We start from the raw sequence: 72,089 nt of genomic DNA on the forward strand, positions 1-72,089 counted from the left end.
ATGTATCATTCATGCGATCCACATCCGGGTCATTGCTAGATGAACCAGGATATAACATCTGTAAAAAAAGCATAGGAAAAATACAAATTTATTTGCATACAAAAAATCATATATTACATACATTTTCAAAGAGCTTTCTTTAGACATTGAGCATAACACTTAAGTGCTGACTCTTTAGGTTTTTGAAGAGAAGAGTTAAGATGCTGAAAGGGATGGCAACTTCTGAACCTGCACTCTTATCAATCCTAAATTATATTATTCTTCATGGAGCTGTCCTATATATCTTGTGTGTGTCAACCCTCAATTGTATAGCACTAGCTTTCTTAAAAAGGCTGCAGTATATAGGAGGGTAGCACAATTTGGGTTGGTGCGCTCTTGATTTCAAGCACTTTTGTAATATTTAGAAATGTCATCTTTGACGAGAGGGATATCGTGCAGTCCTCTGCATCGGATTCCGATCCGATTTCTCCTTCCATATCATTTGAGGTTGTGCCTTCTGAGCTTGGTCTACTATCCGCTCTTGACCTACTTGCGGATTCTTCAAATCCTAGGCTCCCTCTTGACCTACAAGAAAACTGATAAACACAAACATGAGATTGGTCACATTCATCATTGCAAAAATATATTGTTTACTACCAGAACTGGGAGACCTAGTGCGTGTATCCCCGTGTCTAAATTGCAAGTTAGATGCGCCCTCAAACGCGCTCCAGGGTTAACCTTCTGTCCAGCACATCTATCTGCGCATCTAAGATGCAGCATAGACGCACTGTCAGACGCGCATTCCAGGTCAATGCACGTGTATAATCGCGTGTAGAACTGCAGGTCAACCTTCTGTGCAGCGCGTGTATCATCGCGTGTACACTGCAGAGCACACGCACTAGCACGCACGCACTAAGACACTCCCTCAGACACTATGAGAGAAAACATTTTTCGTGTTTATATTTGCGTCTACACTGAGATGTAGATGCGCTCGGTCGACTGATTTTAGGCCGACGACCGCCATTGATGATTTACAAAATGCAATACATAATGGAATCACAAATCCTAAATACAAAGACAAAGCAGAGAGCGGAAGAGAGAAACAGAGAGAGAGAGAGAGAGAGAGAGAGAGAGAGAGAGAGAGAGAGAGAGAGAGAGAGAGAGAGAGAGAGAGAGAGAGAGAGACTCACCTTGGGTGTTTGGTGTGGCGGGTGGTGGCGCTTCTTCCTTCTCCTTCTTCCTCTCCTTGGTAAGTTACCCTCCCTTGATGCTTGCTTGTTGCTTCTTCTTGTTCTCCTCTTTCTTGTTCTCTCTTTTTTCCTCTCCTTGGCTTTCCTTTTTCCCTTCTTGTGTGTTTGAAATGAAAGAAGAGGTGAGTCATGAGGAGGTGAGGCATGAAGAGACTGCATGTCGGCTAAACTCAAGCTTCAGAACCGCAAAAAACGCAGGAAAGGAAATGCACAGTTTGAAAAGAAATAATTTAAGTATGGTTTGAATTTTGACGTGTGTATCTATTTTTGCGTGTATATGCGCGTCTATTGTTTAGGTAGACGCGAGTATAGACGCGAACATAGACGTGGAAATAGACGCTAATATAAACGCGTAGGTAAACGCGGATATAGACGCGCATTTGGGCTTTATCATAATCTTTTGTTTTTAAGATAAGTTTTGATAGTGAATTCTTATCACTAGTTTTAATGTATTTATGATTATTTTTGTGTATATAAAATTGAGATCTTATGTAAATATATGAATGACAAATATTTTGATGTTATCATGAATTAGGCTTAATCATGTCGACGTCGTCATCCTCAAGTGAGGATGAAACATTGCGTCTTCATAATCGAGACGCATGGCTACGACGAAAAATTAAATACATGTGTGATCGTTGTCGAGGGTGTATTTTTCGAGCATGTCGAATTGCAATGTCACACCTTAGCTTGTATGGAGAATGGGACCGAGAAAAATCACTGGTATTCACTGTTTTTTTTACCACTAAGATTTCATGTCTATGTTACGGGAATTATATATCAATGTACATGAAACTCCCTTTTGTGGTTGAGTAGGATGCGGTGCCACATCCTCAGATGCTCCCTCCTGGGCGTCGAGAGGCTGCAAAACGTCGACGCGAGGAGGCAGAGTCTTCAAGAAGAGTAGAGACTGACGACCATGATAGTAGCCCTCATGAAATGCCCCATCAAGTCGTAGAGGATGAGATTTTGGACAACATGGTACACCATCTATTTTTGCAACCGGTTCAGGGAGAAGGTCACTCTACGAAGCCAGATGATCCACTATATGTGGCATCATCTACTCCGTTGTATAAAGGTTGTACGTACTCCGTTCTTCATGTGTCCGTCGAGATACTTAACTTGCAAACAATTTATGGATGGAGTAATGTCAGTTTGGATGAGTTATTGAAGTAGTTATCAATTCAATTTGGCTTATGAATCATAATATTAATTGTTCTATTTTGAAATCAGACAGAAATATATGTTAGTAGTTTTTTAACTCACTTTTAAAAATATATGTAGGTTATTATCACAAATGCTTCCAAAAGGAAACAAATTGCCAACTAAGAGAGAGCAAGCAAGACATTACTTGACATCTCTGGGAGGCCTCGATTATGTCAAGACCCATGCATGTGTCAATGATTGTGTCTTATTTCGTGGGATTCATGAGTTTGCACGAGAGTGTCCTGTTTGTGGCGAATCAAGATACGAAGTGGAGATGAAGTCAATGGATGTGCCTCGTAAGGTTTTGTAATATTTTTCGATTGTTCCACGTATAAAACTTATGTTCAAGTGTAAGTCTATTGGAAAGCTCATGTCATGGCAAAAAGCACGGCTTGAGGGAAGCATGGCTGAGGGTTGGTTAGTGCAATCATCCCTTGTTGATATCTATGAATATCTTGCTGAAGTGGATCCCTCTCAACCACGACTATGGAAAGATGATGAAGACTTGAGGATGACCTCTATAGTACCTCAAGGAAAAGGAATGAGTAAAGTGCTAACAAAAGAAGAACTTCATAAGTTAAATAGTTTTTGTGTGCCCAATAGTGATGTAATGAGCAAATGGGTGACAATATATAATGAAGCAAGGGCAAGAAGAAAAAGCGAAAGACAAGAATTTCGCACTAGATATGGACGTAATGTCTCATTTCTAGATCATCTAAATGCGCTCCCACGTCATATTGATATAGATTGGTTACATGAGAAAATGGAGAGAATGGAAAAAGATAAGGAAATTAATATATCTTAAGAAGAGTGGGAATACGCACGAGGTTGCTTATCAAAGGTGAGACATACTATCAATTAATTTGTTTCGATAAGTTATTTTTATATAAATAATTGACATGTTTGATCTTCTATCTTTTACTACTAGTGCACATTATTCAATGCACTTTGGTGTGAGGGTAAACATCTTTGAACTCAACGTATAGATGAAAAGAGAAATACCCAAGATTGTGGTGTCCTTGCTCACTTCGAGGATGTCAATGGTACCATGGAAGGTTATTGTGGCTTGATCCAAGATATTCTAAAGCTTGACTTCAGACGATTCTTTATATATGTACTGGATGTGAAGTGGTTTAAATAAGTGGTAACAAATGGTGAGCATTGCACAATCAGACATCATCCAAGTGATTTTTAATCATTGACTCTACAAAATTTCACCAAAACAAGAATGACACATTAGTACTACCTCAACAATGGGAGCAGGTATATATGCAAAGGCTAATTTTTTTATATGTATACATGTGATACATATACACAATATAATAAGTACTTAAGTTTTTTGCTTTTGTTTTTCAAATACAAGTTGTGTATCATCCAATGGTAAAAAATAACCGATGGTGGTATGTCATCCCTATATCTAATTGTTCAAAACCAATATATGGTAATATTATTGACATGGAGATAGCTGATGACAATCTAACAATTAATGATGATGTGCATGATGACACCATAATGGATGATATGCGTGATATAGTACAAGATGAACCTCGCGAGGATGTTCAAGGAAACGGAGAAGAAGACAATAATGTGATTGTCGATGATATTGATAAAGTTATTGAGCAATATAGCAACACATCTGATAGTGGGATAGACTTATTTGTTTCGTTACCTCTTGGTAACATAGACCTAGAAGTAGATAGTTTAGCAAGGGCTGATCTCATTGAAGATGAGATGGATCATTCACTGTAACATACTTAATTTGCTTATTGATTCAATGTGTATTCCTAATTCTATGGTTTTTATCATGCGCACACATGCATACTCAAGAATCAATAGTCAATTTTTAAGCTAAATTGAATTTTCCCTAATAAAAAGGAAGTATCTTTTATCATCTTCAAGTACGTAGAGAAATTACGAGATACATATTGCAATGCTTACTACTAATTGTAAGGTTCTGTCGCTTGCCGCTAATTACTTATATCAGGCTTGTCAACTGGAGGAACTGCCATTCATTAGAGAGCAATGAAAAAGTAATTATTAACTCTATTTTTTTAATTCAATGATTCAATGTGTATTCTTAATTCTATGGTTTTTATCATGCGCACATGTGCATGCTCAAGAATCAATTTCAGGTGGTTAAATAATTATTAATTTTGGTTTTTAATTACGTGAATTGCTAATTTTAGGTGGTTAAATAATTGTGCGTCTGCTGGTGCGTCTATATTAGCGTCTATTTGCACGGATATATAGACACAAAATTCGCGTCTATTTACACACATGTTTACACACACTTATAGACGCTGTGATAGACGCGCACGACTTTGCGTGTCTAACATGCGCGTCTATGCCTCGTTTCTGTTGTAGTGTCTCCGAGGATGGATGAGGAAGGTATGGGCTATGGTTGATGAGTTCCAAGATGGTAGTTGTTATGGTGCAAGTTCTCTACTTAGGGGTGTGTCCTCTTGACTAAGAATGATAGTGAGACTAAAGATGCCACCGAGGAATGGGTTTATTGCTAGGTTAGCCAAAGTCCTCTAGGTGTGTCCCACCTTTGGGGATTAATCAACTAGTGGTTAGGGTGCAACCCAATCCATCTAGCGGGCTAAGCCTTTTAAGCAAAGTTGAAGGTTTCCTACCTTGAAGTGTTGATGATGGAGATAGGTTAGGGCATTGAGTATCACTAACTAATATTAGAGACATCTTTGTGATGTTAAGAGACAAATATGTCCTCCTTATCTGTTGAGCACAATGCTTGTAATAGGAATTACCATTGGTCCTTAAACTCAATCCAATGCCACTTTACCTTGGTTTTTTCTTTATGCAAGTGAAACTTTAGAAAATCATCATATGCATCTCCAAAGAGTGAAAATAAATGCTATCGCACGATAACTTTGCTCAACAATCCATTTCTCATCTTTCTCTCTTCTCTTTTTTCTTTGTTTCTAAAATTTTAATTTACTCTCTCTCTCTCTCTCTCTCTCTCTCTCCCCCCAAATTCCATATGTCTAATTCTCTCTCTCTCTCTCTCTTTCTCTGCCTTCTATTTTAGTTTATTTTTTCCTCTCCTGCCTCTCTCTCTCTCCTCGCTTTTCTTCTCTCTCCTTTTATTCTCCCCCCTCTCTCCTCTCTTTTCCTTCTCTCTCCCTCTCTTATTTTTTCATTTTTCTTCTTCTTCTCTCTCTTCATTCTCTTTTTAATTTTTTTATTCTCTCTCTTTCTCGCTCTCTCTCTCTCTCTCTCTCTCTCTCTCTCTCTCTCTCTCTCTCTTCTTCTTCTTCTTCTTCTTTCACTTTCTTTCCCCCAGTCTCTCTTAAAGTATGTAAAATTTATATTTTTTCTATATATAGTTCTCTCTTTATCTTTATATTCTCTCTCTTCTTCTCCTCTCTCTCTCTCTCTCCTTTTATTCTCTCTCTCTATGCTCCCTTTTCTTCTCCTAGATTTCCTTTTTTTCTTATTTCCCTCTCTCTCTTTTAAAATTTATCTTTTCTCTCTTTCTCTTTCCTCGTATCTCCTTCTCTCTCCCTTCCTCTCTCTCTCTCTCTCTCTCTCTCAAAATATATTTAAATTTTAAAAAAACTTTTCTCTTTTCTCTTTTTTTCCATCTCTCTTCCTTTGTTCCTCTTTCTTCTTCTCTCTTTCTTTTTCTCTCTCTCCCCCCTCTCCTCTCTTTTCATTCTCTCTCCTCTTTTTTCCTTTTTTTTCTTCTCTTTAAATTCTTTTCTTTTCTATTTCTTTTAAAATTTATATTTCCTCTCTTTATAATTCTCTCTTTGTGTTCAAATTATCTATCTTCTTCTTCTTATTTTCTCCCCCCCTCTCTTCTCTCTTTTTCTTTTTTCTTTTCCTCTCTTTCTCTCCCTTAAATTTTATATTTTCTCTCTCTATAATTCTCTTTCTCTCTATTCCCCCTCTCCCTCCCTCCCTCTCCTCTTCTTTCTTTTTTGCTCTTTGTATATTTCTCTTTCTCTCTCTCTCTTTCTATTAGATTAATTTTTTAAATTTAAACTTTCTTTTTAATTAAAATAAAGAGCTCTCTCTCAATTAGATTAAACTTTTTAGTTTAAACTTTCTTTTTAATGAGAGAGAGAGAGAGAGAGAGAGAGAGAGAGAGAGAGAGAGAGAGAGAGAGAGAGAGAGAGAGAGAGAGAACCTAGGCCCTACACATGAGAGAGAGGGGGGAGGGGGAGAAGAAAAATGTTTAATTTAAAAAAGACAATTCTCTTTCCTCTTTCCCCCTCCTCTATACGTCTTCTTTCTATCATTCTTCTTTTTCTTTTTCTCTCTCTCTTCTTCTATCTCCCTCTCAAAGTATGTGAAAAACTATGTTCAAAAAAATTTAAATTAGAATAGCTTTTAAAAAATTTTAGTTAAAAGAAAAGTTTAAATTAAAAATTTTAATCTAAGAGACACACACACACACACACAGATTCCTAAGCCCCGCACATGAGAGAGAGAGGGGGGAGGGGGAGGAATTTAATTAAAAAGGGGAGGGGAAAAGAAAGAGAGATTATAAGTGACAGAGAGGGGAGGGGGTTTTAATTTTAAAAAGGGGGGGAGGGGGGAAATGAGAGATTACACGTGAGAAAGAGGGGAGAGGAGAGGGTTTTGATTGAAAAATGGAGGTTTAAAAAAAAGAATAGGTTTGGGTAGCCCTCTAAAGGTTCGGGGATTTCCGAACCTATAACGAAAATAATATAGTAGTAAGATAAATTCCATTAGCTTTTATACAATAGGAAGTAAAAAGAGTAGGAAACTTGTGTCCTCCTTAGTGTCAATGAAAAAGTAATATTGGCAAGAAGATACCTCACCTTATTTAGCATCTAGTCAATGATCGCATTTGAAATCTCTCCCCTCTTCCATTAGCAATAGCAAAGAAAACTCAATTCATTGACTTCACACATTCCATGATTTTGGTAAACCATGAATTGGCCTTGCAAAGATAACGATGTTAGAATAAAGTTTGGGAATAAGGCTTGAAGATTGCATGTCGTGTTTAAATATTAGATCATTAGATAGCTAATAAGTTTTGCCATTTGAAATTGAGAAGTTCTAGGTCACTTTTTCTTGAGTTGGGACTAAAGCTTTTCCAAGGTCCATTCTAAGAAGTTCTAGGTCACTTTTTCTAGAGTTGGGATTGAAGCTTTTCCAAGGTCCATTCTAAGAATCTTTCTCCAAGCTAACATGCTTAAATCAAGATAAGTAATTACTCTTCACTCAGATAAGGATTCCCAAGAAAAGCCACACCCTTTTATAGGGAATATTTGTCTCTCACAATAGCCACCATGTAGGAAGGACTAGAGACATCATGACTTACTACAAATGGATTTGTGACAATATTCCTTAAAACTGTAGTCAATGGCACGTTTTCTTTTGGCCATGCCTTTTTAATGATAGGTGGTGCATAGAAAAAATTGGATGAAGAACAAAACATGGTAGATGTGGATGGGCATATTAGGAGCACAAGATGCTAACAACTAGGTTGTCTTAAGCATAAAATAAACCATATATATTGTGTTTGGCATGGTTTGCCAATTTTATCGTAGCTTATTTTGTAGTGACATTTTTAAAGATAAGTTGCAGGTTTTAGTTAAGCCAATGTAACACAACAATGACATTTGAATCCTTTATTGCTAGCTCTAACTCTCCTTTATCCAGAAACTAATGCCAACAACCTGTTCGCAACCACTAAAAACATTGCTCATGAGTTAGATGTGGCAAAGAGTTTGCCATCGTAGGTTGATATGAAGCCATGTGGTTTGAACACATTGGGGCCTTCGTTCATAGAGAGCTTGGTTCGGTGGGCATGAGCTTGGTTCAATATCTAGCTTTTCATAGGCTGGATTTTGGTTCTAAGTATTTGAAAGCTGGCTAGTGAGGCCCTCTCTGGTAAGGCTCCGCATCGTGTGTGGTAGAAGATGTACGCGAGTACACCAACCACAACTCTACGGCCTTCTTCTCGCCCTCGCCCTCGCCCTCGCCCTCGCCCTCTCCCTCTCCCTCTCGTCCCTCTCCCTCTCCCTCTCCCTCTCCCTCTCCCTCACTCTCTCTCTCTCTCGCCCCGGCCGTCACAGAGCCTGATAGGGTGAGCTGCCAGTAGTTGATTCAATTTTCATCCTCTCTCTTGAAGTTCCCTCCCCGGCATGCACCCACGGCATTTCCTAATTAGCCTTATCCTCATTTCAATCCACACCTAAAACCAACTCATCGGCTCGCCTGACGCATCTAATTTCCGATTTCCAGCCATCCACCGACTCCTCCTCCTCCACACTATCATCATGAGACCAACCCTAACATTTTCTCTGATATTGAGAAGCAGAATCCTGGCCGCCAGCCACCATTTCAGTACCTTTCTATGAGTGGCCAAGAACGCACAGCGGAAGCGCAGAGCTGCAGCTCCCGTCTGGTCTTCCTCTGATCAGAAACGTCATGAATATCAAACACTCCGCCGACGACTGTCACAAGCGGCTTAACCTCAACGAGGATGCCAATGAAGAGAGGATAAATGCAGAAGCAGGCGGGCAAGTAGAAAGACCTGATCATGCGATCATGACTAGAAATGCTGCTGGCGATGATCGAGCTGTGCATCACGAGCTTAATGCAGTGCAACCGGCCCTTCGGGCCGTGGCCGTCGTGCCCCGCGGGAAGATCCCGATCCGGCGCATCCCCAACCCTAGCAGCCGCCAGGTGACCTTCTGCAAGCGCCGGCACGGCCTCCTCAAGAAGGCTCAGGAGCTCTCCATCCTGTGCGACGCGCACGTGGCAGTCATCGTCTTCTCTTACACCGGCCGGCTCTACCACTTCTGCAACACCAGGTGCGCATCGTGCCCACAGCCGAGCTAGCGTAACAGTGCATTTTCTAATCCAACAGCAGTCAAATATTGTTGTATCGAGCTCCCGATCGGTGTTTCTCTGCAGGCATCCCAACTGTAGAGCTATTTCTGTTTGGACCAGTAAGGCCAAGTTGGTGTTAAAACTTGGTTGTTCTTAATAGATACGTGGCACAATTTATTTATTGGACCATATGTCATACGATTGGGGTCGTAGATATAGATAGTTCATTAAGGAAGGTTGTTCAGACCTAGTATATTATGTGGATTAGGCTACCTTCCTTCATAAAGAAAGACTAGTTGTTGACATATAATATTGCGTGGACCTTCCACACTTAATAGGGTTAGGTAATGGGTGCCTAGATATTTGGACCAATTGTCCTACTTTGGGCAAGATGGTCCTAGTATTTAGATAGATGTGAGGCCGCATATTGTTGTATGCTTGTGTATTGGAACTAGCTTGGGCTACGGGTTCGCTTGTTCGGAAAGAGTAGTCCTTACACTATGGCTTGAGGAGCAGTTATGGACAGCAGACAAAAGGCTTAGGTTGATTACCACACTATCAAACAAATTAAGTAATGCTTGAGAAGTCCCCTTGTTTTAGTTACTTTGTGTGTGTTGTCATGTGTAGTTGTACTTTTGGAAAATTTTGTGTTGTGTCGGGTATGGTTGTGATTTTGGGTATGTTATATCTTGGGCAATATATGTATATCATCACGAAAAATACTTTTGTACTTTTAAAATTTTCTAGCTCGGTTATTACTTCATGTGTTTATTAAAGTATTTAGTATTGTTTTGTTCTATTTAGTGCTATTAGATATAGACATTTTTCAATGCTGAATATTTTTGGCATTATATGCTATGAATATAAAACATTTGATTGCCAATAAGGGACAAATCTAGTCTTAGAAATTTTTAAATTTGATGACTTGTAAGAAAATTAATAGATTGTGTGGTGTTTTAACTTTTTGATCTTAGGAAAGTTTATTTGAATAGTAACTATGTAGTTTATATTTTCATTTAAATTTTGATAGCGTATCTATTGTAATCATATGATTGTGACAAAAAACTATGAATAGTAACTATGTACTTTATATTTTCATTTAAATTTTGATAGCGTATCTATTGTAATCATATGATTGTGACAAAAAACTATGAATAGTAACTATGTACTTTATATTTTCATTTAAATTTTGATAGCATATCTATTGTAATCATATGATTGTGACAAAAAACTCCTGATTCTCTTGTATTAATTGACGGAAAGTGGTGTTGTTCCGAGTGCTATAGTAGGTAGTTAGAACTTATTTAGTACGTACTACAATCTAAAAGACAAAATTAGGGAAAAATAATTGAAGATTAATACCTCATGTCTTGTATACAACCAACTATGTGTCATCATAAAATCAATCAAGTTGCATTGCCCTTCCTATCTCCCCCTTGCACTTAATATGTCAAGTGAAGCAAGGGATTGATGATGCTTCAAAAGAGCTTTCCTAGTATAAACTTCTTGATTGGTTCCTTACCATGCATTTTTCCTTTGATTTCAAGTTCATTAGCATTTCCTTGTGGCTTGTTCTCATGTTTTCTTGGCCTTTCTTTCTCTTTTTTGAATGAGGTAAATCAAACTTCTTTGCGGATTTTTTGTTTGCCTTAAGACCTCCCTTGGTAGATCAACAATTTTTACTACAACGTGTGAACTTGGATGTATCTTCAAATATTTTGACACAAATACAAGTAAAAATGGTTTAAGATATTAGGCTTTCCCATTGGTATGTTTATCAAATTGATCCTTGGCAAAGATATGTTCGAATATGCATTGGAAGAGCCATTGAATACACATGGTTAAATAACGATGTGTATACTAACGTACTTCGATATCTTTTTTTATGCATATTTTGACATCTATTTTGATGATTGTAAATAAAATATATTGACACTTATGTTGATGAGTACAAATAAAATAGTTTGTAATAGGGATTTATCCCTTTAGGAACCCGATACTTGTTCCATATCTATTATCTTATCATATTGATCCTTATGTCGATGAGTGTAGTGAAAATAGTTTGTAATAGGAATTTTGTCCTTTAGGAATCCCATACTTGTTCCACATCTATTATCTTATCATACATAGATTGCTATTCAAACCTATATAAAACAACAAGCATCGATAAAGTAGTATTGTGACGAATATAAATGAGGCACTTGAATATATAACAAAGCAACAAAACTAGAAAGTACTTAAAAGTAGGCAGAAATATTTATCAATCCAAGCTATATCTCCAAAGCATATAACAAGATGTCTATATAAAACTCTAACTTTTAATTATAAAATTAAAAATATATATAATAGAGGATGATAAGATTCCTAATCGAAGATCTTATCCTTATTAGCCTAATGTTGCAACAAGAAACAAATGTAGATAATAAGAACTCTAGAATGAAACTAGATTGTTAGTATCTAATAATTGGCTCCTCTTCTCCTTGTATCCATAGCATCTCCACAAGTTGCATAATTCCATGGTGCATTGCACACTCTTTCTTCGACATAGTTGTTGAAGTTCTAGTATATCCATAATCCATATTAAAAAGACAATAGATATACAATGAATATTAAATGAATTGAGAAAATAATGAAATGAATATTAATTAAATAAATTGAGTATTGAAATGAATAATAAAATCCAAATCTAGAATATAAAAGCATAACACTTACAAGGTTCATCTTAAAGAAGGCCCAACCCTTGCTTCTAAGATGCGATGATGAGCCTGTTGCAATTGATCACATGGGCGTTGTCCTTTTTGTCGCCTTCACTTATTAGGATTTTTCATTGTTCTTAATCTATTTTTAGTTTTGATCAAGCCCACCTAATCGTTCCAAACCTAGTGTTTGCTCATGTGATGGTTGTCCTTCCTCTTGGAACTGTACATTGTAGATCTCAAGTGTTTTAACGTGTTATCAATGCATCTTGCCCTATTGAAACTAGCATCACATTTCATATAACCCCTCATTGGCCCAATAGTGTGCTAAAAAATAAATATAACTTATACCAACTCTTGAGAAAAATGTAAAATACCAGTTTTTTTTGTACATTATAATCAATTATCTCTCCTTTCCACCCTCATAGTCTCTCCATAAGCTACATAACTCTCATGGCATGATACATGCTCTTTCTCCAACTTGATTATTGAACCTCTAGTGTAGTTGTATCCAAAAAACAATAGTCACAAAATGGATATTTAAATAAACACATAAAGAATTTAAATGACTTGTAAAATCTAGATCTAGAATATAAACAAACTAAAGCATAGAACTTACAAAGTTCACCTCAAAGGGGGCATAGCCATTGCTTCTAAGATGTGATGATGGGCCTAATCCAACTCATGTGCATATTATCCCTTATTATAGGCATCACGTGTTGTACAATTTTAGATTTGTCTACATATAATCATTTGAAAACTTATAAGTAGCATGTGACTATAGAAATTTATGGTAGGAAAGTGTGTTTGATATAATCTTTGAGTGATGGATATTGGTCTTTCTATTTCTCTATGGTGCTATGGTGGTACACATGCACCACAGGCTTGTGCAACTTAGCATTGAATCACTTTCCTTTGTCATTTGTGACTAATTATCACATATCATTGGTAATAAAGTATGACATGCTAGGAGATGTCATGGGGCTCTCGAACTTGTAGCTTGTAATAGTCTCAAATAGGTTGGGGTGATCTCAACCTACCATGATCTATGTATTGCTAGGCTTAGCAAGCATATCAAAGTTATCCTAAGAAGTTATGATGAAGATGGAGATATAAGATGGAATCTATATAAGGGAGCTGTCTACAAGGAAAAAAGAGCTTGGTTGAGTGCAGTGGGTGGAGAGTTGTCATCACCCTTGCGAGCCAACCACCAAGACCCATGGACCGCGTATTCCTTCAAGCATTTCAAGCCGAGAGGAGGTCGAGAAATATGGCTACCTCTCACATAGCCATGTGAACTCTTTCACACACCAATTTAGTGAGATTACCTTTGAATCCGATCAGGTACCTTCTTCCATGAATCCAATGATGGCCTCATGATTCAAGATGCGCCCTCAAGCAAGCTCTATCCCTAAGCTCTAAATGTTGACCTCCGTAGTGATGGGTGTGAGAAGGGGAAAGAGAAGAAGATGAAGATAAAGAGAGGAGAAGAGCTTCTCCATGGTTCATCACTTCCTCACACACCCTCTCTCACACTCCTCTCCCTCTCTCATGCACAAAAAGTAAGAGCAAGAAGCAAGAAGAGAGCAAGTTTGGCCACACACAGGAATGAGCTTTTTAATTCATTTCTTAACTTTTATACATGCCCTTATCCCATCCTTAGACGGCCATTCCCTTTTTGGTAAAGCCTTTGTCCATTCCTTTACTCTCTTTTTTTCTCCTTCATATTAGCGTAGACCTCAATACGTGCCTTTCATTCTTTACAATTTGCATTGGAGACCCTTATTCTTGGATTGATTGTGTTCACTCTTGTGGAGGCCACTGCACTTGTTGCCCTAGCTTTCGAAACCCTAGCAAGCCGAGTTTCTATGAGGTTAAGCCAGTTGAGATTAGATGGGCTCGTTGCTCCTCTACTCCCAAGCTAGTGCTTGGCTTGGTTGCCTTGGCATGGAGTCCATGTTGCAGTGCCCTCCTTGCCATTTCTAGTTTTCTTTTTACTTCCTCCAGTGTTTTTTCTCCTCTTGACTGTGTGACATTTAGTACTCTACTCAAAAAAGTTCTTTGTTGCTTGAGCATTCTTGTCGCAACAGTCGTGGCTTTGCTTTCCTCCAAGAGGCGTTCACTCTCAAAATGGGCAAGCCTATAAGCTAAGTCTTTGACTCTATCTTCATTCTTGGATATCCATTCCTTGGCTCTTACTTCTGATTTTGCTATTGGGTTAGAGTGGCGATCACTTGCTCTTGTTCTCACCACAATGTGTGTATTTGTTGTTGCTCTTGGTTTTTGCATTGTACTTGGCACTCGCTTAGTATAGCTTGCTCGTGGAAGGCTGCTTGAAGTTGGTTGTGTAGCTCTGCTAGCTTCTTCGTGGTCTCCTCATCTCTTTGAGTCTTTGTTGCATGCAATTATTTCTTTGTCTCCTCCCTTTGTCTCTTCAACTCCTCATTTTCTAGCTCTAGGCTCATATTTTCCCTAGTGTTGAAGGCACACATGTTTTCTAGGGCAATGCGATTGTCTCTCTCTTCATCGTACAGATTCTTTAAGTTCTCTTCTTCTTTCCTTGCCTTTAAGGCCTTTTTCAAAGCAATTGTCTCCCTATTTAGAATGGTCATTCCCCTTTTTCTTTCTACCTTGTAGGTTGCAAAGATAATCTTCCCTTCTTTCAGCTCTGCAAATGCGGCCTTTTTCTCCTCCATCATCTCGTTGATTTGGCTTTGAAGCTCTTTTACTAGTTCATCCTGATCTTTAGTGTTGTGCATGGATGAAGGCACCCAAGCAATTGACACTTCTAAACGAGGTAGCTTTGGCCCTTTGGCATGATTTTGCATCAGCTATATCATTGGCCTCTTCATTCTAGCAAGGGGGTTCTTTTGCTAAGGCACGCACAATTTCTTTCACTTTGCTTACTAAGTACTACACCCAACCCATGATGTTACTTTCATTGATTGCCCCTTCACTAGTTTCTTATGTTGGGGTGATTGTAGGGGTGGCCATGACTGGTGGGATTGCGTATAGAGAGGCTTTAGCTTTGCCTTTCACCACCAGCTGTCTCTTTTGATGATGCGCTTGTGCTTGGCATGTCATCTCGTACTAGGCTCATCGTTGCCAATTCCTGAGACCGAGAGGGTTGCTCCATTGATCTCCAAATGGCAAGGGCTCCTCCTGTTGCCTCAGTTGCTCTTTCTTCTCCTCTTGTCTATTCTTATGCTCTTCTTCAAGCCTTTTTTATATCTCCTTCACCCTTTGTAGTTATCTGTTTTCTTCAAAGGAGGTGGATTGGGTTCTTATTTATGAGGTTTGGAGATATTCTTAGAAAAAGCAAGTGAAAAGAAAACACAAAAGCAATAGATATAAAGTAATTATTATTTTATTTGAAAAAGGGATGAAAAATACAAATAAAATTTGTATTTAGCTACATGTGTAAAAACTAAATTAGTTGTATAACTTCCATAGCTTTGTTTTCCAAGGTGCCCTTCTTAGTTAGTAAAACAAAAAGTATGCTTAGATTATTTCTTTCAAAAAAAATATAGATTACCCCTTAGAACCAAGGGTTAGTTCAAATCATTAGAAACATTTGCTACAATACTAATGAACACATTTAGTAAATGATTGTATTGTAAAGAAAAACGTAAAATAAGAATATCAATTACAAAAGAAAAAACTTTTATTTGTGCATATTTTCAACTTTAGCACATTGGAACATTTACGAGAGAATTATCATTGAAGAATTCTAATTAATCATATGTGGGCAATCTTATTTGCTAGCCTTCACATATTGGGAAGTGGACAACTTTTTAATGTCTAAATGTGGTAGTTGGGTTTGTGTCCTATATTCTTTACATAATGATTTCTTGCTAAATCATATTTTAGTGCTTCTTATTTATTGAATAGAGGAATTAATCCAAGGCTCTACCAAAAAGTGCATGAGCAACTTCTAGGCCTTTGGCCAACCCCAACAATGGCATTCTGTTGCATGAGACTTAGTTACTAGAGGGAGAGAGGAGGGTGGTTTGGGAATTGAACCACTTGGGGACAAGGCTAGGAGGCTGTACTTTAGCCTCTTGAAGATCCTATATAATGGGCAATCATCGGTTGTGATTTTAAGATTTTGGATCTACACAAGCAAACTCCCTATAATTGGTGTATGAAAAGATGTTGCTTCGGTGATGTCCTTTTTTGCAAGGATGTTGCTAGTGTTTGAGTTGCAAAAAGTACTTAAGGATAAACATGGGGCTAGATACCAAGACAAGAGGTGACCCTAGCTGCATTTGAATTATCCAACTATGTTCAAACCCGGGGAGGTCAGTCATAATATATATATATATATATATATATATATATATATATATATATATATATATATATATATACGTATCCCATGGGTTTAACATAAGGGATTTTTACAATACAATTTTTACACATTTTTTACATATATAAGGGTTGCATATAAATGGGTTAAAGGGTTATGTTTTATTAAGGAAAAATTCATGGATAAGTAGGCCTTGAACGCATGTGATATAGAGGTATACATATAGTAAATTCCCCGAGTGTTCAAACACCTTTTTAGATGTCTATTCTCCTCTCATAGATAATCTAGGGAAGATTAAAGCTATCTATGGTAAAGGTATTGAAAACTGAATCAAAATGTAGGATAAAAATACCCTTTCATGGTGTGGCATTCATGAAGTTGCACTTCTCAAAGATCTAGATGAGAAAGAGGCTGAACGACTAACTAAAGTTATTAGTAGGAAGGTGAAGGACTAGTGGCCTACATCATGGATAGTCTACGACATAAGTACACTAAAGTGCTCAAGATAGAGACTTGCAAGTCCTTGTAGATGTAGGTAAAATAGTTGAGTTTCTCTTGAGAGATGGCGAGCATTTCTTTAAGACCTAGAAACACTTGAAAAGGAAGTTCTTGAGCACAAGATCTAGACTTGGAAGAGAATAAGCGAGAACTAGGGCAAGCGTTGCTTTGAGGAGATTAAATGGTCATGTTGATAACTATTATAATTAAGTATTCCACAAGGGAGAGATTAGCTAAATCTAGAAGAATTGCCCCCTTTGTTTGTTATATGTAGGAGACGTGTGTAGACTGCTTTTGCAACACCTTTTTTGCAAATGCCTTGAAATAAAGGTATTTGTGCTTCTCTTATGAATTGGATTAACTAATTTGGCTTTTGTGTCAAAATCCACATCAAAAGGACTCTTGGTGTGACTATGGTTTTTGAATGACTCGATTGCTAAGATGTGGGATCTAATGAGGGCAATTACTAAGGATAGAATTTGGAAGTTCATGAATGACAATCTTTTCATAAAAAAATTCTTGGCTTGGTTATCCTTTGACTTTTCTCACTAAAAATATAAGATCCTCTTGATTTTTAAGTAATTGAAAAAGAAAGTCGCAAGCTTTAGGGTTTATTTTACAAGTTTATGGAAACATGTAATGAATTTTATCAGTTGACTCATCTCCACTTTGGGTGGGTGATGTAAACATTTTGAGCAATATATATTATTCCTTTTGCATTAAAAAGACTTGTAGGTAAGGCAAGGGTAGAAAGAGTAATTATAAAATTCAATGTGGACCTAGCTGTGAATGAAAAAGGGTTCACCCATGATTATTGAATTTTCCATTTGCATGCTAGAATCTCCCACCCAACCTTTTCATTCATTTTTTCCCACCTTCGGTTGATGTGCACCTAGCTAGCATCACGCATTTCCATTCTTTTGTATGAGTTTTGGGCATATCCACATGATGCATTCATGGTTGTCATGCTACAACCTTACTCCTAAGCATGAGTATTGATTTCTAATGTCAAACTCAACACACCACTATCCATGACACACAACTTAGCACCTTGAATTGACCACTTATGCTTGTGATGCTTCATCAAGAGCAATATAATGGGGGCCACTCACACTTAATCATTAGACCATTAATTAAGTAGTTTATGTTAATTACTCATTTGTTAACATAGCTAGATCATCAAAACAATAATGAATCAACTAGTTTTAATTAAGTCACGCTCACTATTAATATCAATTTAGTTAAAATTGACTAGATAATTTGGATAGATAAGGCATGGTTAACAGGAGGCTAAGAGGAGTCATTTCAAAATTGAGGTTTGAGGACATCATTCCAAGTTGTGGTGTAGTATGGTGTACTATGGACAACAATATGACTAAATAATAGCAAAACATCATGCACATCATATACATCTCGTTTTGGATCAATATTTGCCAATATGCCACCTTCCTAAGCATGAATTAGCCTAGTGTAATGGCTTCGTCAATGTTAATATTTGATGTCATAAGTAAGCCTATAGTCAAGGGCAATGCATGTTGTAATAGTAGATGGTGTGATTGACACATGGATGAAGACATTAAGAATAGCTATAACAGATATTTTTAGTTTTGATGAAGACTTGTAGCTTTGAACAAATCAAGAGTTGTAGCTCCAGTTCATATCTCATCTATGGTATCAAATCAATGTTACATCCTCTATGGCACTAATGGTCAATTGATATACTATCCACTCTTGCTTATGAATACCAACTTTTGAAAGTATCTAGTATTGCTCAAGGAATCCTAGGAGATTTGGGTCCCCATTAACCTCTTGAAGTATATCAATAGAGATGATACCTTTGAAAATCAACTAGCTAGGTTTATGAAGAATCCAACCCTTGCCTTTTATAGAAAAATTACTCCTGAGAGGCCAAGGTTGTTAGGATTGAGATATTAGGTCACTAATTCCTCTCTTGGACTATTACATTTATCCTCCTAATGAATTTGCAAGATGATTCCCTACTAAACCAGTCAAGGAGAAGAGTTATGTTGATGTGATCTTGTCAAAAAATATCTTAGACCTTAAGCCAAAGCCACTAAATATAGTAGGGGAAGTTGAGGCCACAACCAAGGAGCTTGCCATAGTGGTTGTTTTTTAGGAGGCCACTAGTAGTGGTAGTGATGGGGAGGGAGCCTTTGGGGATACTTTCTTTTAAGAGTATCCCATGTCTACTCTAGACCTTATGATGTCAATGAGAGTGAGGATACAGATGAAAAGTGTTCAGCTTGCACAAGATCTTCATTAGCCTAACATAGTTCATCTTCCTCCACAATGTGAAGAAGATGTTTGGTATGCAGGAGGACAAGCATTCTCCATGCTTACGATAGCTTGTGAGTTTCCTTTAGACACCATGCCAACATTGTTGGCTCTAGCCTTGTCCCCCACTCTTAAAGAGATCAAGGGTGCAATCGATGCCTTGGTGACCACAATTGACACTTCCAAGCAAGCTGCTATCAAGGCTGAAGAATTTGAGGCTACTCGTGCTAGGGTAGATTCCATGAGATGCCCCCCATTGCACCTATTATACTAGCCCTCCCCACTATCAATGTAATAAAATATAGCTTGGAGCTAACCAAAGAGATTGCAATTGAGACTAATAAATCTCAAGAGGTTCACGCCATGAAGAAGATGGCGCCATCATTCTTGGGGAAGAAATGGGATATGGGGGCTGCAAACAACCCTCCCAACCGATTACATGCCTGAGATACTCTTGATCTTCGCTGCCCATCCCTCCACTCTGCTCCTCAAATGGTTGCCTAGTTCAAGAGATCATATTTCAGTCTTTCTCTCTCCTCCCTCTCTCTCCTACAAGGGGCAGTTCTTGCGTGTGAAGAAGAATGAAGCTCGGTTGATGAATGCTCGTCCGGCATGGTACCGGATTGTTTCCAAATTGAAGGTGGGCTGAAGATGGTAGTGTGGAGGCGGGCTGAGCATCCAATGGGCCCTGATTTGTAGACCCGCAACAAGTTTCGAAACTCGAAATAATAAAAAATACACGATAATGACATTTTTACAAAGAAAATGGGATAAGTACACGACTGAGCATCCAAATGCCCCTTTAAGAATGCCATTGTTAAGCTTAATAGCATGTATGTGCTAGAAGATAGTGACAAGTTGGAAGAGGACTCACATGACAACTCTCCCATGATGAACTTGTTAAAAATGTTGAATATGAAGAGGATCTTGACACCGATCAGTTTTATGACTCATCGGACGGGTTCCCTTTTGACCTTGGTGGCTACTTCATGGATGGTCAAAGATGTGTGTATCCGAGCTTGGTATTACTTTTTCTTTTTCTTTTTAAAGATCTTGGCTCCAATGACTGACAAGTTTCAATTTTTATAGCATGTGTGATAAGCCTCTTTGGGTATAGATATAAATGATACATGTGAGTAGGAAGATTGATAGTGTAGATAGGAGAGTCTTTCAATATAAATGATACATATGAGTGGGAAGATTGATAGTGTAGATAAGCCTCTTTGGGTATAGAGACTTTGGTAGTCTTCTAAGGGTTGGTTGCGCTAAATTTTTAGTTGTGTTCCTTGACTTGTCTTTCAACCTTCTTGATTGTCTCTATTATGTGGTAATTGATGCTAAAAGAACTATTAAAATTTGAATAAATGATATTTTAGAATGCCCACTCAATTGGGGTAAAATATGTAACTAGTCAAATAACATGATCTCGATCATGATATCACTTGTATTATAAATAATGTAAACTATCTTGAAAAGTGATTAATCTTGTAGAATAATTGTATAAATATATGAGTATAATAGGTTACACTGTGATGGTGGTTGGACAACTTGGTCACTCATGATAGCATATCAATGCTTATAAATCTTAGTACATATCCCATTGAGATTTCAAATTCTCAAATTTTATATCACAATCAAAATTTTAGTATTTTTAGACTTTAGTTTCTTTTAATTTCACACTATATTAGTGTAAGAAGTATCTCTAATATCACATTTATCAAACAACTATATTATTTTTAATATAACTCATGCTTTCAAGTGTCACATGTTTGAGATAAGTAATTATATTAATTCTTAAGTATAAGACTCAATTGCAAAGCAATTTAAGTCTATTGAAAGTGAAAAAAAAGACATGAATGTTATCTCATTAGTAATTGTTCGAAAAGTTATCATGAATCTTAAAGTGCATTTTTATATACATCTACTATAAGCTAGTGTTATACTTTCCTTACTAGCTAATATTAAATAATAGTTAAATACTAATTCAAAATATCTTATAAATCTTTATAATTAAGGTATGTATTTTATATTCTTCTATGCATATATTGTATGCGATACCTAGATTATCTATGAAATTTGGGGAAGGTACGCTTCGATAACCTTACTTAGGTGATGAATTTGTTAAATTTTATTGGTTAAAGATAAACAAGATACGCCAATGAGTTAGTGACATAGTGGTTTGGATGTGGTTTGAGTTATAATGGTGTGTGAGTGCAAACCTTGTACACCACATTCTCAAAGGCATAATAAATGTTGTTTTTTATACAATTGCTTGTTTGATATACATCAAAATTTCATTGTATATCTAAGTGACATATTGTATTGATATCTAAGAAACTCTCCTCTGCTTTTTTTAAAATTCCACATGTTATTTAAGCATGGAGAGTGTGAAATTTCATGCATGAGAGAGAGAGAGAGAGAGAGAGAGAGAGAGAGAGAGAGAGAGAGAGAGAGAGAGAGAGAGAGAGAGAGAGAGAGAGAGAGAGAGAGAGAGAGAGAGAGAGAGAGAGAGAGAGAGAGAGAGCTAAAATGTAGGTATACTTGCTTAGTATGGAGCAAATGTTGGAGAGATACAAAAGAAGCAATGTTGGAAAGCTTGATCGAACTCATTTGGCATGCTCAATTGAGGTAAATATTTGAACAATTTTCATGAAGCTACAAATAGTATTGAGAAGTTAAATTTGATAGACTTATAAATGTAATAGGCTGGGTAATTTTGTATCGAATGTGTATAGATACATGCTTGTCTATCAAAAAATAGGCACTCTAAAATAATTGTTAAGAGTATCCTTTAGTTTTAAAGATATATGAAGCACCCTAGGGACTTGGTATTGTCTTAATAGGTCCATCATTTGCTATAGCACTCTCATCACTTAGCTTCTCTTTAGTAGTCTTGTTTTACCCAAGCACTAAGGTAAATAGTTGAACAATTTTCACCAAGCTAGAAATAGTATTCAAAAGTTAAATTTATAGACTTCTAAATGTAATAGGTTGGGTAATTTTGTATAGAATGTGTATATATGCATGCATGTCTCTCAAAGAATAGGGACTCAAAAAATAATTGTTAAGAGTATCCTTTAGTTCTAAAAGATGTATGAAGCACACTAGGGACTTGGTATTGAAAATTTTCTTAGTATTCTTAATAGGTCCATCCTTTTCCATAGCACTCTTATCACTTAGCTTTCCTTTAGTAGTCCTATTTTACCCAAACAAAAGTATCTAAATATCATCCCCAAGTCACTTAATCAACTAACCTTAGCATGATGTATCTTTAAAGCATGCCCTTTTAATATTTTGTTAGCCTTCTAAAATGTAATGCTTCAATAAATGTGAGAGAGATTTTATGGCTTAATGCTTTAGTATCTATTACTCTAACTTTAGCGTAGTCTAGTCTACAAATAAAATTGTTTCCAAACAAGGGACTTCCTCAAGTGTCTTGCCTTAGCACTCCATTTAATATGAGTTTTAATCCTATTCCAATAATCCATGAAAGCCTTGCAACTACCACCCAAATCCTTTGTGTTTTGAAAAAAACTCAGTGTGTACCCAACATCTCAAAACTTAAAAATAAATCCTATAAAACATAAAAGAATTTTCACAACTTAAAAAACTTAGCAAGGATAGAGAGAAACATATGAAAGAAGCCATGGTTTATCATTCTCCATTTCGGAATCATAGATGACATATTAGCTAGCTTGAGTTTTGAACATAAAGAAGCCTAGTAGAGAAATTTGAAGATAATTTACACTTGTTTATTCTTTAAGAACCCCGAAATAACTCTTGAAGCACCAAACTTTCATCTTGGATGAGTGACAAACTAGCTATATTATGTCTTGTCCACTAATAGTATGTAATATTTTCATGTTTTCTTCCATGTCTTTTCCAAAATAAGCCAAACAGAGAAGGATAGCAAAGTGGCTTATAGTGCAAGGCTTCAACTATTACCTTAATATTTGAGTATTCAAAATTCTTTTTAAATCAACTTTTTAAATATAGTGTATATTAACAAACTAGTCAAAAAGTCAATATTAACCAAGATAAAATATCTAAATGAATTTATAGTAATAAAAACTAGTCATATGTATGTAGATTAAAGATATTTAATGTTTATACAAAATTTTAATGATAATCATAAGTACTATATTTTAATGCTACACATGTCCACTTATGTATGCACCGGTGTGTTTGTAATATTATCTTCATCATTGTAAAGCAATTGGCATTATATCTTGTATAATATTATTTGAGAGTATAATATTTTTTTCAAAGTTATCAAAGTAATGACTTGAGAGAGACATTTACTCACACCATATGGATATAAAACATATAGATAACAAAGTGGCATTCTCATATTTTATATTGAAGTATCAATGCATGTCGTTTAAGACAATTTCAAGCATCCTTATGAACATGACACATGTTACACCATTCGAAGCATAGCTTAAAGGTGATTAACACCATCTCAAGTATGGTCTAGAGGCTCAACAATATAGCTCTCGAGCTTTTAACATGATCTTAAGGATGGCCCAAAGACTTTCCATAGATTTACAATAAATCTTAGAGGTTCATTGGACATTAAATGAAAAGATCAACTCAAAGGCCCACGTAACTAATGGATCTAAATGTATTAACTTGGATTTCATAAGACAAAAGTAAAAAGCATAACAAAATAGTACCAGGCATAAGTCTTGTATTTGTTATATCTTATTCAAACTAAGTATAGAGGAGGATAGAGAGAGCTTGTATCTTAATGAACTAATTACTATTCTATTATTGATTTTTTAGTAAATTCTAGTGTTTTTAAACTCTTAGATACCAAGATATACACGTGTAAACCTAAAATCCAAAACTTAAAGACTATACCTCATAAAACATAAAGGAATTTTCATGAGTTAATAAATATGAAAGGATGAAGGGAGAAGAGTATTGAGAAACACATGATAGGCCCAACTTCCCCTATGATAGAAGCCATAGTTTATCATTCTCCATTTTAGAATATCACATGTTATACTATTACATAGCCATGCATGAAGTTTTTATATAATGATGATACAAAACAAATCGTATGACACTATTTTCTTATGGTGACTCTAGTTGGTACAAAAATTTGATACTTCCAATTGAGACACTTTGATATCACACTCACATTTGAAATATAAGGGTTTGATATGAAAAAAACCAATAGACACTATTTTCTCTACGTGATTGTAGTTGGTACAAAAAAACAAACTCTTGTAGTTGAGACATTCTAATGTCATAATCATATTGGAGATTTGCAAAGACTCCCAAAATGGCACTTGAAGCATTGGATTTTAATATCAACTGTGAGAAACCACTAAATCTCTCTTTTGCCTTGTGTAATAATTATATATAAGATAAGACTATCAGAGCACTTTCATACTCGATGAGAATACACTTATTGATTCAAGGATTTTGAACAATTAGGTTTTGGCTATCTCTTTGCTATAGTATATCTCCAATGGCTCCACAATTCACACAATGGTTCTCAAGTGTCCTCCATCTCTACAAATTTGAATGCTCCAAGCTCACTATTCAATGGTTCTCAAGCATGCTCCACCTCTATAGCTTTGAACACTCGAAGCTCACTACACAAGCAAGAGGAAGAAGATGAACGAAGAGGCAAAGAGATTTGCACATTGGTCTCTCACTCTTTCTCATATACTTCTCTCCTTGCCTCTTACTCTGTGTACAAGCAAAAAGATAGAAGCAAGAAGAGAGCTCTCCAAGGTTGCACATCATAAGAATGAGCTTATCCTTTTATTTCTTGGTTTCTATGTGTGGGCTTATTTTTGGTAATCTACCCTCTTTTTGGCCCAAACAAAACTTCTCTTATTTTATGCATGTTTTTAAATTTTAAACGATCTTTTTTATTTTAGTGAGTTGAAGCTCCATGGCTATGATAACTCACTTTGAAATATATTAGAATTTACACAAGTGAGTTGATCTTTAATTTAAAAATAATTTTTTACTATAACATACCTCAAAAAATTATAAGTATCCAAAAATTTTCCTTCACATTTGCTTCTACATCTTAGGCATTTGTTTTTTTGACGTGCCCATTTTAAATTTCATTTTCTTGCCTTTTTGAGAAGAGGTTAATATTATCCCTCTCCTAGATAAGTGCCATCTCATAGCACTCTATGACCTACTAGGTAGCATTGTGTGGGCTAGTGCTAGTGGATCATGAAGAGGATGGTAATGGTGATTAATAAATAGGACTAATATTGAAGCTTGGGTTATTATTGTTGTAAAGGAAATGAGGGCTATTTTTTGGTGATAGAGATATAAAGACCCATCGAACAGATAGGGATAGATACAAAGACAGACATAAATGCTTGAGGCAATCCAAGGTGCACCATGGACAAAAAGCGAAAGTACTTGAGATAGAAGTAGGGATAATTGAGCACTTTTGCTCAATTTGTGTTGATTCTTCATATAAACTTCTTGATGGGGATACCTGAACAATGTTAGCCTCCTTGTTGCAGTACAAGCCTAACATATTGAACTCTTTAACATATAATCTTAGATTGCTGATGGTTCCAATTGCTCTAATCTTCATTCCATACGTTGCTACATGTTGATGATCCTTTCTTAAAACTAGGTCATCAAAATGGAAAGAATTCATTTTTCGGATTTGAAAGATAGTGAGCCTTTGACAAAGCTACACCATCTCCAACTGCATTGCCTTATTGCTATTCGTGTTGCCTACACTTGAGTCATGAGGTTGATGTACAAAGTGCTTCATAGAAAGTATCCATGGATGGAAAATAGAAGAATGTTCTATAGACAATAAGGAAAAAAATTGAAACCCTTCAATCCAATCACTCCTTCAATATCCTTAGGACTTGGCTCTGATACTAATTGTTAAGACACAAAGACTTATTTTTTCAACTCAATAGAAGATGAGAATCCAAAAAGAAATAAGAGATCCTCAAATCTTTCGTGCAATAATTAATTGAGACATGTAAAAATATTGGCTTTGAGACCCGATGCATGAAAAAATGCTCATTACTTTTGATCCACGAAGACAATTTATTATTTCATCCAAGACAACTCTTCTACATTGCATACTCATCTAGTCTTAAGAATTGCAATATTTCACAAATATTCTTAATCACCAATCTTTAGAACACTAGTTTGCTAGCAAGACCTCTTTTTTTTGCCCTTAGCAATAGGCATAACTAGAAAGAAAAGAAGATTGTGTTTGTGCTAATCACAGAATCCAACTAGGATCAACTCATTGACTAACTAAAAGCCAATATTAATTTTAGATAGCATGCCAATTAAAAAGTAGACAAAAATTTCAAAACAGTTAGAAAGTCATCCAAATCATTAAAAGCCACTTTTTGATCATTTAGACAACGATCTAAGGTCATTTTTAATGTCTAGAACTTTGGTGAATTATGTATCCATTGTCTAAGAACTTTTTTGACAAGAAATCCTATTTAATCTATCATCAAGAACTTTTTGACAATATTATCATGTCATATGCATACTACAATATGTTTTTCTCGTTTATTGACACAATCTTCTCTTTTCATAGCATCACTATCATTGAATATTTAAAAGGATTAAAATTTTAATGCTAATCTATACACATAAAGACCTTCGATGCTTGATGATGGTCCATCATAGCTATGGAGTGCCAACTTCCCAAGCCCCAATCATTAACACGACTCAACTTGGAGACACCAACAAATTTTAATCTTGATGCCATAAAAGAGTGTATGACATAAGAGTACCAATAGCTGTAAGATATAATAGCAGTGTAATTTCTAGCAAGATGCTACTCATATGTGCCGAGTCTGTAAAGGCCATTTGCCATAGCATTAGGCATAACATTATACTAGACAATGAACTAATCTCATAAGCCTTACACTAAGGCATCAAAGATAACTTGAAAGCCTAAAGTTTCAGTGATTGATATACAAATTAAATTTTCTCAATGCCCAACACGTAAAGAATATCTTGCAAGAGAATAAGAGTACAAGAAACACTATCATTTGCACCTAGCCAATGCTTTCATGGCATATGAGGCATTATGGGTATGCATGATAATGCTCCCTTAGATACATACAAAGAGACTTAGATAACCTTATGCAAGAGCTAATGTGATTACAAGCACCATTGTTAAAATGCCAAGCACTTGGGGCATAAAAAATAGATCAATTATCACCAAGACATGAATCTTTAACTTATTTCTTTGGCTTATTTAAGCTGTGCATATGTGAAGTGCAAGTTAAATTGGGGACAGTGAGAGTCCAAGATCCTAGCTTGGGTAATGGTGGGGGATATTGGGAAATGTTGTGATAAATTGTGGTGGATAGGTGCCAATGGCTACCTATTGATAATCTTGGCTCTAAGCATTAAATGTGCTCTTAGAAATGACTCGTGATAGATTTAGTGTGACTAAAATGCCCTTAGGTTTAATGTGAGTAAAATAACCTTATATATGAGTAGAGTGATTTTGAGTAGAGATCTAATACCCTTGTTGTTTAAGTAACAATTATTATCTACATGGTTAGATTTCTAGGAAAATAGACAAACCCTATGATCCTTTAAAGGCAAGTAATTCTAGAAGGATCTTTGTGATGCATTAGGGAAAATATGGACCCAAAAAGGGCCTTGTAAGGAATGAATTAGTATAGGCTTACTTTTTGTAATATAAGGAGGGTGGTGGGTCTAGATTATCATGATGGTGAGTAGATAGTGGTTTCTCCCAAAAGCAATTGGTTTTTCTTGTAAAAATAAAAAGAAGCAACTTAGAATTATAGCTATAATATAAAAATCGAATTTTTATATTATAGCTATAATTCTAAGTCTTTTACCATTGGCCATTAGTCTAGAGGTAAGGGCTTGAGCTAATGATTGGGAGGTCCAGAGTTCAAACCTTGAGCGTGTGGGGCATCATGTATCATCCATCACTCCACGTGGCGCACTCCTGCTTGTCATGCTAGGTGGGCTTGTAAATCCACATTGTGGAGGCCATTTAAAAATCCATTTATGTAAGGAAAGTCAAGGGGCTAAATCAAATTTTGGGCCACTAGGAAGGCTGGATTAAATCTCGCTTTTTAGGCATGCAAATATTCTTTCAACCTCTTTAGAAAAATGACTTTATATATACATTTGAAGATAATACCCCACTTTCTAAAGAGAAACCTTTTTTAATTCAATAGACCACTTAACTTCTTAGAGAAACCACCTACTCTCCTCCCAAACAAGATAAAATGTGCACAACATCCCCTCTCCCATTGGTCAATCTCAAATCTCTTATCATTATAGGAGAGTCATTAGGTCCTAAGCTACAAGGCCCTTTTTTGGTCTATGTTTCCCTAATGGACTTTACCCTTCTCTTTTCCTTCAAAGAAGGAGATTGAGCATCAATGTCAAATTATAATGTGTATAAAAGCAATTAGGAATAGTGAAAAATGGCTAGATGATTCCTTTCAACTCCATGAATCACATGAATTTAAGGAAATAAGGAGAGTAGTACAATGTGCAAGTGGGGGATTTCCCACACAATAGGACTAGAAGATAGAGAGTGATGCAATTGCAAATATGGAGGAGGTACAAAGTGTGTAGGTGACATTCCTAGTAATAAAGCACAAGGGTGCAAGTGGTACACTTCTAAGTGGCTAGTGATGGGCTAAAACCTAAGCACACATTAAACACAACATAAATTAAGACAAGATGATCTATAGTAGGTCTAAAATAGAGGCCTAGATTGAATATAGGGTGGTCTAATTTTGAAGTGAAAGTTGGAAGGAAACGGCAAAAAATGTGAAGTTGAATGTGAAGTACCAAACTCAATCTCAAATGAAACAAAGATAAAGATTACCTTATGAAACTCTCTAATCATAAAGTTTTCTTCTAATCCATATTGATATTGAACTAGGTTTTAGGAAGCAATATATATGTAATTAAACTCACACAAAGATGGATTGTACGAACCTACCATTGGGCTTGATTGTAAAGCATTTAAGTTTTTATATGCTTCATTAGTGGATAATCTTTGCTCAATTGAGAGTTTATTAGTTTCATCACAACAAAGTTCTCAAATTGAGATGCACCTTGTGAAGGAGTATGAGATGAAGACTCAAGGAAGAAGAGCTTTTCCTCTATAAATGATCCATGGAAGAAAGGTTAGTAGATAGAGTGTTGTTCTCCATTTAATCAAGATCGTAATATCTCAATAAAGTCTCCATAGCAAGAGTACTCTAAGAAAACATTAGAGGATCTAAACATGGAGTGTTTGAGACAACATAAATCACCATATGAAAGATTGTGTAATAGAACACAAACCAAAAAATTCATGATATCCTTAGCTAACTCTTTAGAAAAGCATGAGTTTTGATACCATATGGAAATATGCTAGGGTTTGCATAAGGAAGCAAAGTGTATGGCCACAACTAAAACACTAAGTGTATGACAATAATTGAAAGATAGAGAACTCAAACACTAACACAAAAATATAAAATAGAAAAATACAAATACACAAGAAAGAGAACCTTGAAGTAAATGAATGAATGCTATAGATAAATAAGAGAGTGTATAAGATGCTCAAAGATAGAACTGTCCAGCACCCAATTGATGACTCTCGTGGGAGCAGGCTAAGGGAATAGTTATAGAATATCATCCACTAGAGAGAGAGTTGAGTAGTATAACCACCAATTAGAGCTAACTTGATGGCAAAAGTGGCAGGACAAGTAGCTAGAAACCAAAACATGACAATCTCTAGGGCAGAACTCGTAAACATAGCAATGTGACTACTACAAGATATTGATAGCTAATTACTTGAAGCAATTTGGAACTAGCCAACAATTAGAAATCAAGGATCTAATGTAGAATGGCTTGATTGTTTCCAAAACACAAGGTTTAACATGCATTTGATTACATCAATAATGTGGGTCAGCAAATGCAGATTGTAAGGCACCTTCAAGATGAAGGATACAACTAAGACTAGAGTAAAATGCAGGTTGGATGATTCACCAATGGCAGATCACCACAATAGGAGTTCGAGAAGGCACTTCATGGATGGAGAGTGCTAGTGGATGGAAAAGCTAAGGCAAACTACAAAATAAGAGCTAAATTGAGTAGCTAGGCAATCTACTATGTATAGCTGTTGATCCTTCCAAAGTTGGAAGTTTGCTTATGGGACATAGAAACTATGATAAGGTTTGAGTTTTGGGGCTATTCTAATGAGTCAATAAAGATCTATTTAATTTATTATTTTTGGTTAAAGATTTTTTTGGTGCTTCCTTTTTAGTTTAATAATATCTTGGATATGTTTATTAAGTATGATATAGCTTATTGTAAGCCAAACTCAATGCCATTGGATCAAAATATAAAGATAATTATTAATGTGGATGAGATATTATAGAATCTCACAATGTGTATGAATATGATGGAAAGCTAGTAAATATTGTAAGTATACTATTGGCATAGTTGTCATGTACGATATGGTATGGTACGATAAAATACAGTAGTAAATGGTAACTTATGATTTTATAAGGTATGGTACGATATTAGTACGAAAAAAATATTGAGATGATTTTTTAAATAACAAAAACCATAAATCATTAAATGATAGATCATAGAATACATGTTTAAAGTGGAAATAGCCATTTCATTACAGAATAAGATGAATGCATGAGGGTGACCATTGCGGTTGCATGGGTTGTGTAAAACACGCGATACAACTACAGTCTAGTATATCTGATACAAAAAAGAGAGAGACCTATGAATCTATGATGAGGCATTACTATCATCATCATCATCATCATCATCATCATCAGAACCAACTAAGTGCTCATCAAGAGAGCTTGAAGATGACTCCTTGGCATTGGATGATGAGACACACTTATACTCATTCTCAAAGAGTGTCACCCATCAACTTGAATGTATCAACATTCACCTACACAATGCAATGATGCATGTAAGATTGTAAATGTTGAAGTCTAAATTGTAAAATATAAACTTCAAAGCTCAAAGTTTAAAACAACAAATTTTAAATATAAACTTCAAAGTTTAAAGTTTAAAACAACAAATTTTAAATGTTATGGTTATGTGTTTAAAATATAACCTTCAAACTTCAAAGTTTAAAACAACAAATTTTAAATGTTATGGTTAAGTGTTTAAACTTTATTTGCTTCCAACTACCCATGCTCATCATAGCCCTTATCATGCATAAGTTGGTGCGGCAATAGACTAGTCATTGTAACTATCGTATGCTAAGCCAATTGTGAATCTTTGTGTGAATGAGAGAATAGGCACTCCAGTTTCTCTCACATGTACCCGAAGAGCAATCTTGGGCAAGGATCCTCATGGCTAAGGGCCGAAGGTGTCAGAGTGCAGCGGTGCGGAAGCGTAGGACTGAGAGAGAGAGAACGCAGAGAGAGAAGGGAGAGAAAGAGACAGTGTACACTGAAGATCTGCTGTATAAAGAATGCTGAATACAAAGATATACACGGGCGCAGTGCGCTGGACTGCGTGTCTCCACCTCGACGATCCGACCTGCTGTCCACCTCGAAGTCTGCTGCAGTCTGCACTGTCTGCTGTCTGAAATCTGCGAACAGAGACAGAGATCTGCACGGCACCGGTCTGTAATCTGCGACAGAGAATGAATGCCAGACTGCTGAAAACGTCAGCAATAAATAGGCGAAAATCTGCCTAGGATGAGGCGCCAAAATAGGGCGCAGCCTGATAAAAATCAGCTGCAGGCAGTCGGACTGCCACGTGGCAGTCCGACTGCACAGTCCGACTGTGCAGCTGGACTGTGCAGCTGCTGCCTGCTGCTGCCTGCCTGAAAACAGGCTATGATCTCTGACACCCCCTCTCAAAGCCTGGACAGGGTAGAAGCCTGAGGGATCTGGAATGTTGCCGAAGTAGAGCCTGAGGAAGCGCCTTCGTAAACAAATCCGCAAGATTATCCTCCGTCTTGCAATACTCCACAGTGATGGTCTCATCCAAAAGCTTTTCTCGGATGAAGTGGTACTGGATCTCAATGTGCTTCGTCCGGGCATGAAAAACAGGATTCCTCGCCAAGGCAATGCAACTCTCATTGTCACATCGCAGCAATGTAGGACGAGTCTGGGGGCACCCAAGCTCCTCCAACAGTCTCCGAAGCCACACAACCTCGCATGTGGTGGAAGACGCGGCCCGATACTCCGCCTCAGTAGACGAAAGGGCTACCGTGGGCTGCTTCTTGCTACTCCAAGAAATAACACCTGCACCCAAAGTAAAGCAGTAACCTGTTGTAGACCGCCTGTGGTCCACGTCACCGGCCCAATCCGAGTCGCTCCAACCTGCAAGTACAAGATCTGACCCATCTGACCCTGCGGGGTAATGAATCCCCAAATCAGACGTCCCCCTCAGATACCGAAGTATCCTCTGAGCAGCCTGCCAATGCACCGTCTTAGGTTCACTCATGAACCCTGCCAAGAGCCCAACAGCAAAACATAGATCAACCCTGGTGTTGAGAAGCCAAATCAAAGACCCTATCAACTGTCGATAGCGGGAAGCATCCGCCAAAGGAGAAGCTGAATGGGAAGTGGCCTTCCAGTTCGGATCCATAGGAGTAGAGAGGGCCCGACAATCTTCCATCTCAAAAGACACCAAGAGCTCCTGTACATATCTCTGTTGGGAGAGAAAGATCCCCCTCTGAGACTGAAAAATCTCATGTCTTAAAAAGAAATGGAGTAGCCCCAAATCCGTCATCTCGAACGTCCGATGTAAAGCTGACTTTGTCTCCTGGACCTGTTGTGCATCATCACCTGTGACAATCAAATCATCAACATATAATACAAACAGCACACAACCATCCTCGGAAGTGTGAACATACAGCTGCGGATCGGCCTTGGACCGCCGATATCCCAACTGAGATTGGAGGAACGAATCAATCTTCTCGTTCCAAGCTCGCGGGGCCTGCTTGAGACCATACAGGGCCTTCTTCAACCTGTAGACTTTCCCATCGGAAAAACCAAAGCCAGGAGGCTGCTCAACGTAGATCTCCTCCTTCAAATCACCATTCAGGAAGGCCGACTTCACATCCAGCTGATAAACAGGCCATCTCCTATGGCCAGCCAAAGCAAGAACAGCTCTAATGGTTGCCATACGAGCTATAGGGGCAAAGGTGTCATGACAGTCAATCCCTGGGCGCTGGGCAAAACCCTTAGCAACAAGGCGAGCCTTGTGCTTATCCAAATTACCATCACTGAGATATTTGGTCTTGAAGACCCACTTGACTCCAATCACCTTCTTCTTCGGGGGGCGTGGCACAAGTGACCAAGTGCCATTCCTCTCAATAGCCTCCAACTCAGCTTCCATAGCTTTCTTCCATGGGGCGGACTGTAAAGCCTCCTTCACGGAGGTGGGCTCTCGATCCTGCATAACTCGGGACATCAAACAATAATTGGAGCACACAAGCTCCGAAGAATGCGCCTGGTGCCTCCGTGACCGCCGCGGACCATCCTGCGGTCCCCTCTCCTCAGGAACCCCCTCGATCCCTGAATCACGGAGTGTGTCACGGACCCAGCGAGGAGGAGGCCGAACCTCCCCTCATCGTTCTCCATCAGTAGAAGACTCTGGAATGTCCACCGGTGGTAACTCCTCAGAAGGATCCGGTGGAACTGTAGACTCTGTGTCAGAAACAGAATCATAATCAACCGGCACAGGCTCCAGTGGAACTGTAGAAGGAGCCAAACTCTCCCCTGGATCTCCAAGAACGGGATGCTCCTCACCCGTTGAAGAAGCCGGAACCTCCACAAACCGCACATCACGGCTAGTATATACATCCCGCTTGACGGGATCATAGAGTCGGTAGCCTTGGGACTGGGAGCTGTAGCCAACAAATACCTGTTTGCGGGAAGCCGCTTCGAATTTGTCACGGTGAGCTTTGGGAATGTGAACATAGGCATCACACCCAAAGACCCGAAAGTAAGAAACATCTGGCTTCGTTCCAAAATACGCCTCAAATGGAGTCATCCCTTCCACGGCCGAAGTAGGAGATCGGTTAAGGATGTGGACTGCAGTAGCCACAGCCTCGGCCCACAGAACCTGGGGGGTCTGTCGGTGCTCCATCATGGTGCGCGCCATCTCGATCACACTGCGGTTCTTCCGTTCGAGAATACCATTTTCTTGTGGAGTATTCGTATTGGCAAACTCCTGGTGAATTCCTCTATCTGCACAAAACCGAGCAAATTCATTAGAGACAAATTCACCTCCCTTGTCGGATCGCAAGGTCTTCAACTTCCGGCCTGATCGGTTCTCCTCAAAGAGAAGCCAATCCTTGAAGTGCGAGAAAGCTTCTGATTTTAGTGCCAAAAAGTAGGCCCATGTCATCCTGCTATAGTCATCCACGATCAGCATGAAGTACGAGCTCCCACGCAGGGACTCATTCCTCATAGGGCCACATAGATCCGTAGATACTAACTCCATCGGTGAAGTAGACCGCCGCGAAGCGGTGTGGGGAATGGCATCCCTATGCTGCTTCCCCCTTATGCAGGAGACACATGGCTGCTGGCTCACCACTATATCCGGCAACCCTCGAACAAGCTGTCCCCGTGACGCCTTCCGAAGATAGTCATAGTTCAGGTGACCAAACCTAGCATGCCATAATTCAGACTGCGACTGTGAGGTAAGAAGAAGAGTAGAGAGGGCAGTGGAAGACTTCAGTTTGTAAATGCCGTTCTCCTCATATCCCGATGATAGAACCTTCCTCGATTCACGATCAAGGACTCGCACTGTAGAACTGTCAAACTCCACCAGAAGACCAAGGGAACAAATCTTGTGGACTGAAAGGAGATGGTACCCCAATCCTGGTACATGCAAAACCTCTGAAGTATGGGTGCCACCTCGTCCATCCGGAATAAGCTGCATCTTACCCCGACCTGCAATAGAAACTGAAGAGCTGTCTCCAATGAGAACCTGCCCACGCGAAGGTCGCAGCTGGGCAACACCATCTGATGAAGGAGTCATGTGCCGTGAGGCACCACTATCAATAATCCACTCTCGAGATTGGGAAGCCGCCATCGCAGCATCAGAAGCATTCGGTGAAGCGTCCTCAATGACAACTAAATGTAGAAATGCAGCTGATGAGGGTGCAGCCACCGCTCCAGAATCCTTGGTGTCCTTCTTCTTGGTGTCCTTCGAGTCTTTGTCAGGGCAATCCTTCTTCCAATGGCCAGTCTTTCCACAAATATGGCATGTGGAGTCTTTGTCCTTGTCCTTCTTGGACTTGTTATCCCCCTTCTTCTTCTTTTGGTCCTTCCCCTTCTTCTGAGAGGCTTGACCTGTCAACGCCTCCGTCTTGGAAGCATTCTGTCCCTTTAACTGTTCCTCTTGGTCCAAGACCATAGGAACCAACTCCTCCCACCGAAGAGTAGACTCTCGCCCTGAAGCAATAAGGGCAGAGTAAAATGTACCGAATCGTGGCGGCAACTGGGACAAGAGTATAATCGCCATGTCTTCGGAGGAGATCGGCTTCCCCGCATTCTGAACCTGCATCTGTAGCTGCCTTAGCTTATTAATGTGTTCCCTTAGCGAAGAAGACTTATTGACGAACAAGGTCCGCATCTGTACCTCCAAAGAAACCCTCTTCATTAGGGTCATCCGATTGTACATTTGATCGCTCCAGCCATATCTCACGAGCCACCGTCAAGTGCTCGATGTGAGCGATCACGGCTGTAGTGCATGATAGAAAGAGAAAGGATCGAATCCGGGCATTCAGTTTGTCCCAATGAGACTGGGCCCTGGCCAACTCCGCACGAGCATCGGAAGAGAGTTTGGACTCATCTCTTACCGAGGGCCGGTCAATATCTTCCTGTACCAACTCCGCCAAATCATAGGACTCCAGAATGGCCAACATCATAACGCGCCAAATGCGGTAGTTGTCGCCGTCGAGCTTCTGATCTGTAGGAAGAGCCGGTAGGACAGGCACCTTCCGGTCCATAATCACCTGGAACTCCAGGTCCATCTCTGTAGACATCTTCACCTGCAATGCCTTCTCAAACGCAAAAGCAGCCCCCTCTGACTGAGTAGACTCAGCCTGCTAAGGCTCTTCAGCGTCCCGAAACTTCTTCACCCGCCGGAGGCGATGAAAAAGCAAAACCTGCACTTTTAGGTTGAAAACTCAAACTTTCTCCGCGACAAACAGCAGTAAACAGCAGCAAATCCACCACCTGTACTCCTTTCCTGTGCGCCCACACTCGTTTCACCCTTGTTCCAAGGCGCAGCCCTCCTGTCTGCCCTTAAACGCAAAAAACGCAAATTTGTGTCGCGATGGAAACTCCTCTTCAGGTTGATTCTGCGCTCAGTCAGCCCTCATACACTGCTCTGATACCATGTCAGAGTGCAGCGGTGCGGAAGCGTAGGACTGAGAGAGAGAGAACGCAGAGAGAGAAGGGAGAGAAAGAGACAGTGTACACTGAAGATCTGCTGTATAAAGAATGCTGAATACAAAGATATACACGGGCGCAGTGCGCTGGACTGCGTGTCTCCACCTCGACGATGCGACCTGCTGTCCACCTCGAAGTCTGCTGCAGTCTGCACTGTCTGCTGTCCGAAATCTGCGAACAGAGACAGAGATCTGTACGGCACCGGTCTGTAATCTGCGACAGAGAATGAATGCCAGACTGCTGAAAACGTCAGCAATAAATAGGCGAAAATCTGCCTAGGATGAGGCGCCAAAATAGGGCGTAGCCTGATAAAAATCAGCTGCAGGCAGTCGGACTGCCACGTGGCAGTCCGACTGCACAGTCCGACTGTGCAGTTGGACTGTGCAGCTGCTGCCTGCTGCTGCCTGCCTGAAAACAGGCTATGATCTCTGACAGAAGGGTCTTCAATGTGTATCCAAGTTTTGCCACCAAAATAAAGACTTCACAAGTGACTCTCTCCTCCAACAAGTGGGAGAAGCAAAAGCCACATGTCCTCTTTGATTTGCATAGCATCCTAGCTCCTCCAGCAGTACATTGAAACATTATAGTCATCCACAGGGACCACATGAGTCAAATAAGCAAGCCGGTCCGAATGGAACTCTATCATCCATGATTGCTAGTGACATAGGCTGGATGTACCAATGCGGTAAAACCATGGTACTTGCATCCAAATGTGGCTTTCTAGGTACTTGCATAAACTGACTCACAAGACCAACAGCGTAGCTCAAGTCTGGCCTTGTAATGGTCATGTAGATCAAACTCCCCACTATCCTCCTGAACATAGTAGGGTCTTCTATCTCATCCCCAATATCAACACTCAACTTTACATTCTGCTCCAACGGGACTGAAAGTGGTTTGCATGCTGTCATACCATACTTGGACAACATATCCAAGCCATACTGTCTTTGGGACAGCCATATACCATCATCATATCTGATCATCTCAATGCCAAGGAAGTACCTTAGCTCACCTACATCCTTCATCTCAAACTTCTTCTTCAAAAAGTCCTTGACTTCAGCAATTCCACTATCACCATCACCTGTAATAATCAAGTCATCCACATAGATGACTATGATGACCAAACCTACATCTCCCTTTCTTACATAAAGTGAGTGATTAGCATCAGAAACATAAAAGCTAATATTGACAAGATACTCTCTGATCTTGTCAAACCATGCTCTAGGTGCTTGCTTGAGCCCATAGAGTGCCTTCTTCAACCTGCACACATACGTGGGATGCTCTAAATCTTCATAACCTGCTGGCTGATCCATATACACTTCTTCCTGTAAATCACCATGCAAGAAGGCATTCTTCACATCCATTTGCTGCAACCTTCAACCTTTGGCTACTGTCAAAGCAATCACACATCTGACAGTTGCCATCCTAGCAACTGGACTGAAGGTTTCTTCATAATCAATCCCATATGTCTGGGCATAGTCTTTTGCAACTAGCCTAGATTTGTACCTACTAATAGAACCATCTGCATTGTGCTTAATCTTATAAACCCACTTACATCCAATAGCTTTCTTGCCCTTCGGCAATGATACTAGATCCCAAGTCTTATTGGCCTCTAATGCAGCCATCTCCTCATCCATTGCTGCATCCCAATGAGCATGACCAACAGCCTCCTCAAAACATGTGGACTCAACATCCTCAATCACTTTCACCATATAAGTTGCATAACCTTCAAAACCAAATCTGTTAACACGGTATCTCACCCTGCTAGACCTGCGTACCATTGGATCACTCAATGGAGTTTTTGCATTGACGCATGCTCTCTGCACACCTGGAGTCCTCACTGAAGGAATGCTAAGCTCATCATCCAAGCTCTCCGAGTTACTGGAGTCTTCATCAAGAACTGCATCAATGCCATCTGACACTTTATTCTTTCCTTTGTCTTTACCTGTAGTGCTACTAGATGCACCTGAAGATGTAGAGCTACTCCTTAGTCTCCTAGACTAAGGACTACCAGATGATGTCTCTGGTCCACTAAGAGTCCATGATTCTTGCTTTTTAGCCTGCACACGAGTATCATGATCATGATCATCATCCAATGCATCACCACTAGATGCATACCAACTGCTCATTTCATCAAACATGACATCCCTGCTCACTCTGAACTTACATATGACAGGGTTATAACAACGATACTCTTTCTGCTCTAAAGAGTATCCAATAAAAACACATTTTTATGCCTTTGGATTAAGCTTTTTCCGTAGCTTATCTAGCACATGAACGTATGCAACATAGTTAAATACCTTCAAGTGTGATACATCAGGCTTCTTGCCAGTAAAGCATTCTTCAGGAGTCATACCATGAACTGCAGCTGTGGGAGTTCTGTTCATAATATAAACAGCAGTATGAATAGCCTCAGATAAAAAATGCTTAGGCATATTCTTTTCAGCCCCATCAAGGCGCGTGCAGCTTCTACAATATGTATGTTTTTTCTTTCTGCAACCCCATTTTGTTGTGGGGTATACCTGCATGTGAACTGTCTCTTTATCCCATGAGACCTCAGAAAATCACTGAACTCACTCGAGAGGTACTCTCCCCCTCCATCTGACCTTAAGCACTTTACTTTCAAGCCTATTTCTCTTTCAACTGTAGCCTTAAAAGTTCTAAAGTGCTTAAACACTTCACTCTTTTCCTTCATAAAATATACCCACAGCTTTCTAGAACAATCATTAATGAATGTGACAAAGTATGAACTGCCTCCAAGAGATACATTTTGTGTAGGCCTCCAAATATCTGTATACACAACATCAAGGATATTTCTGCTTATATCTCTGTCATGTGAAAAGGGTTGTCTTGCCTGCTTACCAAACTGACATGCTTCGCATACCTTATGAAATTCTACAATTCTAAATGTAGGCAAACCTTTAACCAACCCTTTGGATTGCATTAATTTTAGCCTTTGTATATTTGCATGTTCAATGCTTTTGTGCCAAATTTCAATATCTGCAACAATACCTTTTCCTTTAGCATACATAGCAGCATTCATAGTGGGAATTCCAGCATCAGTAAACATAAGTCCAACTCTACTTCCCTTTGCAACCAACTTGCACTTGTCATTGAAGTCTTCTACAAAGCAACCCTTTGCATTAAATCTGACTTGCAACCCTTGCTCTACCATCTGACCGACTGACACCAAGTTCTTTGTAATAGATGGCACATGTAATACATCTAAAAGACTCTTTGTCTTACCATCATGCAAGGACGAGGGAACTTTTTCAATGTGTGAAATTGGGTGGCATGAATCATCACCCGTCTGCACATAACCTGTATTTTGCAAATCTTACATCTCTCCAAACCATTCTACATGGCTGATCATATGATTGGATACACCTGAATCAACATACCAAACATCATCATGTGTTCCCTTTTCTATAACAGCATTCAGCATATGCTGCATAACAAACATATGCTCATTTTTGTCTTCATTCTGTCGTGAAGACGATGCATAGTTCCCTTGTTGCAATTTACCACTACGAATATCATCCTTCTTTGCATAGCAATGGGCTGCAATATGGTCTATTTTGCCACAATAATGGCAAACAATAGCAGAATTTCCAGAACCTCTATTTTGCCATCCACCTCTTCCTCTAGAGCTCCCCCTACCTCTAAAGTTTTCTCTACCTCCAGAAACCTACATTTCACCAAACTGTTGATTGAACCTGTTTTGTTGGTTATCGCCAGCACGTCCCATACCATGACCTCTCGAAGAGGATCTATCATGTCCCCTTCTTGAACTCGAGTAAAATGCTTGGACCTATTCACCATTTCTTTCAGATGAATCACCCTGCATATTGATCTTTTCAGTAATCATGAGAGAGATCAACTCATCAAAATCTGGAAATGGCTTCCGTATATATACTGAAGTAATAAATGATTTTCATACCTTCTCATTGTTAAGGCCACTCAGAGTGGATGAAACCAAATCATCATCATCTGGCATTGCATCAATCGTTGCTAAAGCATGTGCAATGCTCATCACCTTCAACAAATATTCATTGACAGACATTTTTCCTTTCTTCAAGGAATTCAAATCTTGCTTGAGTTGAATCTTTCGTGCCTTTGTATTTATTGAAAACATGCTCTAAAAATTTGTCCAAGCTGCATGTGAAGTTTTTGCATTCCTGATATGTCCCAACATAGTATTATCAATTACTGCAGATAGTCAGTACATCACCTTTTATCTTTCGCATTCCACTCTTTCCATGCTTTTAACTCATCTATAGTCGGAGGGATACCCAACTTTGGCTCCTTTTCTTCACCTGAGACAAACTCATAAAGGTCCTTTCCAATGAGGAAGTTCGTCACACGGAACTTCCATGAAGGGTAGTTGTTCTTGTTGAGCTTCTCAATAATGGGATTTCCACTGTTCTCTGCCATTATCCCAAACAAGGATATAGCAGAGCAAGCTAGTCTTCTGCAATCTTCCACTATAGTACATAGTAATATACCAAGCAACGTTTTTCACTGATTGCTCAACAGTACATGTAATCTGCAACATGTTTACAGATAAACTTTATGTTTGCTTCCTACAAATACCTCAAAAATTACAGATTCACAATCTGTAACCTGTGCATCCACTTTTGGTCAATACAGCCGGAATCACAGTGTATCCTGAAACTGTTGTTTGCAACCTTGCGGCTCTAAAACGGAGCCTGAAACGGCCTCAGATGCCCAAGATAATTGTGGAAAAGCCCTACAGGGCTGATTCGCACAATATACTATACTCTGCTCGCACACCAAATCTGACAGCAATATGAGATTTTTGCTCGACCCTGCTTGATAGTGCCTCCACAGGCACTATCTAAGAGAGAGAGTGGAAGGATGGGAGAGCTTCTTACCCGTGGCTTGCTTGCTTGAACCTTGCTTCTTCTCCTTCACTTTAGCCTTCGAAATCAGCCTCTCTTAGTGGCGCGGCTCTGATACCATGTCAAGAATCGCGTGGTAGGGAGACTTGCTCAAAATGCTGCGCCGAACACACACAGAATGCACAAGGAGAAGTTCACTCAAGAGACAAGAAGAGAGATAGAGGCCAAAACGTTTTCTTGCTGGTATCTTCTTCTTCTTCCACACACTTTACAATGTACACAAAGTATAGATAAGATACAACATAAAGAAAAGTGGCCTACTAAGTCAAACAATGCATAACCGACTATACTAGTCGACTGGCGCTATAACTATGCCAGCTATAAATAGGTGTAACAACCTGAATATAATAAGTAATGAGTCAGTGGCCATGTGAGAGTCATAATGACCACCGATGTGCTAAGTGTAGACGTGTGGACCCATCTAACCAAGCGGTCCATCATCAATGTCCGCATGTGTTGAGCTTGTCATCTCAATAGGTTGAGTATGAGGCTTTCTATGATAGAGCCTTGGAAACATCTACCTAAGCAGCTTACTAAGAGAGCTAAAGTTTCCATATAATATACCAACTATTGTCTTTTGAAATAAGCAGAGTGCTATCACACTAGCTAGTAACCCATTACTAATTGGATGATGTCATGTTTGGTATGCACTATCATTTCACCAAAGAGTAAGTTGAGATAGACACTATTAGCCTAGAGTTTGTGCCTTCATATGATAATTTTGCAAACGTTTTGAGTAAGCTAGTCAATGGACTGATTCTATGGTACTTGCTTTGGCAGATGGGCATGGGTGCTCCCTTCCCTTCTACTTTAGTCTAATGGGGAGATGGGGTTACCTATAGCTTCCCCTTTCACCATCCAATGATGAGAGAAGGCAACCTTGCACTATCCTAGAAACACAAGGTTGAAACTGTCATCGATTGATCATGCAATATATGCATCAGCAATAAACATACACCGAAGAGCTCCCATAGAATCTTTATAGATGCAAGGTGATAGAGAATGTGGCACTTGTATAGTAGAAACCCTAGCAAAAAATACAAGGTTTGCAATAGTTTCTAGGTAGTGGGCTGCATGAAATAGGCTATAAACTAGTCCTCAACAACAATGGGAGTAGTGAAGTAGGTTGAATGCCAGTACTTGTTTGGTAGACAACAATACAAACTCGGGTATCTACTTGGAGAGGGGTGTAAACACCATAAGATAGGGCATCAACAATTTGCAAGACAAGGTTGCATGCTAAATTATGAGTAACCTTCTATTTATAGATGTGGATCCTGCCAAAATTAGCGTTTGGCTTATGTGACATTTACACTTTCTAGGGAAATTGGGTAATTTAATATAAATTTGTGTGTTTTGGGATTGTTTTAAAGAGCTAATTAAGTATTTTGGGCTCAACACCCTCTCTTAGTCCGAAAACTAGAACCTATGAGGGACTACAAAGCATAGCTTAGCCCATAATACCTTAAGGTACTCCATCAAAGCAATGAGGGTATCGATTGCCCAGTGGGCTACCAAAACTACAGAGATAACAATCATCTTACGATAGGATCCCAAAGGATCACCTTAGAGAGACCAAGCTATTGGACAAAGGGTACTCCCCTTAATTAAGTATATGTGCCCACGGGGAAGAATAAGGGATAATCAAATCTAACATTACAAAATAGAAAGCTATCCCAACAGCCCATAGATGCTAGTAACAAAGAAAAGATAGAGGTATGAGTAGGATGTTGGTAGGTCCTTCATGAATATTGGCATCACCAATATGCTGGATCCAAGTTGACCACTATTAGATGAACGAAAAGGGATAAATATTCATAGATTCATATTTACAATAATAGAATGCCAATGCATGGGGTAACATAAGGGAGATGCAAAATGTCATGCTCAAGTAAAATGCAATAGTAATTCAATCAGATGTTGTCCTTGTCAAAATAGCAATAGATGATGTCACTCAACAACCTCAATGTATAGATAGTTATCGCCCTGCCCTGGCTGATCTCCCTTATTGTTATTTCCCACTGTTTAGATGTTATTGTATGCTTATAGAGCCGTCCCAAATGGCTAGAAATGACTAGCTAGTGATTGTATCAACATCACTCCTCTCTCTCTCTCTCTCTCTCGTCTCCACAAGTCTTTGAATAGTTGGAATGATCCTCAATCATCCCCAAAATAGTTTTCACCCAGTGTGTAGGGAAGTTTTGCCAAGTGGCAGCCTTTCAATCCAATTTTTCAATGTTATCCAATTATTAAATTATTTTTTAGAATATTAATATAATATTTTAGTTTAATAATTACTTTAGTGCCTCAAAAATTAATCAAATCAACCAACAATTGAATTGGTTGGGCCAATTTGTCTATTGAGTACCCTTGAGCAACTATTAGTCCCTAGATTGATATTAATTAACTAATTAATGCCTAGCCTTCAATGTCACCACCATTAACATTAATTGCCAATAAATTGGTCTAGTCCAAAATCTAACACTGGGTACCATCTAGTACTTACCAAGCATAAGGCTTGTTGATAGAACATGCCATGCTCAAGCTCCAATTGCACACCAACTATCTCTTGTATAGGAGTAGACATTACATCTATTGAGGTAAGGTCTTCCCATGTTCTCTTTTCTTATGCTTCATGTCACGAGTTTAGTTGCCCATGACCTGAAGGAGGGTTTGTCAGCTCTTTTATCACCTTCGTGTGTGAAAACACCTTAGGGCGTGTTATAGTATGCATTTAGTTGTAAACACCTTCCACATCTCTCAACATTTAATGAGGGTTCAAAGGTTTGGGGAAAACTTAGGCCTATATAATGAGGCCCTTGTTCTTGTACTTTCATCAATCTTCTATCTCATCAATCTATTCAGCCATTGTGTACTTTCAAAAGTCTCTCTCTAGTCTTTTTCATAAAGAGATGTTTTTGAATTAATGAAGTGGAGTATTTACAAGTTACAACAAGCCTTTTGGCCAGCTAAGCAGAACTAGAGACAGGCAACAAATACGGATGAACACCTTCCACATCTCTCAATAAATACGGTTGAAGCCAAAAGGTGACAAAATAACCTGCTATTGGGACAACTGAAGGGGATTATGAAGCGTGCACAACTCTATCTCGCGATTGGGCAAGAATTTATAGGGCGAGCAGGCGTTTCAACAAATCTCAAGTTGTACGTTGATTCTTAGGCTTTTATGGGTGGTAGCTAGCTACAGAGTATTGTCATGGGGAAATTGTCCAATTGCTTCCGATGCTCTCAACTAACTTGTAACTTTTGTATTGTCATAAGTCAGTCATACCTCTCTTTTGCACTGTATTCGTTTCATTGAGAACGTTGGGTTTATCAGGAAAAGTGGCGTCCTTGATAAGAGTATGGAAATGGCTTTTCTTGAGACTTAGCTTTGCTATGAAGGCAACCACCTCAAAGTGCTCATGGGCATTCTGTGTAGGTTGACTGTCAAGAATCAGAGGCCAAGGATCGACAATACTCTTGATTTTGAGGGAGAGTCTTCAAGAAGTGCTCAGTGGATAGGGGGCTAGAGTAAGTTTATAAAAGTAAGTAGGAGGTAGGCATGGCTGAAGATGCCATGATTGTCTGAAAGACACATCCGGATGTTTAGAATGAGGATTCTCACATGGAATGCGCAAGGCTTTTGAGCAGCATCTATCTTGTCAGGACTGAAGACTCACAAAGAGGATCTCCATACACCAATGGGGAAAAATCAATAATATTCTCATGGTTCATGAACATTGTATCTCCAGAGGATTTCCAAATTATGGAAGCTGTTTTTTGGATAGAACTCCACATATTATTGGGGTGGCTAAAGTTGTTTACAGATTCAGGCAGGGATTTGTTTATGTGTAAGAGAGCTATGTATCTTGGCTGGTACATCCCACAAAGAGAGCAGCAGCTATGGTTGATGCAGCTCCATGGGGAGAGACAGAGACAGAGAGGCTGATTTGGTCGACTTTGGAGATCAGCTTACTAGGCGGTTTTCCCCTTTGGCTGTTTTTCAGGCTTCATCCTGGAGGATAAGAGATGGGTGACTAAGAAAGCAAACAAAGTTTAGTCTATTCATGACGGTAGAGATAAGTGGCATGATTGGCTGCTTCAATTGTGGAAGTCCAAGCTTCTCTATCAGGGGAAAGTGTTTATATGGAGGCTTCTTATTGGTTTTCTTCCCATACGGGGTCTGCTGCATAGTTGCAAGCTCTCCTATGGTGGTGCAGATCCTCTCTGCAACCACATCACTGTATAACTTTGCGGATGCTCCTGGTGGGGACACTACTCGACTCAAGCATTGGCATCAAATGGATAGTTTTTCCATGAAACAAACTCAATGGCCAACTACCCCCATAAAAGCCTGAAAAGCAGCAGAGAACTTGAGTTGGATGGAGCCCCTTTGCAACTGTTACCAATTAACTATAAAGCTTGCAAGGGTTTATAACCTAGAAATTTGCTAGTATATGTTTTGTCTCAACATTCTCTTGGCATAGGAGGGACAAGTCCATCCAGCTCTCACAGAGCATTGATCTTTCTAACAAGCTTACCTAGAAGATGTAACCATTCGAATGGTCCTGCTGAAGCTTGACACGAAGAACAAACAAATTCATGCTACCCCAGTTTCTGTATTAAGGCCTTGGAATCTAGCTTAAGGTTCCCTAGTTAAATTGAACTTGGGGCTGAAATTCCCAGAAGCACCCTTGGAGGGATGTGTGTAGGTGTGTAGACAATATACACAGCTACACATTTCTACTAGAGATCAACAGAATAACTTCTGTTCAAGGTTCTTTTACCACGTTAATTACATGTCAACAAATAGTTACTGTGAGAAGCCATAATTCATTTTGATTACTCTCTCTACATACTTACATACTGGTACTAGACTTGAACAAAATAGCTACTCTCTACGCTACTTTTTAACGCGAAAGCCACTTTTCTCAAAGGTTTGTTTATTGCTGTAGTTTTGGAAAGAAGAAGCTGCAAGACGTAACAGCAAGTTGAAAGCCATGCAAGATGATCTCAGGTATGGCAAGTTCTGCTAACGTCCCTAATGCTGCAACAGGCGAATTGCGTTGCTGGATTAACTTGCGATAGCAACAATAGTAATATCAAGGCTTCTGTCTGCATGTTGTAGGCGTTTGATGGGCGAAGACCTTCAGATGTTAGGTCTAAAGGAGCTAGATAACCTGGAAAGCCAGCTACAAGGAGCTGTAGAGCGTGTGAGATCAAGACAGGTAAACTCAGAGCCACATGCAGATTTGGTGAACGGTACAAATGTATTGTATACGCATCAGCTTGTCGTAACAATTGCACCTCAATTTGTTGAGCAGAGCAAACTGCTGACGGAACAAGTGCAGGGACTTAATGAACAGGTAGGGATGCGCAAAAGACTTGGGTTTCGAAAGCAAGGGTTAATTAGGTGCACACAAACCGTCTGACATGTAATTTTGCATCTATATGAGTATAACTAGATGGCGTGATTCAATGTGTCTATATTTTCAGGCCCAATCGCTGGTACAGGAGAACGGCATGCTTAAAGCAAAGGTAAGTAATAAGAATGACCTGAATTCTGGAGGTCGCTATGGCCAGGCGATGATGATTGCTAGCAACCAGCAGCAGGATGGTGATAGAGCACGTTCGTGTGTGTGTGTGTGCGTGTTGTGTGAATGCAGATGTTGACGATGGAGGGGGAGCACAGGTCGTCCCTGATGTGGAGCCATGGGATGCGCGGCAAAAGGGACCGCATGCCTTCGCCTTGATTAAGTCTCCCGAGTCCCCCACAGACAGCCATCGAAGGATTTCCTTGAGCTTGATAGAAGTGGCACGTACTTGTGCTGCCAATGTTTCCTACCCGATGCCGTTTGTGACAGTGATGATTACAAGCATAGAAGCGTTCCTGTTAACGAGCAATAACCTCCAAAAAATGTGCCATGCATTAACCTACACAAGGGACATAGACTATGTATGTATCCTGGATAGTTTGACCAAAATGTAACCAAACTTATAGATGGAAGGGTAGTGCCCTCCCCCTTTGCCAAATTAATGCACATGCTTCAAGTGTAACTTTTGGCTCATAATTTTATAGATTCAACGGCCATGCTCTCCCCATTTACCAAATTAATGCACACTAACATCCCTTGCAGAATGCTACGTGATTCGTTGCCACCAAGCAACACGAAGTATTGCACAGTAACTTTGTGTGCACAGTATGCTAGGCTGCTTTGCGGTAAATTCACATGATCCAAAACTTTTTATTCTCTCTCTCTCTCTCTCTCTCTCTCTCTCTCTCTCGGGTTTTTAAATTCTTTTCCTCCTATTTCTTGCTCTCTTTCCTCTCTCCCATTTGTGTGTGTGTGTGTGTTTGTGTGTCTGCATCTCTCTTACTCCACTTTCTCTTCTCTTTTATTTTTTCTTCTCTCATCTTATGTATGTATTTATGTGTGTGTGCGCGCGCGCGTGTACATTTTTTTCTCCCTCTCTCTCTCCCCCCAATTATTTCTCTCCCCCTCTTTGAAATCCTCTTTTTTCCTTCTCATCTCTCTCACTCAAGATTTTTCCTCTTATTTCCCTCCTCCCTCCCTCTCTCTCAAATATTCCCTTATTCCCTCTTACTTTCACTCACACACACACACACACACACACTCTCTCTCTCTCTCTCTCTCTCTCTCTCTCTCTCTCTCTCTCTCTAAAAAAATCAATTTTTATATCTCTCACAATCCCCCCAATTTTTCCCTCTCTTCTCTTGCCTCTCTAATTTTTTAAATTTCTCTCCATTCTCTCTTTTGCTCACACATTTTATTTCATTCATCTATTCTCTCTCCCTCCAATTCTTAGTCTCCTCTACCCCCCAACTCTCTCTCTCTCTCTCTCTCTCTCTCTCTCTCTCTCTCTCAATTTGTCGTCTCTCTACCTCTCCTCTCTATCTCATTTTTTGTTCTCTATTTTTTTCATTATCGAATTTTGTTCTTTTTTTCATAAGTCTCACTCTCTCCCAATCTCTCTCTCTCTCTCTCTCTCTCTCTCTCTCTCTCTCTATTTTATAGGTGCAACTATGTGACATTTTGTAATTATCTTTTTTTTGTTATTTTTTGGGTTAAAAAATAAGCCTACATTCTAAATTCAAGAAAAGCTTAAACATTTGAAAGCTTTTAGGCTTTTCAAGTTTGCAAACTACAAAAGCTTTAAAAAAAGCTTTGAACGTTGGGAAGCCTTAACCCTATATAAAGGGGGGAGAGTTAAGTAGTATGGGCCATTCTCTTTAATACAAAATTTGTCTCTTATTTGAGGAGAGAGGGAAGGTCGTACACAAGTGTGTGGAGATATGTACATCAATTCCTCGGCCATCTCGTTTGCAAGACAAAAGGCTAGATTCAAATCTTCATAATTCGTTCTTTTCAGGATTAGTTTTAAACAATTTTGTCCTTTGTCTTTTTAGTTTATTAAGGTTAGATTTAAATTCTCATCATTCGTTCTTTTTATGATTAGTTTAAACAATTGTCCTTTATCTTTTTAGTTTATTATAATTAGTCAAAATCATTAGTTAGTCTTCCTTCGTCCTTAGAATCGTTAGTTTTGTCAAGATTAGTTTACTATAATAAGTCAACATGATTAGTTTATTATAATTAGTCAATATGATTATTTATTTAGTTTTTCTTAGTAATGTTAATAGTTCTAGTGTAATTAGTAAATTAGATACGATTTTGTAATATCAATAGTGTTTGTAATAGTTAGTATGTAATTGATAGTTGCAGTATTAGTAGGTAGACTTATGTTAGTTAATAGTTAAATAGTAGTGAAATGAAAATGAAAGAAAACATTCTTTTGAACGTATGGTGAAAACGAAAGCATAATGAACTTTCGAATGTATTGAAAAAATTTGAAACTTAAAACTTTAACAAATCGGATGGGGGGAATGGTACTTTCTTCCATAATTACTTAATTAGGAAGAGATTTGTGTGAACTCTTCAACATGCTATATAGCATGTTTTTTCATTTTATTTAGTTTTTTAAAGTTTTGAAGTATTATTTTTTAATCGATTTTATTTATTTATTTTATTAGAATTAATGTTAAAAAGAAGAAAAAAAATCATCATTGCACGTAGGCAAGGCCATTTATTCAAGAGCTTCGATCAAAGCCTAAAAATGACGGTTTTGGAGATAGAGTTCTCCAGACATAAGGCCGTGTGGCTTCTTCACCAAAAGAGCCCAAGGCTAATACCAAATTGACCAAAGAAAAAATGCCAAGAAATATGTAGTCAAAATTTTGTGCAAATAGGTGGCAAGGATTGCATATAGAATTTCATTCTCCTTTGTTGAGCTGCACGTGTCAACCTAGTTACTCTCATACACTAGACAAGGTGTAGATGATAGAAATCTTGACGGAGTAGTAGAGCGCGATGGTCTACTGGATGTGGTGTAGGATGGGTTGCCATAGCTTTTCGAACTAAAAGCTATCTAGAATAACCATAATTATGAGTAGTATATGCACTTCAAAAGTAGTTATTTGATGAATTTTCCAAACCAATCTAGAGATGCTAGTTCATCATTTAATGCTAACTACTCCAACCCATCCTTGATACAATAAATAAAATTCCTTCCTCAGTTACATTATACATTTTCTTAATCAATTTATAGATCTTGGCTCATCACCTTACTTTGACCACTATAAATCCTCATTACAAAAATACTTGACATATATAATTTCATTTCTTCTTCCTCGTGTATCAGGAGAACTGTTAGTAATCTTGTGCATTGGATAGATTGATTTACTCACACAAAGAACCTAACAATGAAACCCCTATTGTCACATTGGTTGAAAATAAGCTTCTTGAGTAAGATAAGGCATGCCATGAGGGCCTACCCAATGTCCCGCCTCGTGGCTATGGCTATGAGACCAACCCTACCATTTATTTTCAACACGAAAAAATAAAATAAAACAAATAAATAATATTTAAATACAATCCCCTCCCCCATCGAATGTAAACCTTCACCTATAAATATATTACCATGTACACACTTGTGCATATTGTGCTTTTGGTTGCATTCAAATTTGGTTAACGTACACCTCTTTCCAAGTTTTGTTTCTTTTTTCCAACACATACAAAGTTGTTAATCAAGGAACCCATTGCTCCATGCTCCATACACATTTTTATTTAAATTAACGTGAATTGTCATTCACTATTGCTTGCACACACTTTGTGTGCTACACACAAATTTATCTTTAAAAAAAAACATGTCACATGCACATGCCATTGCACTACACACGCTTTTAGTTTCTTGATTAATGAGCTTTGCATTTAGGGACAAGTCAAGGGTCATGTGCAAGGATACATTAATTCACCATTTCTAATACAATAAAGGTTTAATAGAAATAAAAATGAATCATTGTTTTCTTATTAAGGTTAATAACCTAATGAAAAATTTAACCCCATTGATAATAAATTTCTTTAAAATCAACCCGTCATTAAATTTCAATTTGTCCGCTATGTAGTGTAAATAATTAATTAATCAGCATATTATGGGGGTTTGGTTACAATATCCTTAAAAAGGTCTAGCTTAGGGTCTCATTGGTTTGTTGTGGTGGCATAATCCCATATCTAAACAGGATATTTGTTGTTTTTTTAGTCAATGGATTGTGAGTTGTGGTCTAGTCTTCATTATTGGGATACATTGCATTTGACTTTATGTTATGAGTGCTTGATGGCAGGGTACCAAGTGCTTATCTATTTGCATATCACAAAGCTTTCAATTCCATGTAAGCATAGCTTATGTCAAAATTTTTCCATAGGATGTGTTCTGCTTGGGATTGGTCTCTCTTATCTTGAATGTTCTATTGTTTTTAAAGGTCTTATCCATGTTATTTCATTCAATTATTCCTCCTTGTGTGTGCTTGTGAATACTCTAAATGGCACTCCAACTAGTTCAATATATCATTGGTCTCTAGAGATTATTTCTTCCTTCTAGAATCCAACCTTATCTGCAAGGCTAAGTTGCCTGATTTTGTGGCCAAGCTACTTCCATTCGTTCTTAGACATATTTCCATTTGTGATGCCTTCTTATCCAATTAAAACAATTGCTCTAGTCCACTTGGTGATACCCCTATTACATTACATCTCAAGGTCTAGGGAAGGTCTTATCTCCTCCATATAGTGGGGTTGATGTTTTGCCAATATAATCACCTCTAATGTGATCATGAATTTGTTGTAGAGATAGATTTCTAAGATTGAAGTCCCAAATAGAGCTATCACCACCTCGTGAGAGTTAGTCTCTATGATTAATGTAGGGCAATGTTATAAATATCACCTACGGGGCTTACTTGTATGTCTTTCTTACACATTCCACTTCTTCAAATAGACTACCTACACACCCTATTGATCCTCCTATATCTCCTCCTATCACTAGTGATCACATTCCAATTGAAGAGGATTCTCCACTACAAATGGTGATTCATCATCACAAAAAATGTTTGAAATGTGCTATGGATTTTGATCCTATTCTAACCCCTACCATCTTTGTACATGCCACATCAGGAAGTTCTCTTCCTACATTCCTACCATGTCCAAAATTATTTCTAGCACAGTGAGAGGATAACATTAAAGTGACAACTCCTTCCCACCATCGCTTTGTGGTAGGTGATTCCATTCCATTCATGTATAGGGACATTCAACGCTTTGTTGAGTTGGTAGTCATAGCATGTCTTTAGTAACTTTATTTATTCCTCCACAATGAAATTTAACTATCTAATTATGAACTCCATCAAGCCATGATTAACTTGAGTTCTACTCAAGAGACATTGATTGATTTTCACTTGACAAATGGAAGAGTAAACTAAGTTTCTAGCAACTCACAAGGCTGAACTACCATCCTTGGAGGCCCAACTTATTAAAGGTAAGGTATAATTAACCTCTATCACAACTAAAAGATATAACCTTAATTAGGAGGTTCATGATCTCAAATGGAAATCATTATGACTCCAAGCTCAAATGGAAATCATTATGACTATCTTTGAGTGGTTTGTGGGGACTATGCCCCTTGATCATTCTTTTTGGTTTCATTACTAGTAGAAGGTAGCCTTCTACATCAAGTTGTCTACAATGGATCTTCTTCCTCCATAGGAAGGTTGGGTGGCCCATGGACATCTTCTCTACTCATAGAAGTGGTTCTCTACTCACAGACTTAATTATTCCTGATGAAGAAATGCAAATTGGTGAAGTCTTTTAGGCCTACACTTTTAAGGTGGAAAGCTACTCTATAATATCCTAGTATCCTCCAATGGACCCAGTGGTTTTTAACCAAAGATAATTAAAATCCTATGATCAAGCCATGGACCATAACCAACTGAGAATGGATCTATTTTCCTATCTTGCCCAAAATCTACCAATTGATTCTATCTTCTTTGATACTTACTCTCACCATTCTTACCTAGGCCCAACTATTATTTCCCTCGTGTACTATCAGATTGCTCATTGCTACAAAGCCTATCTTTCCTTGTTGCAAACTCAACCTTAGGTTCTTCCACTATTATTATTCCAATCCTCTCACAAACTATGAATTCCTACCTTTACCCCTTGTCCCTATATTGTTGACTTTACTTTTTCCCCTAGTCCTCCTATTCATGCACCTACTAATCCATTCCAATATACCTTACTTGATATTGTTTCATTATCCTTCTCTTCATTTTATGATTTTTATTATCCCATTCTTCATCCTTTAGCCTTAGTTCCACTTCCCCTTTCAAATTATGTTATTCTTGGTCAATCAATATCATGGATTTGATTCTACAATTGCTAGACAACCAACACTGAGTCCACAAGATTTATTGATAGGTCCACAAATTAATTGGCCTATTATTCCAAGAAGTTGGAATGCTCCACCCAACACTTCCTATAACTATGCACAATTTGCAAAGATTTATCAATCAACCAATTCTTCATTTTGTCTTACAACACATTTGGCTTGGTACTTGGATTTCATGCACAACATTCCCATGGTGATCATAAGAGTGTACTAAAGTTGTGTTTGAATCCAAACATCAATATTGATCCTCAACAAGCTAGATATTCTATATTTTCATGCTCAGCCATTCCCATTCTGTTCCATTGTTCTTTTGGAGAGGACATGTTGCTTGCAATTTTGTAGAACCCTCCTAAAATTTTCATGGATGAGTGTTAGTCTCTACAAAAGAGAACATCTTTGTGGATCTTTTTTATCATTTTTTCAATTATAATGAAATTATATTTTCCTTGATTGGGGATGCCATTTAGATTATTATGTATGTCTTTATGTCTTGTGTTTGTGTTGTCTTCTTTATCAATGTAGAGGCTCTATTGGAGACTCGTCTTATATGGAGTGGATGTGATTGATGATGAGCTTGCTAATGATGGTTCACGTCGAAGATCTTTATAAGAAGATAGACACTTGATAGACATGTTCATAAAATCGCAAACTCTTGTATCCTATACCAATTTGTGTTGATATATATGTTTAATAATTTAATGATTTATGGAGTTCAATATTTTCCTTTCATTTATGTATCAAGATCCAAGTTATTTTGAAGATCTAGATGGTGTCATCATTGTGTTCAAGTTTACGTGATTGGCATGCTATTGGAAGGAAGTATAGAACCTAGCCATATGAGTTTTGTTTATTCTATTCTTTTAAAGGTCACGAGGATGCTTCATTTACTAAGTGTGGAGATATATTGAGTGTTGAATTGATTAGTTTAGCAATTTTTTTGTTATCATTTGGAGCTTAATTGCTTATTAGATGCATGATCTTATCATTGGGTTTTATAACTTTTGTGAGTGGTTTGGATATGTTTGGTTTGTTTTGAATATCTTTTGTAGTTTGTTGATGTTTTGGCTTGGTTTGCTATGTTTTGATGGGTTTTGTTGTGTGACTATTTGATTCTGATGTGTTTTGTTTGCCTTTCTTGAGCTCTTTTATCCACCTATTTGAGTCTTGTGGTTGTAAATGGATATGTTAGGTTATAATTGAATATCTTTTGGATGTATTTTGATTTATTGGTATGGGTTTTGTTTGGATTATATGGGTTTTATTATGTTCTATTGACCTTTTATAGCTTCTGTGAGCCTCTATATGTGTTTGGATATGTTTTTTAAAATATTACAAAGGGGATAAATGTAACAATCTACAAGATAAGCAATGCCAAAAATAGGATATCTAAGATAATATATGCATAAATTTAATTTGGCTTTACTACTACTATAAACACAATGAGTGGACAACATGTCTATAAGGATGGCAATAAGGAGTTGCTCATGTAACCACTATCAAGGGAGATAGTGTGCTACAATATAACGTGCTCATAGAGAAGAAACCATCTTGCATGTGTCCTTTAGTTATAAAATGACTAACAAAAAATTGCGTCAAGCATGTGAGCATAGATATCTCTTTCTTATGGTGTTAGGGTAGGAATTTGACCAACAAAATTATACGCATCCATCAATGTAGGATATTAGCCCATATATGAAGTGACATGCTTACTAAATCCTTAGAACATATCCATTGAAGTGGGGATGTAGCTTGCAACTATCTTTCTAACACTCTAGCAACTTCGATGATCTAAAATAAGTAGCTTCTTCCACTTTTACAACAAATTGGCTAGTAAAGTCAGCAAATTTTGGCCACAAAACTTGCAATAGTCTAATCTCTTTTGTTATTTGCCGTCTCAAAGTATTATCTAAAGATGTGATTTGCAAAATGGCATGTCTTTATTTTGAAATCACGTTTACAAGTAGTACTATAACTTGGCTAAATCTTTAGCATTACAAGGGGGTTTCCACTTGCCAACTACTACTCGCTTTTATAGTCACCACCAAGGTATGAGTAGGCAAGCTAGGTCGACCTTCTCTTATATACACTTGTGGTATCTTATTGGTCTCCTTGAATCCATGCTTCAATGGTCCGCCTAATTTCTCAAATCTCCTCAAGAAACAATTGTAAAATTATTTCTATTGAGCTTGAAGCTATTTCATTGATCATATTAGTGTCTAGCTCTTCAAACAAAATGTCACTTAACATTCATCAACTTTCATAAAATTTTCACTAGAGAAGGATCCATGGTTCCATCCCTACATTGAGCGCGTTACTCTTTGTAAATCAAGTTGTCTTGTGCATGTTGATGCATATTTAAGATCTCTCCTCTATATTGCTTATCATCGAGCTATTCATCATTAAATGTCTAAAGAGACCGACTTGTTTCTTTTCTTTGACTTTAGTGATACTATTTAAGGGGATTGTCTCTTTCTTATTCATCATAATATAAGAGAATTCAAAGGCAGTAATGGGATTATTGCCATGCTATTTTAAGCCTATTGTGTTGAGGTTTGATGCCATGCCAACATGCCATTTCTTCTTAAGGGTATCCCATATATATGTACCACATCTTCATATAAGCACCACTATAGGAATGGGCTTGTACTTCAATCATTTCCAATCAGTGTCACAATAGGGGTTCCATTAGTCTTTCTATGTGAGCACATACACAATATTAGTGATAAGGAGGGTTTAAACTAGTCAAGGTTACATGACAAACTAGGTTCTAGATTGGTCATAAAAAATTATCATAGAGGTACTCCTTAATTGCATGTATCACTCATATAACTAGTGCTTGTTTTTTTATAGATTTTAACTTCAAAAGTTATATATCCTCACATGAGTGGCTAGCGATGTGTTAGGCACCCCAAGTCCATTTGCTCAATTCTAAGGGTGACACTAGTGAAATGACCACCTTAAAGTTGCACTAGTTTTAATATTTTGATGTTATGAAACTCATCACAATATCACAATAGAATATTCATTTGATATCCAAAAACTCTAGGCAATCCAAATCCACAACTTTGATTACTTCATTGAGGAATGTGGTTAGACCCTTGGAATGAACGCAAGATGATTAGAAGGAAACCCTCATTTTTTCTATGATAGTATGATGAACAACAAAACTTTTAACTACAATCGTTTTTACTACGATAGTCATGTTAGCACCACTTTTACAACAAGTTAACTACTAGTAATGTGAGAAAATTTTGGCCACAAAAACATATGTAACAATCTATTTTTATTTTTCGCTTTCTCAAAGTATTATTTGAACACGTGATTTGAAAAATGGCATGTCTTAAATTTGAAGTCATTTTGGGAAGTACAATTGAAACTTACATAAATTTTATGACTAGAAGGGGGTTTTTGTAAAATGCCTACCTAAATGAATATTGATAGCACGTATTTTAGTAGCACATCAAGAAGTAATCAAGATTACTATCATTGAAAACTCCTTAAAATGACTGAACATTCGTAACTATGAACTTTTTGAGTCTACCTAGTAGGGGAAGCTTTGCCGCAACCCCACTAGGATCAACCTAAAAATGGGAAACCTAATATAAAATACTATAGTCTCCTTTCAACATTCTAACTTCAACATTTGAGGTGACTACATTGCTATCATCCCTTAAGCTAAAGCAAACTATTGCCACACTTAGTTCAAAGAGAGTGAGAAATAAGGGGGATCAATATACATCCAGCCCTTTATCCACGAGGTATAATCTCAACTCTGGCCTCCTAAAACGACATTGGTTGTGTTATAACAATAACACTCTGGGATAGTCAATGTTTGTCCCTTCCTAGGTTTGCTTAATCTAACGTTTGAGTTATGATGGAAGCCTCTTGGCTAATTGAGACCACCCTGCCACTAGAAAGACTCATTAGGAATCTAACCACTCGCTTCCCTCAAAGAGTTTTAATCCCTCTAAACAATGTTAATTCACATAAATTAGGCGTGAATACTAATATAATTTCAAACAAACTTTAATGTTAATTTGCATAAATTAGGCATGAACGCTAATACAATTTTGAACAAACTTTTGAAAACAATTGCAAACAAAGTGTTTATCCACAAGTTCTCCAAGGTGAATTGCCACACTAATATTCTATCCCTTACACTGAGACCCATATCCAAAAGACTTGGATACCCGATGTCCAAATACCATGTACACAATCCACCAATCAACCCCTAGCTAGTATCAGGGCCTTCTAAGAGAACCTATCTTAGACTCACAAGATTTCTATTCTATCCCAGTCCATTATCAAGCGCACCATGGGAATTACAACCAAAGCCCCATTGGCTCCCATGTGCCTCAAGAGTAAACTACTATGTAGAGACCTCTTATCATCAACAGTGTTGGTCCTAGCATCTAGGATAGAATCAATTCCTAGTGAGGGAATCCCATTGAGAGACTTAGAGGTTGTCAATTCACCTCCTTAGGAGATTTCCCAAGATTGAAAAACATGCTATCTTATCTAAGAAAGAATGTCTCTCCAAATCTAGAAACACAGTTTTTTGGTACTTTGAACAAGTCTCATCATGTATCATTAGTTCATTTTCCATAACAAGTACAAATCCACTTTAAAACATAATGGGATTCAAACAATCTCTTATAACATTCCACAAATGGAAAATAATCAATTACTTGTATAAGAGACATATATAACAATCCCTTGCAAATCAAGATAAGATATCTTGAGCATTTCCTATATCATCAAGTTTTGATGCAATACTTATTTATGATGCAATTAAATTGTACTTTCAAACACAAAGATGGCACCTAGACTTGAGTCAACAACAAGGATATTATGTGTGCACACTATTGCTCATCTAGCTTTGACATTCTTTTGCTTAGAGGCCATCCTTCTCGTGTAACTTCTCCTAAAATATTCATTGTGATACTTTCTTTCTGGAGTCCTTATCAATCCTCAAGCATCTATTTGCCCTTGAAGCCATGACTTGTAAAGTAGATGGACTAAGGATCTTTGATGAGTGGTTTGTAAGTCAGGATAGAGAGAGGAGTCAATTAATCAAAAGTTTGGAGAGTAGGCTAGTGATGAGTACAAAAAATGGGGTAGTGATGATGAAGATGGAGAATACTATGTAAGGAGAGGGAATTATTGATGAAATTTTTAAATCTTGTTCCTTTCTTCTCACTCTTTTAGTCTCTAATTCTTACTCTCTCTCCACTACATTTTTTTACTCTCTCTCTATCTCACACACACACAAACACACACACACACACACACACACACACTCTCTCTCTCTCTCTCTCTCTCTCTCTCTCTCTCTCTCTCTCTCTCTCTCTCTCTCTCTCTCTCTCTCTCTCTCTCCCCCATTGAATGTGTGATTAGCATTCAAAGAATAACAAATAAAATGAAGAGCCTATAAGCTCTAAGGCACATGCCATATATAGTCTTTCATATTTTCATTGCTTAGTGGTAGTTGTTCAGTCTCTATGTGAGATTTTCTCTCAACAAATCAAATTGGATTTAGCATCTACCTTTTGGAATTGATCAATCTGATGATCGACGTAGCTTTTTCAATGAATGTGATGACGACAAGATACTAATGATGATATCGATGTGCACTTGGTGATCAAATGATGAGGATGATGATGGGGGAGGGTTGTTTGACTTGAAAGCTTTAAATATTTTTAAAGATATAATTAAGGTTAATCATTTTAACGTCAAGTGATTTCATCCTCTTCGCCTTGGAGGAATTGAGATGTCCATCTTGAGAAAAACTAGGGTTATCATTTTTTAATGGTAATTTTTATAGTAGGATTTGTGGGTTAGGACCCACAAAGCTTCTTATGTTTTGCTTGGATTACATACAAATACCCAAGCTTCAATGACATATTATGGATTCAAAGATAGGTTTATTTGCAATACATTATGGCTAAATTCATTAGAAGTGTAAAATTTATCGCAAATACAAGGTTTATTGCATCTTATGAGGATCTTTTTAGGGTTTCTAGTGATCATCAAAGGATAGAGCAGGCTCTAAATATTCGCCCATTATTTGATTCTTGAAGTATACCAAATGCTAAACTTCTTCATCTTCACTTCTGTATTGGTTTCTCATCTTGTGATCTAGTTCAAGGTAGCCAACTTGGATGTTTCCTAGCTCATTTTGCAATAAAAACATCTTTGGGTATGGCATCTCCTCAATATGTATCCTAACTTGCCACACTTATGGCACCTTTTCCTATAGTTATTTTAATCATGATAGTCTTCCTAAGAGTACATTGAGATATAGCTATCTCCAAGGCATTGGCCTTTATTTGAACAGATCGAAGCTTTGGCTTTGAGGAGAGCATCCTAAAGATCCTTGGGTTGCATAAATTCCAATTGAGCGTTGTTAACCCTCGGAAGACAAAGATGACAAAAATTCAAAAAATCAAAAGTGGAAGTTAGTCCCAAGGCAAGAGAAATACTAAGGACAAAGGCACACTCAAAAAAATTTGAAGGCATGAAGTGCAAAAAAAGTCTCAAATGTAAAAAGAAGCACACATTAACAAGTGTACCTTAATACGTTAGCAAGAAAAGTGCCAGGTACATTGTGATTCATTTTATAAAAGAGCGCCTAGCTCTCTCCTGTGCAAGTTGTAAAGAATGAGAGATGCGGGTTGAGCCCTACGCTAATAGTAGGAAGGAGAAGGAAAGAGAGTAGAGAAATGGACAAAGGCCGGACCAAAAAGGGGATGGCCGCCCAAGGAGGGGATAGGGCATGTATACAAGTCAATAAATGAATGAAGAAGCTTATTCTTGTATATAGCCAAACTTATTCTCTTCTTGCTTCTTGCTCTTGCTTCCTTTTTGTGCATGAGAGAGGGAAAGAGGGAGTGCGAGAGAGGGAGAGAGTGAGAGAACATGGAGAAGCTCTTCTTCTCCTCTCTTCATCATCATCTTCTTCTCTTCTCCTTTCTTGTGCACATGGCTATGGAGGTTGAAGCTTGGAGCTTGGAGATGGAGCTTGTTTGAGAGTGTATCTTGAATTGTGTAGCTACTATTGGATTCGTGGGAGGAGGCACTTGATCAAATTCAAAGGTAAGCTCACTACATTTGTGTGTGAGAGAGCGCGTACAACTATGTGAGAGGTAGCCATAGCTCTTAGCTTGAAACGCTTGAAACAATAAGCGGTCCATGGGTCTTTGTGATATGCTCGTGAGAGCCACGATATTTTGATTCCATTGTTGAGACCAATAGATTCAAGCTTGAGTGCTTGTCCACTCTAAACTAAGTGGCAGAGTAGGAGTTTGTCTCCATAACATCACTTGGTTTTAGGTAGGAAGCAAGGGAGTCGAAGGCCATTCGATCTCTCTTATGGATTAGTTTATGTTCAAAAAGTTTTTGTTCATTAGTTTAAGTAGGAGAAGTGTATTTTGATTAGCTTTTGGACATTAAGGTTTGGAAAAGAAGGAAAAGACAACTCTATGTATAACCAGTAAACAGGGGAATAGGAGAAGAAAGGAAAAATATTTTTTATATCTAGGAAGGAAAACAGAATGTAAGGGGAGGAAGAGAGAACATAAAATGTGAAAAGGGGAAAGAGAGAGCTCATTTGCACACTCTGAGATTGAGAGAAAGCTATTGGGAGAGAGACAAGGAGTTACATGTCCGAAGGCAGTAGCAGGAACAATTGTTGGCATTGACACATTCGAGCATTCCAGGTATGCCGTGAGTCTTCACTGATGATTTTTGCATTGATTTAGAACCCTGGGTGCATTAGAGGTTGTTCATTAAGTTAGTAAAATCAATATTTTGCCATTTGGCGTATTTTCCTGTCACTCAAACTACGACCACATGACTCAGATGGTTGAATTTCGGCTCGGACATTTGAGCCACTTAAGTCCACTCAAACATCTCTGAATTGGACAAGAGTCCACTCAGATTTGGACCAAATTTGAGCCTTAGATGACCAAACATCATGTCTTAGATGGCCAACTCGAATGCTTAGACGAGTACCTCTCATTCGAGTCCAAGTCTGACTACTCAAACAGCCACTTACCTATAGGAGTCAACTCGGATGGCCGAGTCTGATACTCGAATGAGTCATCCATAACCCTATTTTTGACTATTTTTTTCCACCCTGAAACCTATCCTACTGCCAGCTGTCCTCCAACAACCAAGTTGGAATGTGGACAAACAAATGAGAGTTGTTTGTACTTAAAAACCTTGACGTAGCAATCCATAAGTGACTGAATTAGCTGACCATCAACTGCTTACCTCGAATAGAGACCTAAGTTGACCATCTCAACTGAACACCCATCAAACCACCTATCAAAACCCATGAGGAACCCAAAACCAACTAGTAGGAATAACCATGATCCACATGAAAAAAAAACTACAACGGTACGCATGATTGGCTTCATCAAAGGTTACACTCTTCATTGTAGACACTTTAAGTGCATGTGAAAGCTAGAAAGCCTGATTTTGCACAACTCACATCAAGTTTCATTGCTCTAGTATATAAGTGCTTGGGTTAACAAGAAACACACCAAGGGGGATTAAGCTAAAAATAAACCCACTAGTAGGAGCACAACCCCAAGAATTAGATGAGTGACCCAAGATACCGGAAGCAAACATCTAGGGTAGATATAACCATCAAACCATTGAGGGACGGAAGGACTAACCAAGATTAGAGACATGTCTTTATCCATCCTAGTTGACCTCATAGAAGCACTGGTGGGTTAGGACACAACCTCCATGGCAAGCACCAACTCAAATGAGAACGATCTCGACCTTGACCTTGACCTACACATGACAAGGTACCTAGACAACATCCAACAACTTGTCAAATAATATGATGAGCAGACAAGGATAGTGTATCATGGAAGACCAACAATCGATATCATAGTTGACCTTAAGGAGGAGAGGATACTGGGAAGGATAGCATTGCAGCACATTGTGAGTTATAGCCAGGATCAAAGGGCTCAGAGGTTGGGCCAAGCGAGAGAGCTCAATGAGGTTCATAGAATCCTAGCCATCTCAAGTAGAAATAGAACGGGAGGTCATGCTAACAATGAAAAATCCTTGGAATCCAACATTATAGTGAGTGAGCTACTCACAAAGATATACTAGACAATACCAGCACCGATCAAAGTATGGCAGTCACCTTGGTGACATCATTGCTAGCCGGGGTGGAAGTCACCCCAAATACCAGGAGCCAAATGAAAATGCCCATAGTTGCAATGTAACTCAATAAATACCAAGCAATCAATGACCCCTATAGCTTTGTCAAGAAATTTGAGTAGGTGTGAGAGGCTAACAACCTCATGGACCCTGCTCAAGGAGCACAAGCATTTGTTCTTTGCTTGGGAGATAAGGGACGGACTTGGTTTACCAAACTTGATCATGTTCGAAACTAATAACTTCACCCATCTAAATGATCTCTTCATCAATAGATTCTCAAAGGCAAGATACTCTGATAATCTCATTGTTAAGCTCATGAATGTTAGCCAAAAAGTCAAAAAGGACATACGAGACTACCTTACACATGTGAGGACTCTCTACAAGAGGATACTTGTATAGCTGTGTGACCCATGAGAGAGTAGTCTCTACCGTATTCATTAACAAAATTTGCAACAAAGAACTCTATAAGGCCCTAACGAGCAACTCAAACCTGCAAAGTGATGTGCATGTAAGAGTCTTTAAGGAGGCCATACAAGTGGATGACTTTCTTAGGGAAAGAATCTCTAGGGCTATGCAACAAGGGAGTAACATGTTTAGAAACATTGAGAGAACTGCTGCACTTAGAGAATGAGTAGCCCCTAGTGAACAAGATAAAGAAAAGAGTGTCGATGACTAGACCCAAGTGATAGATGATCTAATGTCAAAGCTGACCAGGCTACAAGAGTCAATATGAATGCTGATACAACCTCATGTGCAGTATGTGCACTATATAGAGAACCACCTATTGCCATCTGAATGTCCCAATCCTAGAGTGTGGCCTTGTGTCAATTACAAAAGATTATGCCATGACACCATGCATTATTGCCGATTGCCAAGAAGGTTGTCTTACCAACAACCTTACACTCAACCATACTATCCACGAATTAGGCAACCACACTTTGGAAGGGAAGCCCCTTTGGCCCTACCCACACCTAATGATTCAAAGCTAGCCGCTCTAAGGATAGACATCATCCCAATGAGAATCCCTAGACTGCTAGGACTTATCGTAACCCATCCACCAAGCGATGCTCCAATGCACTTTGTGGAGGAACCTATGGAGGAAGCCTCATATGTGAACCCTTATGTATCCTATGATGAAGAGGGTAATCCCATATTGATGGACTATGGACATGTGCCAGTCATGGCCTTAGGCATAGGAAGAGGCAGATGCCTAGGAGGAGCTCAGAACCAAGAGCCAATAACATGTTGGACGTGTGGCCATCTAGGGCATATATCATCTTGCTGCCCTAAAAAGGAGCAAGAAAATAGAGAGAAGGCTGCTTTGAGGTGTCCCAAATGTGGAGTCACACATCTATGTGTTGATTGCCTTAGGCAAAAACCATCCACTAGTTCATCAATCATACCATATGTATCACTTCGACTCTTTTGTGTCAAGTCACCTATCAATGATGCCACACCTATCCCCGTAAGTGTCATGACACAAGCCCAAACAAAGCAGACCAATATCTCATTACATGAACCTAGCAACCTAGATGTATCCTCTATAGTAGGGAAGAAGAGCCAATGAAGGAGGAAAATGAGAACTGAGGCAAAAATAACGCTCAAGACTGAGAGTGAGGCCACATTAACAAAGGGAAAACATGTTACTTATACAAAAGCACAAAACATTTGCTCCTAAGACAAGAGAGAAGGGAAGTGCTAAGGTTGGAGAGTACCCTAACCAACCAATAGCTAAAGATACAAACAACATTATAATACATAAGAGGATTTGAATAACTCAATATTAGATTAAGAAAGACAAGAGAAAAACACACGATTGGGCCAACCTTTCTCCCATGGCAAAAGCCATGGTTTGCCATCCTTAATTATATATTATAGTTTTACATGGATATTTGCATTCATATCTTACATATAATTACAAAAAAAGTACAAATATCAATTGAAATACATAGTTTTAAGAGTCAAGAAGTATCCTATAACATGCTACAGTTGTTGCAAAAAATTCTGTGCTCCGAATCTTGACGTTTTGACATCACCATCACGTTTGGAGTGTGCCAAAACCCCCAAAATGACTCTTGAAGCTTTGAATTCCAATTCTGGATGAGGGACAAAAAAAACTCAGTTTTTACCTTGTTCTCCTATTTTGCACACGATATTGTTGCTTTTATAAAGAAATCTAGAAAAGCCTTCTAAAGCTTAACCACATTAAGAAAATAGCAAGGTATTCCATAAAGAAAGCTTATTTCAATAAAAGCATGTCTTCAATCTTATATTCTAAAATAATCTATATTAAAAAGAAAAAAATTAATAGTACTATGGACAATGATCTAATTGTTACTAAAGAAGTTTAAACGTATAACTTACAAATAGAATAATAATTTCAATAATACATTATCATAAAAATACATAATATTATATATTATACTTAAGATAACTAATCATAATTATAAAATTTATGATTGGACTTACGCTAACGCCCAATTTTACCCAAAGCCATGGCTACTTGCTCTACACATCAACTAAAGCATTCACAATTGTTTATAAATAAAATGAACAAACAATAGTGAATACCTAGGAGTCTTCAACTACAAATAATAAAAATAGGTTGGAACACCATCATAACCTTAGTTTAATTCGAGTACGTACTCTAAACTCATAAATGTCCATTAATTTGATATGTATTTTGCGAAATCACCTGCTGTAGAATTGCCCGCATGCACATCAAATTAATCTGACACTCAAAAAGGACAAGTGTCCCCATCAACTTCTCGCACAAGGAATCCACCTTATGTACGAGCCTCGATAATCCACCATAAAATCTCACAGAATCCACCATGACTATGCCTCCTAGCATCACACCCCCAGGGTGAGATACCAATTGTCCACAATTGCTATCAGCTACTCAATGTAGAGCTAGCAGTGTAGGGTAAGCACTAAGGGCACGGGCGGTCATCCGTTGCACGTCTTCAATTGAATGAGTTTTTTTTTGTTGAATTTTACCAAGTATCTAGTGTAGGATAATGAATCAATCGGAGTCTAATTATTAGCAAACAATTGATTCTAATAAGATTAAAAACTAGTGTTAGTGCCATAGATGTCTTTCATGGGAGTAAGAGAGTCAAAAGATAAGACATAAATATTATGAATGCTAGGTCTCATACTCAAAGCATTGATAAAAATAAAATTTTTATTCTAGTTTAGTAATAAGTAAAAAGTTAACTAAGAATTCTAAAAAAGAAGAAGTAAAAGACTTACCTATCTTACCTTGATTGGAGATCTCTATCTTTACTAGAAAGCATAAATTTGCAATAGAATTAGAAAGTTGAAGAATTTTCCAAAGTACTTTAAAGAAAAATTTGTTAGTCTTAATGTTTATCAAATCAAAAGATAACAACATTAAAGGCATACTATAATCGTCAAAAATTAGAGTGAGAATCATATTGAAGGCCTACTTTGAATAAAAACAACTTATATCTTCTTGTGAATCAAGTTAGTCTATAACTAGAGAGTTGGAGCTGATAAGGAATTTTACAAAACATTTCCTTTTGACTAAGACTAAAATTTAAAAAGAAACATACTAAAGATAAGGTAAAGTTGGATAAAATACTAGTCTCTTGGTTTTAAAAAATTGTAATATTCAAGTTCTATGGCATATTTAGATATGATTATCTTTTAATATATGCATATTTAGACAAAAACATGTCCTATTAAGTTTTAGATCTTTGTACAAGCTTTTTTTTTTCCTTTTGGGAGTATACTCAAATTCCAGATGGATTAAAAGCTATCCTACTAGGAAATTAGATGTTTGCATAACTTGAAATTTACAAATTTCACCAAGTCTGGGTTAACTGCGAGACCTACTTTCAAGATAAATAACTTTCTTTGTAGATAGAATCAGGTCATGATGATAGCTAGAGAGGTGTAGACAACAAAAAGGTCTACAATTCATGTCCCTATGATGGATTACCAAATCTGAAGGTAAGGTCATAAAAAATAGGACTCAAAGTTAGCTACTACACAGTTTTCTGCATACAGCTGTGAAATTTACTTTCGGACTCACTTTAGGACTCAAATAACTCGCTAAATATTTGAAATTTGTAAAATATATGTCTAATAACAATTGTAGATCTTTTTAAGGGCTAAAACTTTTATTTTTACACCAATCTCAAAATATGAACTAGTAAAAAGTTACATTATCTGAAAAATAGTTGTTTGAGAGGATTTTTATAGTGAAGTATATGCAATAGCTAGACTACTTTCAAGTGCCTATTCTATATAGCCTATAACATAAATAAAGACTAAATATTCTTAAACTTGAAACTTTTATAAAATAAAACAAAGCTATGATTTACTATGAAATAAGCTTTAAAATATTTTTGGCTATAACTTCCTATTTGCATAGTCAAGTCCATGCTATAATCCAAATTCAGAGAAGAATAAATTGGATCAATTCAAGTCAATCAACTGTGAATATAAGGCTGTCCAAAACACGAGAAGTGTATGAGCTATAATATTCATTTGTAATGATTTGTCTTGTAGATTGCGATTGTTCCACGGTGTTCGTCTTTATACACTGATATCATATAATTGAAAACTCAGAGCATAGCCAAGCTCTGATATACCAATGTTACGAAGCGAAACATGTGGCAAATCTAGTAAATCAAATCTCAATCATAAAAAACATTATGACACACATAATAGAACTTAGTGGAAAAATCTAACAAATCAAACATCTCAACTATTAAATACAAACAACACTATAATACATAAGAGGATTTGAATAACTCAGTAGATTGAGGAAGACAAGAGAAAAACACACGATTGGGCCCAACCTCCCCCATGGCAAAAGCCATGATTTGCCATCTTTAATTATACATTATAGTTTTACATGGATATTTGCATTCATATCTTATATATAATTATAGAGAGTACAAATATCAATTGAAATACAGAGTTTTAAGAGCCAAGAGGTATTTTTAACATGGTGTAGTTGCTAAATAAAATTTTGTGCTCTGAATCTTGATGTTTTGACATCACCATCGAGTGCCAAAATCCCCAAAACGACTCTTGAAGCTTTGAATTTCGATTCTGGATGAGGGACAAACCAAAAAACTCAGTTTTCACCTTGTTCTCCTATTTTGCACACAATCTTGTTACTTTTATAAAGAAAGCTAGAAAATCCTTCTAAAGCTTAATCACATTAAGAAAATAGCATGGCATTCCATAAAGAAAGCTTATTTCAATAAAAGCATGTCTTAAATCTTATATTCTAAAATAATCTATATTAAAAGTAAAAAAATTAACACTACTAAAGACAATGATCTAGTTATTGCTAAAGAAGTTTAAACTTATAACTTACAAATAGAGTAATAATTTTAATAATAAAATATCATAAAAATACATAATATTATATATTATACTTAAGATAACTAATCATAATTATGAAATTTATGCTTGGACTTATGCTAACGCCCAGTGCTACCCAAAGCCATGGCTCTACACATCAACTGAAGCATTCACAATTGTTTATAAATAAAATAAACCAACAATAGTGAATACCTAGGAGTCTTCAGCTACAAATAATAAAAATAGGTTGGAACACTACCAAAACCTTAGTTAAATTTGAGTGTGCACTTTAAACTCATAAACATCCATTAATTTGATATGCATTTTTGCAAAATCACCCACTGTGGAATTGCCGCGTGCACATCAAATTAATTTGACACTCGAAAAGGATAGGTGTCCCCATCAACTTCTCGCACAAGGAATCCACCTTATGTACGAGCCCCGGTTAACAAATAAATTTTATAGAATCCACCATAAAATCTCACAAAATCCATAGTGGCTATACCTCCTGGCATCAATTACAAATGCTTTGCATGCAACTGAAAAAAGAAAAGTTATTGATAGTGAAATGTCTCATGTAGGGCAAGACATTTGTGACATAACTAGATGGGAATCACTGGTAGATGCATATTCAATGTATGCATATTTGGCAAGGGTGCAAAACACAAATTTACTTGTGGAAGAGAAACGAAAGAGAGATGAAGATAATGTAGAGACATCTAAGAGAGTGACAAGAAGAAGTGTGAATCAGCCCTAAAGCTGCAAAGCATGTTATGGAAGAGGTTGGATAGGAGCAAAAATGGGATACAAAACAAGAGGGAAAAAAGAAGGGCAAGTAGTCAGGATATAAGCTACAGTCTGATATTGAGACATCCATGAATCTTAAGAAGGTTCTTGAAGAACGGATTTTAAACAATCGGGTGGAATTCACCTTGGGAGAGGTGCTTGGCATTTCCAAGTGAGAATTTCATGACAAAATCATTGACATAATTAAGAGGAAGTGTCAATTTCTTGGTGATACCACTAGCGCATTGTTGCAATTTGAAGAGGAAACTAGTTTGTTGGGCATTCAGGCTAAATATGAGCATGATGTAAGTGCTAGTTTGCAAGCAGAGTAATTTGTTCTTTGGGTGATCTTTACCTGGGTTATGATCAATTTCAGCTTATAGTTGAGAGCAAGGATATCACAACCATAAAGACTCCCTTGGGGTTAGTATGGATGTGTACTCTCCCGTAGGGTGCAATGAACTCAGTGGCACACATGAAAAATGCTACGAATAGGGTACTTAGGGATTTTATACCACAATTGACAATGCCCTTCTTGGATGATGTTTCAATCAAAGGATGTGCAATGGATGAAAAGAATGAAGAGATGAATACTCATGGGTGCAACCAGTTTATTGCATACCATATTATGGATTGTGAAAGGATTTTGACGCATCTAGAAGAGGTGCATTTAACTCTTTCTTGACAAAAGTCAATCTTTGGAGTTGAAGAGGTTTTGATTGTTGAGTATATGTGTGGGCCCTATGGGTGAAGACCATCACTAGAGAAAATAGATGGGATTGATAGAATGCAAGATGTATGCACGAATGTATCTGAGATGCATAGATTTTTGGGTGCATGTGTGTTCTATTTGATATGGATCCCTCACTTTGCACATATAGCTGATATTCTATATTAGCTCTTGAGGAAATGTCAGAGGTTTCAATGGAAAAGAAAGCATTAGAGAGCAATCAAGAAATTGAAGTAGCTCTTGAAATTTGCTCCTACATTGAGAAAGGGCGATTATTCATATGGAAAGCCTATCATTATTAGTGTTGATATGAGCCCAATTGGGATTGGATGGAAAATTGGGCAAGATGATGAGAAAAGGTAAAGATATGCAATTCAATTTGGTGAAAGTATTGAGCGAATGACAAAGATGGTATCCACAGGTAAAAAGAGAATTATGGAAATTGTGACAGCCCTTAAATGTGATAAGGAATATTTTATGGGTGCTCGTGTAGTCATTGAGATTGATTATTTGTTGGTATTGGGTATGGTTACTAGTTGTGCTACCTCGAACATTGCTATGCTCTGGTGGATTGCATACATCAAATCTTTGAACCCTGAATTTCAACATATTTTAGGAAGAGATAATCCAATGGGGAAGACATGAAATCTCAAGCATGCCATGAGAATGAAGATGGGATGATGGATGAGGAGGAAGAATATGACTTTCTTGCAGCTGAAAATGATGTTTTGATTAGTGAGATTGAATTGGCAGCTGTTGTAACTACAAGTACAACTCTCATGAATGCAATGAAAACATTAAATGTAATAAATACAATAACTGGTTTATCAAGTACAAGTGTTATAAGAGTGAATTTAGTAATGCAAGGAGTTGCTACAACACTAATAGAAGCTTGGACAACAAATAGAAAACACTTTAGATGTTATGTATATTGTCTAGAAGTGTTTCTGGAAGATAAATATGTAGGAGAGTGGCTCATAATTGGTTAATACCTCAGAACATTAACAAAGAGAGATGAGTGGTCGGATGAGGAGTTTAAGAAGATCAAGAGGAAAATCTATGGGTTTTTCTTAAAATATGGGTACTTGTGGAAACATGCTAAGAAGAAAAAGGGTACACCATTGCGAGTTTTGGGTGATAGAGCTTCACAACAAGTAAATGTTATGCAAGAATTTCATGAAAGCTTATGGGCTAGTCATAGAGGTATTTGGGGTACTTTTGCAAAGATCAAAGAAAGATATTGGTGGCAGGGCATGCATAAGGATGTTGCTCACTTTGTGAAAACATGTATGACATGTCAAATGTATTCATCTATGAGACATCACGATGGATTGTAGCCCACATATCCCTTGTCTCTTCATTTTAAGTGGGTGGTGGATTTAGTCACCACGATACCTACAGGTCTTTGGCAAATGAGATATCTCGTACTTGCCTGTGAAGATTTGACTAATCAAGTGGAAGGAAAAGCTCTATGTACCAAGACAATAAATGCAGTGTATACTTTTCTATTAGAAGAGATCTTTTGTTGGTATGGTTGTGTGGGAAAAACTAAAATAGATAGGGGTGAATTGGATGGAGATGAAGCCCATGATTTCTTTGCATGGCTAGGGATAAAGCTTGCTTTAACTTCATCTTATAACCCTAAAGGAAATGGCAAAAGTGAAAGAGGTTAATCACCTATTATGAAGGCATTGGCAAAAGCATGTGGAGAGAAGGTAAAAGAGTGGCCACAATTGCTCCCTTATGCTTTGTATGGCTGATAGAACAAATCATAGTATTGTTACAGGATATATGCCAGCTGAATAAATGTACGGTCAAAAATCTATAATGCCAATAGAAGAGATGACACTCATATGGAGTATACTATCTTGGGAAGAGAAAGCTGAATCGAGAGGAGTTGTTGGCCTTACATATTAGACAGTTGGAAAGAAAGTCAGAAGACATAGAGGCAACAATTGCAAAGTTAAGGGTAGCAAGGATACAGAACAAGAAACGGTTTGACAAAAGACATAGAATGAGGCTAAGAACCATACAATATGGGGATTGGGTACTAGTTTATGACAGTAATTCAGACAACTAGCATAGTGCCATGTGTAAAGTCTCCAAACGATGGTTTGGACCCTATGTGATAAGATGCATATTTGATAATGCTACTTATGCATTAAATGAGCTAGATGGGACAACCATAAAACTTCCGATAGCAGCAAAAGAATGAAATTATCCAAGAGGTAGGAATCTACTGCCTATGAGTTGCTAGAACTGGAAGAAAATATCGGCCATGAAACAAGGCGAAGATATGGAAGATGAAGAAGCAAAGGATATGGTTGTAGAGGACCAGGAGGACTCAAAATTTGGTGACAACTAGGACTTTGGCACATATCGAAGGATGTGCAAGTTGAAAGGGAGTGGATATCATGTCGCTATACCATGGGCATAGTGTGAAAAACCCTAGAGTACATCATCATCTGACTTTCTTATTGATCTAGAGAGTCAATGTCATATTAGTCATTGGTGTTAGTATCCATAGTATGGATAGTTCCAAAATACGATATTTTTGAAAAGTTTAGCCTATTTTTTATATTTTGGATATTATTTCTTGTAAATATCCTAAAAAGGTATAGAAACTTCTAGAATAGGGTGACATGCAAAAAGCAAGTGGCTTTTGAGTTAGTTTTGGGAGACCTCATGCAAAAATAAGGGGCTTCCGAATTCATACAGTGTGCAATTGCAGTTTTCAAGCAATAAATAGTAATCTGAAGGGGAAGAAAAAAAAAGAGCGATCTTGGAGAATTCTAACTAGGCACCTTAGGGTTTTTCCATCCTTTCAGAGCCAACAAAACCATCAAATTTTCCA

The 72,089-nt window shown here is 37.9% G+C and overlaps 1 protein-coding gene across 3 annotated transcripts; it reads left to right on the plus strand.

Annotated features, from left to right (window-relative positions):
- The first annotated feature begins 8,210 nt into the window (after positions 1 to 8,210).
- On the plus strand, positions 8,211 to 47,206 carry LOC148013981 (MADS-box transcription factor 23-like). Of its 3 annotated transcripts, none has more exons than XM_087666810.1 (7): positions 8,211 to 9,250; positions 21,617 to 21,695; positions 46,359 to 46,420; positions 46,532 to 46,631; positions 46,728 to 46,816; positions 46,900 to 46,941; positions 47,070 to 47,206. In XM_087666810.1, exons 1-7 carry the CDS (start codon positions 8,865 to 8,867, stop codon positions 47,074 to 47,076), a joined length of 765 nt encoding a protein of 254 aa, XP_087522936.1. In that variant the 5' UTR covers positions 8,211 to 8,864; the 3' UTR covers positions 47,077 to 47,206. The 3 variants fall into 3 exon arrangements, with proteins under 3 accessions (XP_087522936.1, XP_087522934.1, XP_087522935.1); XM_087666809.1 differs by having other exon boundaries at positions 8,226 to 9,250; positions 46,728 to 46,769; XM_087666808.1 differs by having other exon boundaries at positions 46,728 to 46,769; positions 46,900 to 47,076.
- The last annotated feature ends 24,883 nt before the right edge of the window (positions 47,207 to 72,089 follow it).

Source organism: Lygodium microphyllum, chromosome 25 (genome assembly GCF_053477565.2).
Source record: "Lygodium microphyllum isolate KBCC chromosome 25, Lygodium_microphyllum_v1.1.10, whole genome shotgun sequence".
NCBI lineage: Eukaryota > Viridiplantae > Streptophyta > Polypodiopsida > Schizaeales > Lygodiaceae > Lygodium > Lygodium microphyllum.

Coding starts and splice junctions, on each gene's coding strand:
- LOC148013981 (XM_087666808.1), top strand. CDS start 8,865: ATGAATATCAAACACTCCGCCGACGACTGTCACAAGCGGCTTAACCTC. Junction 21,696..46,358: donor ATTTGGCATGCTCAATTGAG/GTAAATATTTGA, acceptor TTATTGCTGTAG/TTTTGGAAAGAAGAAGCTGC. Junction 46,421..46,531: donor GCCATGCAAGATGATCTCAG/GTATGGCAAGTT, acceptor TGCATGTTGTAG/GCGTTTGATGGGCGAAGACC.